The sequence below is a fragment of the Pinus tabuliformis genome, chromosome 5_2 (genome assembly GCF_031772625.1).
Source record: "Pinus tabuliformis cultivar Carrire ecotype Pingquan chromosome 5_2, CPIR1, whole genome shotgun sequence".
Lineage (NCBI taxonomy): Eukaryota > Viridiplantae > Streptophyta > Pinopsida > Pinales > Pinaceae > Pinus > Pinus tabuliformis.
The window spans coordinates 744,305,296-744,377,384 of NC_142306.1; the positions used below are offsets into that span (position 1 = coordinate 744,305,296).

Below are 72,089 nucleotides of genomic sequence, written 5' to 3' on the forward strand. Positions count from 1 at the left end.
GCAGATATAATACACATGCCCACAATCTCAACTATTCTTTACCCTATTTTGTTTGTGCACCAAAATTACTTGACCACTAGTTTAGTCACCAACTTATGCTTCCCTATATTACCATGTATTTGATTTGGAGGATGAAAGAGCTTCCTACGAATATCATGAAAATAAACCATGTGTTATTTTTCGCCCTCAGAGCACACGACTAGGTCAATCATGGAGTATGGTTGCAATAACTTAAATGAGTTACAACGCTTGCCTTCATCAACCTTCATTAGTGGAAACAATATAAATTAATCCCTTTTAATGCATTCAAATGATGGACTATTAATGATTAAAAACATATTTTTATCTTTGAATCCTTATAGCATTATTTTCCTTTACTGGACATGAGGAAGGGATATATTATGATAAAAATGGGAGCTTATGGAGGGTATATGGAAGTAAACTAATAGCAAAGACAATTTTAGTTTAGGGCCCCAACATATCCCATAGACTTGATATTTGTGTGTCTTCACACAACAAAAATATATTAGCATAACCAAATAAATATTGAGCACTTCCTTAAACAAAACTAATCAAAATTGTGACAATTCTATAGCTTCATTGGTTGCCAATATTCATAATCATACTAGCCCCACATTTCCTTTGTACTACTCATAGTTTCTTCTAAAGAGTTTTGTTTTATATCTCAATATAAAAATTCTCCCTCTACTATTTCCTAGCCATCTTGAGGAACTTCTTATTTTCTTTTAATAGCTTAGAAATTTCCTCACATAGTTCTTCATTATTTCTTTTCAAAATGGCATTCTCATTCTCAACATATTGATCAAGAAATTTAAATTATTCTATTCTAATCTCCAATTTCTCAATTTTCTTATTTTTCTTCCTTAGCTCTTGAGTCAAAGGTCTTATAGGTATAACAAAAAACATGGTATGGTTTATAGGCTCATAAAATTTAGTGACAGGCTCAAAGTTATCCTAGATCAAGGGACCACTAGAGTCATGGTAATTGGGAACCTTTGTTGCTGCAAACTTCATTCCTAGGCTTCTAAGAGGTGAATGACCCCTTTCTTTTAACAAAAATATACATAGTAACTATGTGGTCGAAAGAGAAGGACTTACATGGGTCTAATGAATCATTAGAAAATTGAAGAGAAGAGAATACATAGGGCTCATGAGAAGGAAGAAGAGTGAGTTCATGAGAGTCAAGGAGTAAAATACAAGGTACATGAGAAGATGAGGGAACTTGTTTAGGAAATTTCCTCCCTACTATGTTTTTGGTTACCCTCCTTGATGCAGTAAAGGGTCACTTATTTAGTTTTCTAGCCTTCTTGGGGTCTTCCCTACAAGGGTTAAAATATTTGTCATCCTAGGAACTGCCTTCCCAGCATTATCAATGTCTTTATCACTATATAAATTTGACAAGCACTCCTACCCTTCAAGAAATTTTTATGACATGTTTCCTTTTAAAAATTCCCTTCACATAACGTTTGATTTTTAGTTTTACCCATCATTTAAATATCATGTATTACATGTTTTTTATTATTTTGTTGTTGTGAGTTTAAAAACAATTTTTGTGGTATAAGTATTGTGTTTTGTCTTCACAATTTTTTTAATTATGGCTTGATCATAAAATATACGTCTATGCTTTATATTACTTTAAAAATATCAAATAGGGTATTTTTTATCATAGAAAGTTAATTTTTTACTATGTATTTAATTTCGTGAATTGTGAGGAACTCACTTCTCTTTTTCTTTTCCTTAAGGCAAGAAAAATATCTTACCTACATTAGAAGGAGAAAAATAGAATTCCACATAAGAGACTAATTATTTTAATTAATTAAATAATAATAATAAATTAATTAAAATTATGATTTAAGTCTGATATCTTATTAGTCTTACGCAACCATTAATTTTTTATGAGTAAATGTGACTTAGAAATAAACAAGTTCAAATTAAAACTCATTTATTATGATTTTAAAGCATACTTTCAGTATTAAGCAACCATTGAAATTTTATGAATAGACTTGATTTTAGAAATAAATAAATTCAAATTGTGAGTAGAATCTTTTTGGGGTAATTTATGAGACACATGAAAGATTCGTTATGGCACTAGCGAGACTAATTATTTTGAGTAATTAAATAATAATAAAAATTATAATTATGATTTAGCTTTGATTATTGAATAAGCATCTTTATCTTATTAGATTAATTACTATGATATAAAAGCATACTTTCAGTCTTACATAACCATTAATCTTTTATGAATAAATGTGACTTTAGAAATAAATAAATTCAAATTAACTAAGAAGTACAATTTATAGTGCTCCTCCTGATACCTCTCTTCTCCTTTGGATACAATTTTCCCATTGAACAACTTGGTAGCTTCATAGTCACGAACAACATGCACACAATAAATAAAATTCATTAATATCAATTCAAATCAAAATAAACGAATACTTGAGAAAACAAATTTGTCTTATAGAAAATCTAAACTAGTTGAAAAGATTAAAACTTACATATTTTGCATTAAATGGGTGTGTTGTGTGTTAGGGTCCTATAATTATAGGAAATCTGATGATTCATATATTATTTGTTGTTCTCATGATGAAGCTTTTGGCTTGCTAAATCGCCCCGCTTCCTCTCCATTTTGCATCATCCTTTACTCAGCTTCCTGCTTTATCACCCACTTTCCTTGTTAATTCATCTGAATATTACCCCAGCATAAGCCGAATACCTGCTTTCAAATCATTAAGAATAGGTTTGTGTGACAAAAAGGTTATATATTGCAGAGCTTCTAGTTTTAAAGCCTTGGATTTTATTGAAATTTGCATAAAAAATAAGCCTAAAAGCTTAGCTCCCACTCCATCTCCATGCGACCTACATTCACAATACCTAAGCCTAGCACACCTAACACCAAGCACAAGTGGGTAGCCTTGGGCTTATTTTGTCGAAACACAATGTGACTATGGGCTTATATAAACCATCATGAAGAATGTTCCCTTGTGAATGTGGGATAAATCCCATAAAGTAAGTATATATATATATATATATATATATATATATATATATATATATATATATATATATATATATATATATATATGTAATATACATATATATATATATATATGTATATATATATATGTATATATATATGTATATTGCATATATATATATGTAATATACATATATATATATATGTATATATATATGTATATTACATATATATATATATATATATATATATATATATATATATATATATATATATATATATATATATATGTAATATACATATATATATGTATATATATATGTATATTACATATATATATATATATATATATATATATATATATATATATATATATATATAATCCCTATTTTTACCCTTTACTTCACAAAACCCTATTAATATAAAGTTTTGGAATTTATATTAATTTCTCCCCGCAAGCCTATACTACCTCTTCCCCCTGCAAAGTCAACCAATGGCCCACCCCACACTAAGAATTAAACCCCCTTCATTTTTATTTCCCTCGAGATTCATAAAAATAAATGAATAGTTAAAATTCCATATCACACGCTCAGCTCATCCAACACTTAACATCCCAAAAGCATGTGAGATTAGCTGTTTTCCCTGCCCACCTTTTTGCTACGTGGCAGCCCCATGTTATATCGCGTCCTCTAAAATAATACCACCTACCACTTTAAAGCGGTGCGATAAACCATTAATTGTTTTGGTTTTGAATCTTATAAATGTTACGGGAATATAGGGTGGATTAATTTCAAGTGAAATATAGAGATATGAGAATGTAGTAATATTTCAGAGCTACGAGTGAAACCATACTTGAGGTAAAATTATATAGCTACAGGAAATATGAGACTAAGGTTGTGGAATGAGATTCAAAGGTAAAATGGTTTTATAGTGACACATGAAATAAAATTCACGGATGCCATGAATTTATCAGAGAAAATAAAAGGGAAAATTTCACATGAAATTAATGTACAGGAGAGAAAAGATAGCATTCATGTAAATTCATTTCATGATAAAAGATTAAGGTGAAATCAATTTATAGGCATGGTGAAATCAATTTACAGGTGTAAAATCATCTTGCAAGTGGAGGTAAAAGAGTAAAGTGAGAATACTCTTCCAACCATACAAATCAACACATATGTTTAATATTGAGGATACAACTGATCAATTAGTCATTGAAGGCATAGAGGCAAATATCATACATTATGCCTTTTTTGATCCTATAGCAGATTACATGGAGGTTATTTTCAGCTCAAGTTTTCAAACATGTTTTCTCTATAAGGACCAAATACATCAACCGTTGCCATTATTGTTGGGCGTGGGATCCCCCAAGGGAAGTTTTGGGGTTTAGAGCCCAGATTTTGGTCAAAAATTGTAACTTTGATGTAAAGACTCTGCTTTTTGTGGGCGTAGAGCGCGTAGCTTGTAAAAGAGTCATATGGTTGTCCGCCCTCAATTTTGTTATTGTAATGTCCGTTATAGAGACCTACCCATAGTCTGCGGACCATGGGATTGTATAAATAGAGCGAGGCTCTAAGTAGTTAAGGCATCTAATCATCAGGAGAAAGATGAAGAGGTGAGTCATATCTAGAAGTATTAGTCTAGTTTTGGGTCATAGAGTAGGAGAAGGATCTGCAGCTGAGTGCGCAGAGGCCTAGTAGTCCACAGCTGAGTGCGTGGACCCCTGTAGCTGAGTGTGTAGGGCAAGTCAAGTCTGTAACAGTTGGAAGTAATAATAAAGAGAAGTTTATATCATTTTTGTGTATTTATTTCCTGTTTTATGCATCTGTTACATTGAATATACATTGCACTTTTAATGCTTATATGATGTGCGAATATATATAACTCTATTGATTAAGTGAATGCAAGATAGAATATTTGTTTATGTGAAGTTAACTAAGATATGTAAGAAGATAAGTAAGATACGCGGTGTAATTTGGCGAAGTAGCACAGGCCGCTGCCATAGTAGTGCGAAAGAATCTTAGCCCCTGGTTAGGGTTGCGTGAAAGACGATTATAACAGAACGCGAAGGTATTGAAGGTTAGAACAATGCACAAAGGTAGGCACAATTGGACTAAATCGAAACCATAGACATCTCAAGGGTGCAGAAACTTGGTTCCAGCATCCCCCCATACTACTTCAGGTGAGACTTCAGTCCATGCCCCATGGGCTGATGCAGAAAGGGCCAGTAGTGTAGGGATTTGTTTGGCTAAATAACTCTGAACCTGGGTTAGGCCCCCTCAAGCCAACAAATGGTTCCATTGCTGGGACCGAAATCTGCATAGAGATGTCTGATGTCGTATCATTGGAATCCAACTAAAAAGGAAATTGAAGGCTAGTTGGAAAGAAGAATTCACGAGTTCGTAGCGTAGGAGAACAGGAACCTGTGACTGTCAAAAGAAGAGTGGTTAGACTGCTACCTATACACGAAGATCCATGAAATCTTCTTTGCATCCTTCCCTACTGAGCTATACGAGTGGATTGCGAAGCTAGAAGATAGCCAAGGAAGGTGGAAACTTGATGGTCCTATTGTGTGGACCCCCAAGTTAGTGCGAAGGTTGGAAGCATCGAACGATAAGATCACACGTGCCATTGATAATTGGTTCGATTGGATTATAGGAGGATTCATTGTTGAATTCGCGGTCGACACCTCAGTCAGCTATAGCGAGGCAGAGTGACGCTTTCTCAAAGGACCACGAGGTAAGTACGTAAAGTATTTAAATACTTGGATTAAAATGCTATTGTGCAAAAAGAGGGTTATGCAGTTACCTTGATGTTCGGGGCTACGTGAAGTGGAAAAGCTTACAGGAACGAAGGAGGTAAGAGACCAGTAAATAGCCCCTTGATTTCACCTCCATGAGGGGACAAGGAAGAGCTCGCAAAGATCTCTCTGCGAAGTGCGATCCGTTTGGCAAGGCAAAGAATTCTGTGAATACCACACCGCCACTAGCTTCACCACCATCACTTCCATCTTCACCTGTACCACCTCCACCACCACTGCGATTCAATATGGCAAGCACAGTGAAATTTCATGTGTTCAAGGGATTGGGAAATGAGGATCCAGACCAATTTTGGTTCGTTGTAAGAACCGTATGGGAAGCGCAAGGAGTTACAGATGACAATATAAAGAAAGCGACATTGGTTAGCCCCTTGTAGGATCGTGCGCTAACTTGGTATATTAAGCACTCCAGTGATAATCCAAATGTGGGAATCGCGGATATCCAAATAGCGCTAAATAAAGAACTTAGCAGGTCAAAGTCTAAAACACAGTCAATCATTAGATTCAAAGAAATCATGATGCTAATAGGTGAGACTCCCTGAGAGCTAGATCAGAGGCTGAAATTTATGATTCGTGAAGCTAATATGAATCTGACACATAGATAGCATCGCAAGTGGTTTGTAGCTTCGCTAACACCACATTTAAGGAGTGCGCTATCGCAGCAAAAGCTAATGACTCAAGTAGAAACCTTAGAGATCAAGATGAGGCTACATGAGACCCTGATACAAGATCCTAACTTAGGAGTTCAGCAGGTCCACGCGCAGTTGAAGAATTTATGCCTTGAGATGAAGAGTTTGAAACAAGACAGGACAACTCGACTAGAAGTGCGTGAAGAAGTATGGTGTGTAAAATGCAAGTGTCATGGTCATGACAAGGACCACTTCCCAATTTTCACAAACTACCTTACAGTAGGAGGAACGATTCCTTTAAGGCTAGAAGCGCAGGCAGGACCTAGTGTGGTGCCTTCTTTTTGGTGCGTGATTTGTCAAATAGCTAGAAAAAATGCCATAGACAACTGCCATTTGTTACAGAAGTATACGCAAAATTCACAACAGTGGTTCTGCAACTTTTGTAGGTCGATGGGATACGATGAGCGCACTTGTAGAAGCTATGAGTTGATGATGGATATAACTCCCACCTACAGAGTTCAGACCGAAACACGGCCCCTAGACCAAAATGCAAGAATGGCGCGAACAGGATTTCAAGGGCGTGGACGAGGTCGAGGCAAAGGAGGACCTAGAAGAGGTCACAGACAATTGATATGCTACAATTGTGGAGGGCTAGGACATTATGCCCATGATTGCATGAACCCAACGCGCCCATCGTGTTTGTATTACACCTTGTTTGATCATGAGACAGAGGATTGTCCTACGATGATAGCTAGGATACATGACAAAGGACCGCTACCACCTCCCCTGACTTAGAACTTGCAGATGATGAGGTCTAAGCCACGCGAGGAAGATCCGAATGTGAAAATTGTGCTCCGAAGTGGAATCGTGACAGGAGATGACAAAGGCAAACATCCAGAAGATAGTACTTGGGTTCGTAAAGCTCCGGTGAAAGAAGCGGAGTTTGATTTGGAGCGCACTCAGGAAACCTTCATGGAAGCTAAGAAGAGCTTCGTTGATGCCTCCACTTCAGGAATTAAAGATAGACCGGAGCTGAAGATGGACCCATCTATGCCTACAATGTTCTTGGAAATATGTATGAAGCTACTGCACGACAGTAAGGTTGTAAAAGGATTACAAGAACTTATTAATAAATGCGCTAGGACTGCGGCAAGAGAACCGCGCGTAGTTCGAAAGATTGGAAAGCATAAGACATGGACGGGAAGAGAAATGAGGCTAACCGCAAATTGGAGAATATGAGATGGATCAAGTCATCCTGGATTTAGGATTGGATGCGAATGTTTTGTTGAAATAGACATGGGAGCGAATGGGGAGACCTAAATTGCAGTGGTCTCCAATTCAACTAAGAATGGCGAACCAGCAAAAAATAATACCCATGGGGCGATTGCAGGGAATAACTGTGGATATTGAGGGAGCAAATGCACTAGCAGACTTTGAAGTGATAGAGATTGTTGATGACAGCAATCCCTACCCCACGCTCTTAGGAATTTATTGGGCCACTAACATGAACAGGGTGATTAATCTGAAGAAGCGCAAGATGATTTTTGAAAAGAAGTCACTACGCATAATTGTACTCGTGGACCCTGCTGAAGGATCGCGCTATATGGAGCCGGTGCACGACTATGAAAGTGATGATGATTTGGACTGCATCTACAAGATAACAACGTGAGAGCAAGACTGGGTAAATCCCACCGTGGATGGGCGGATTTCATGGGAGCACGAGAGCTCCTGTACTTTAGATTCTGATGAGGATATAGAGCGATGGCAGAATCGGTTACACGAAGTAACACGATGAATTGTAATATGATGACAAGGTCACTGCGCTACGTATCAACAGAAGTAAGAGATTTTCCTACTTATGATGGTTTAAGTGAGGTAGATACCATCTTGGATAAATTTGAAATAGAGGTGTTGGAAAAGCAACGCTTCTAAGCCTTGGACTAGGTACTGCACGCCACACCCGCGAGATGGTGGAGTACGCACAAAGGAAGCTTTGATGACTGGAACGAATGTAGGAGAATGATGTGCACACGATTTGGGAAGACTAGAGTGCAACTGGCAGACAAGTACAATGGACAGGATAATCCGGGCACGCATCTGGCTTGGTGGGTGTAGGCATATGGAAGACAACCTATGCGGATGCACTCCATGCTGAAACGTATGGTCAATAAGCATGTGTTGGGGGGACAAATGTGCAAATGGCTCTTAATGTTGAGGAGAAATTATGTAGGAAGAACAATCAAACAGAAGGTTCTCCATGTAGAATCATTCAAGAAGGTATGCAACACACTAAATAGGGTATGTGATGCGCAGCGAAGTGATTGGGACTGACGTGTACCCACTGTCTTATAGGCTTATAGGACAACATGCAAGAAACTGACGGGACAGACACCTTTTAGGATTTTCTATGGAGTAGAAGCCGTAATTCCTACGGAACACATCGTGCCTAGTCTGTGCATAGCAGCACTCACAGGTATGATGGACCGCGGAGCCTTGCAAGAGTGGCTCACACAGTTGGAGGAGCTCGCAGAAGAATGGTTTTTGGTTGGATTCCACCAGCATGTACAAAAGTAGCATGAAAAGGCATGGCACAATCGACATCTTAAGTTGCGCACCTTTAAGGTGAATGATTTGGTGTTGTTATATGATAGTATGTTTGAAAAATTCCCTGGGAAACTCAGAATGCATTGGCTGGGACCGTATGTTATTAAGGATATCACAGATGGTGACGGGTGCAGTTGGTAAAGTTAAATGGAGAACCCTTCCTAGGAAAAGTAAATGGGAGTCATTTGAAGCCATACATAGGTGGCCCAGCCATCTGACTAGTCGACGGAAGCATAGTCTTAGTGCTCCAGGCAGCTGAAAGGAGGCGCGGAACTATAAACTACTATGCTCGGGAGCTGCGCAATGTCAGGACTACACGCAGTAGCGAAGTGTCACAGGGTTCGCGACAACGCGAGGGTAATTGCAATGTCATGCGGGTCAGCTAGAAAGTGACCACTACAATCACTATTCATGATGTGATGCTTGGTTTGAGAGAAAATGTAGCAGGCGGCAAGCATTTAAAGCAAACTTTATGGGCTAGATTCTTGAAAATTTGTTGCCAATTAAGCATTAATGGACCGAGTGTGTGGGGAACGGTCGAATTCAAATTCAAAAGGTGTTATAAATTACAAAGGGTTGTCCATCAAACAACACTTGGAAATTTGAGAACTGAGTTGTTGCACACCCAGACATTCATGAACCTAGACCTGTTCGATCTTCTGAAGGCGAATTCGTCGCTTGAGCAATTACTCGATTCGTTGAGAGAATTGTGGAATCGCACTATGGCAGCTCCTGAGGAAGCCATGGATACCGGATTAATGACTGTTGAGGAAGCCGTGCAGGCCATGATGGAAGTAGAAGCCCCAAAAAGTGTCGGGATAGTCGCAGAAATCCCTAAATCGTCGCGCATGTCGAGACCCAAGAAAGACAAGTAAGCTATGGTACTAGTGCGCGTATCCCCTAGAAATCTGTTAAGGACTAAGCTTACCATGGAAGAAAAAGGGAAGGCTATCAATTTGGAGGCCGATGAGGAGGAAGAATTTGAAGAAATCCTGGTAGAGGAGGAGGATGTAGAAATGAAGGTTGAAACCCCAAGGTGTGGACCCTCTTACCAGGTTGCCCGCATATGTTCCTTTGCGGAAGGGTAAAGCAAAGGTGCCCAAAGATACAAATGAGAGAAAGAGCTCTCTGCAGACTCCGCTACTCCTTGATGACATTATTTTTGCAGGAGCACACTTGGGGCCAGTGCCTGTACTAAAATTTGAAGACTATGATCTTGCGGACCACGAGAAGTTCCCACATTTTGAAATTGTGTAGCTAATGCGCTAGAAGAAAGACGCGTCGACTGGAATCATAGAGTTGGAGCCATGTCAATGGCTAAGAGGTGTGGAGAAGGTAGGATTGTTAAACCTGCTTTGGTGCCACATTACCATCACACCCTAGTGACCAATTTTGTCATTAGGCAACTGCTCTGCTTAGTGCATGATGGGTTCTTATGGCTGGAGGAGCCCATCCCCATCACAAACCATTTGATTCATAGAATTACTTGGCTCCCTTGCAAGGGGGAGGACCCAGCGAACATCTCGGAGGGAAAGAGTGATGACTTGGCCATCGCGGAGGCTATGAAGAAGAAGTTTAAGCTGGAGAAGAAGAAGAGAGGGTACACGATTTCTAGCATCAACAACCCTGCGATCAAAGTCGTGATGCAAACATTGGCAGGAAAGGTTATGTGGAAGTGTTGTGCGGTTGAGGTGCCTATGTCGATGGTTGCACTAGCAGCGCAAAGCGCAGAAGGGGTCTAGTTCAACTGGGAAAACTACTTATGCGGAGAGTTCCTTGAGAACTGTCATGAGGTATAGGAGCAGGGAAAATCTTTTCACTATGTGTGGCTTCTGTTTTCCATAGTACTAGTGGCATGGGAATTGCCCGAAGATAGCCAGTTCCCAACGATCGCATAGGACCTTCCGGAGGCAGCGAAGTACGCTTCACTGTGGGCAACTAGAGATGTGAAAAGGATAAGGGACAAAAAAATCTTCTAGGTGTTCATGGAGATGAACATTAGAATGGGGATTAATCACAAGCCACAGTTATCACCCACAGTCTACAACAGTCTGCAGATCTTCGCGAAGTTCAAGGCAGATTTCCACCACATTTACATTAGGGCGCGGAAGGACCCCATGAAGACATGGCACGAGCTACCCTATCTGGCAATGAACAATGTCATCTTTGCGGTCCTTGAGTCATGGCCACCGAAGTGGCACGCTCCAGCCAACTCCGTGGTGGAAGCAGAGAAGTCTGTCGCGCAACGGAAAAAGGAAGAGGCAAAACTGTAGATGGTGCAGTTAGTAGAAAAGCACAAGAACGAAGCGGCAACAGCTAAGGCCTAGGCAGCGCGTGATGCTACGAAGTTGGTGGAAGAGTAGCAAAAGGCAGCAGAGGAAGAGCACAAAATACAAAAGTTGCCTTCGCCTGAGTCGGAGACAGATACAGAGCAAGGTGGCGTGGACCTGTAGACAACATCCACCCAACTAAAACGTTTGTGCCCAAGAGAGTAGGTAGGTCCGCAAAAGAAGTCAAAGGCTTCAAAGACTTCGTTTGACCTGATCACCCTCACTGAGGGGGATCTACACAACATTGGGGAGACGGTGAGGGACATCACTGCGGAGGCCCTCCAGCAATTTGAGGAGGAACACCATATGGTGTTGGGGGCCCTCCGAGCATAGATACAGGAGTTGTAGGTGCGCACTCCGCAAGCTGGCACTGTGGAAACCAACCTTGCAGTGGGCACATCTACGGCTAAGGAAATGTTGCACGCCCAGATGACTAACACAATAGTGCTACCAGATGGAGCACTAATTATAGAAAATGAGGCCGACATGCCTATGGTCAGTGAGTTAAAGGGAATCAAGTTAAATTTTGTTGCGCTCCCTCGGGAGATGCTATATGTTTTGCAAGATGGAATCACTACATAACTATGAGACAAGGAGGGTCGTGCGCTCCAGGTAATTAGCAAGAAGCACATACACATTGAATAGTTGAGCTTGCAGCACGACGAGGTAGTGGCACAAAACAGACAACTCATGTGGGTGGTGGAGGAAGCCTTCCAGATGGTCCCGGAGTTGGCCATCCAAGCAGAGGAACCAGTGGAGGCACGCATCTAGAAATTAACAACAGGGTTGCGCAAGGAAAAGGAAGAAATGGCCAGGGTTCAACTTGAACTGAACCTTCAGATAGCTGAACTGCAATTGAAGGCTCAGCCTTCAACTCTGCCAAAGGTTAGGGAAAAACGCGCCATCGCGATTACAACAGCAATAGTGGAGGTTAACAATGCAGTGATAGACTGTACAAAGTTGTTCGAGCAGTCATTCGAGGTTCTCACCACCCTACAGGAGGACCCGAATATATAGCTCCTAGAGACAGAGGTGCACAAAATATAGCAAAAATACGATGAAGTAAAAGCGACCGCACAGATGGTTTCCCTTACACAAAGGCTCACGAGGATGCAACAAGCAAAAGCACTCAAGGAACAAGTAGATGTTGCTCGACATAAGGAAGAATTTTTGAAGGTGCGCTTACAGTCGTGGATTGATGAGGCATATATCATTATAGCCTCCATCGAAGCAAAGCTCACACAGCTGCAAGCAACACAAGAAAAGGTTTAGGGTAGTAGTTCAACCACAGCAGTCTTTGAACAGTGCATCGAGGAAGTACAACAGGCAGTTGCTTTGTGCGCTACCGATCTTGCAGCGATCTAGGCAAAATTGGGAGGTCTTCACCCAAAGATCTCTGCACTAATAGAGTGACTCGAGGGCGAGTCATGATGTTTGTGTTGGGGGCCTGTTGGGCGCGGAATCCCCCAAGGGAAGTTTTGGGGCTTAGAGCCCATATTTTGGTCAAAAATTGTAACCCTGATGTAAAGGATCCACATTTTCTGGGCACGGAGTGCATAGCTTGTAAAAGAGCCATAGGGTTGTCCACCCTAAATTTTGTTATTGTAATGTCAGCTGTAGAGACCTACCCATGGTTTGCGGACCATAGGATTGTATAAATAGAGCGAGGCTCTAAGTATTTAAGGCATATAGTCATCAGGAGAAGGATGAAGAGTTGAGTCATATCTGGAAGTATTAGTCTAATTCTGGGTCATAGACTAGGAGAAGGCTCTACAGCTGAGTGCGCAGAGGCCTAGTAGTTCGCAGCTGAGTGCGCAGACCTTTGCAGCTAAGTGCGCAGGGCGAGTCGAGTCTGTAATAGTTGGAGTAATAATAAAGAGAAGTTTATATCATTTTTGTATATTTGTTTCCTATTTTATGCATATGTTACATTGAATATACATTGCACTTTTAATGCTTATATGATGCATGAATATATATAACTCTGTTGATTAAGTGAATGCAAGATAGAATATTTGTTTACGCAAATTTAACTAATATTTGTAAGAAGATAAGTAAGATACGCTGTGTAATTTGGGGAAGTAGCGCAGGTCGCTACCTTAGCAACGCGAAAGCATCTCAGCTCCTAGTTAGGGTTGCGCGAAAGACGATTATAACAGAAAATGAAGGTATTGAAGATTAGAACACTGCGCGAAGTGACCTCCGTGAAGGTAGGCATAGTTGGACTAAATCGACACCACAAACATCTCAAGAGTGCGAAAACTTGGTTCTAGCATCGCCCATACTGGTTTGAGTGAGACTTCTATCTGTGCCCCGCGGGCTGATGCCGAAAGGGCCAGTAGTGTAGGGATTTTTTTGGCTAAATAAGTCTGAACCTGGGTCAAACCCCCTCAAGCCAACAATTATATATCACAACTTTATTTATGTGGACGCATGATCAAATTATACTTCTGAGTTTACTGGTAATCAGTCAAGCAATCCAATTATTTCTACAGCTGCTTGACTGGCTTCATTGGCATTTCTGTATTATTTAAGTCAGCCTGATTTTCAAACAATATAGGGTAGGTAGCAGGGTGCAAATAAGCTCATGACCCTGAGCCTTTTTTTAATTTCAAATTCAGTTTGCTTCTCAACTTTCAGTTCAGTGTGTAGTTCAATGATTAGTATGCAGAGTGGTTTTGATTTCAATTTGAGAGTTGGCAGAACAGGTTGCAGATTTGGGAATAGCCCAATGAAGAAGGCACTAATCTATAAACTCAAAGAGCTACGGTTCTTGGCACCTCCAAGGAGACTTCCATCCCCAATCTGGAGCCGATGTTAGGGTCCTATAATTATAGGAAATATGATGATTCAAATATTATGTTTTTTTCTCTCATGATGAAGCTTTTGGCTTGCTGACTCACCCCGCTTCCTCTCCATTTTGCATCATCCTTTACTCAGATTCCTACTTTATCACTCACTTTCCTTGTTAATTCATCTAAATCTTACCCCAGCATAAGCCGAATACCCGCTTTCATGTCATTAGAAATAGGTTTGTGTGACAAAAAGGTTATATATTGAAGAGCTTTTGATTTTTAAGCCTTGGATTTTATTGAAATTTGCATAAAAAATAAGCCCAAAAGCTTAGCTCTCGCTCCATTTCCATGCAAACTCAACCAATGGCCCACCCCCACTAAGAATTAAACCCCTTCATTTTTATTTACCTCGAGATACATGGAAATAAATGAACGGTTAAAATTCCATATCGTACATTCAACTCATCCAACACTTAACATCCCAAAAGCACACGAGATTAGTTGTTTTCCTGCCCACCTTCTTGCTACATGGTAACCCCATATTATATCATGTCCTCTAAAATAATACCACCTACCACTTTAAAGTGGTGCGATAAACCATTAATTGTTTTGGTATATGGGGTGGATTAATTTCAAGTGAAATATAGAGATATGAGAATGCGGTAATATTTCAGAGCTACGGTGAAACCATACTTGAGGTAAAATTATATAGCTACAGGCAATATGAGACTAAGGTTGTGGAATGAGATTCAAAGGTAAAATGGTTTTACAGCGACACATGAAATAAAATTCACAGATGCCATGAATTTATTAGAGAAAATAAAAGGGAAAATTTCACATGAAATTAATGTACAGGAGAGCAAATATAGCATTCATGTAAATGCATTTCATGATAGAAGATTAAGGTGAAATCAATTTACAAGTGTAAAATCATGTTGCAGGTGAAAGTAAAAGAGTAAAGTGAGAATACTCTTCCAACCATACAAATCAACACATGGTTTTGCAAAAAACACATAGTTTTGTAGAAATTTAATTATAAATTTCGTTTCAAATATTTTGGAAATATTATTTAAATATATATATATATATATATATATATATATATATATATATATATATATATATATATATATATATATATATATATATATATATATATGATTATATATTTTCCAAAATATTTTGTGACAGAAATGAATGATAAAACATAAAACAGCAAGGCAGTCACAGGATCAACGATGAGTGAGGGAAGTCTAAGATTATTAAGTCAAAGGATCAGCAAGCAATTGAGTGAATTGCTAAGAAAAAGAGAGATATATCTGCATCTGCCAGCACACCCACAAATTCGGGTCCACATCCTACCTGCTCCCACTTCCACAAAAACATCATTTGCACAGCGCATTCCACCAGAACTATTAATTTGCAACATTTAGAGCTTTTAATTCATCTATAGTCTAAAAATGTCATGTGTGTTAGAGACAACGTTTATTGTAAATAGTTTGTAAATTTTGTATAAATACTTCTGCTTTTGAAGTATTAGAGTTCGATTGTTTGAGATCAGAAATATTAGTGATATGTTGGAGCATTGCAAGTTTTTTTTTAAAGCACTGGATCATCAATACTAAGCAGAACATTCATAGGATTCTCGTGGCTTAAATATTAGTGATGTTTTTCTTATGTTAAAGTGTTGCACTATCATCTCTTCACTGTAATCATCTAAATTCCAATTGCAAAACAAAAAAGAATGAATAGGATTTACTTTTGAGTACCTTATTCTGGCTGCTTTTGCAATCTGTATGTTTTCTACTGAAGGCCACACTAAAGAATTCTTGACTGCTCTTTAGTACTGCCTGACACTAAAGAATTCTTGACTGCTCTTTAGTACTGCCTGATTGACTGAATGCCACACTAAAGAATTCTTAATTGCTCTTTATTTTTGCAGAAGGTTTTCATTGTTTTGCTATCATCCACTTATTATTCTAAAAGATCCAATAAATATTCCTAACTTGCGTTGAGTTTACTTTGTGGGAAATTGATGCAACCATCCAGTTTACCTTTTGACTCCATTACCCAATAGATTCTAATTAAATTGAATACAATCAGTCTTCCAAAACCCAAATCAAAACCCAAAACCCAAGTACAATCATAACTAGTCTAAGATTTTCAAGCAACAAAGATAAATTTTACAGAGAGAGCCCTCTTTGGGATTGGAAGGGCTAGATTCCCATCCCAAAGTTGGTTTGATGTTACATTCTTGTGATTTGTCCTACAACCTTCAAATTATAGGGTGATAACATAGTGGCAACCATACTACGGACATAAATTTTTATCTTCCTCAGAAAAGTGCATCAATGTTCAGATCTGATTGTTGATGGTGAACAACGATTATACACCAGAAGGTTGTAGCTTTCACTTGGCGACTCCATTGTACAAAATCTAGAGCTTCAAAGTTCAGAGTGATTCCATAACCAAAGAATCCATATTCCAAAGCATTAATGGTGATACAAGATGATAGGTTTTGTGGCAAACCTTTCATTTCATGAAATTTTAAATGAATTCAGGGATGAGTTATCAGAATTTCAGCTTGATAAATATTTTTTAATAGTTGTGTTTCTTATTTTCAAATCAAGAAAATTTTCTCCTGAAATTAAAATATGTGTTCTTGAGTTAGTTGCTGAAAAATATGAATATGGCATTAAAATTTTGCTTTCTCCAATTCAGTCACATAATTTCCGAGATCCTAAAGAATTCTTGGAAAATCTTCCTTCTCCAAAGCAAGAGGAAATTTCACTGGCATATTGAGGATGATTATGCTTTCAAGTACAAGACTGAAGAAGTAGTTTCAAGGTTTAATATTGAGGATACAGCTGATCAATTAGTCATTGAAGGCCTAGAAGCAAATATCATATATTATGCTTTTGTTGATCCTATATCAGATTACATGGAGGTTCTTTTCAGCTCAAGTTTTCAAACATGTTTTCTCTATAAGGACCAAATACATCATCAGTTTCCATTATATATCACAACTTTGATTATGTGGACACATGATCAAATTATTCTTCTAATTTTACTGGAAATCAGTCAAGCATTCCAATTGTTTCTGCAGCTACTTGAATGGTTTCATTGGCATTTCTGTATTATTTAAGTCAGCCTGATTTTCAAACAACATAGGGTAGGTAGCAGGGTGCAAATAAGCTCAGGACTCTGAGCCTTTTTTTAGTTTCAAATTCAGTTTGCTTCTCAACTTTCAGTTCAGTGTGTAGTTCAATGTTCAGTATGTAGAGTGGTTTTGATTTTAGTTTGAGAGTTGGCAAAATAGGTTGTAGATTTGGAAACAACCCAATGGAGAAGGCACTGATCTATAAACTCAAAGATTTGTGGTTCTTGGCACCTCCAAGGAGACTACCATCCCCAAGCTGGAACCAATGTTAGGGTCCTATAATTATAGGAAATTTAATGATTCAGATATTATTTTTTGCTCTCATGATGAAGCTTTTGGCTTGCTGACTCGTCTCGCTTCCTCTCCATTTTTGCATCATCCTTTACTCAACTTCCTTCTTTATCACCCACTTTCCTTGTTAATTCATCTGAATGTTACCCCAGCATAAGCCAAATACCTGCTTTTAAATCATTAGGAATAGGTTTGTGTGACAAAAAGGTTATATATTGAAGAGCTTCTCGTTTTAAAGCCTTGGATTTTATTGAAATTAACATAAAAAATAAGCACGAAAGCTTAGCTCCCACTCCAACTCCATGCAACCTGCATTCACAATACCTAAGCATAGCACACCTAACACCAAGCACAAGTGGGTATCCTTGGGCCTATTTTGTCAAAACACAATGTGACTATGGGCTCATATAAAACATCATGAAGAATATTCCCTTGTGAATGTGGGCTAAATCCCATAAAGTTAAAAAAATAAAATAAATAAATAAATAAATAAAATTAATATATATATATATATATATAAATATATATACATAAAATCCCTTTATTTACACTTCAAAAAACCCTATTAATATAAAGTTTTGAAATTTATATTAATTTTTCCCCGCAAGCCTATACTACTTCTTCCCCTTCAAAGTCAACTAATGGCCCACTCCACACTAAGAATTAAACCCCCTTCGTTTTTATTTACCTCGAGATTCATGGAAGTAATGAACAATTAAAATTCCATATCTCGCGCTCAGCTCATCTAACACTTCATCCCAAAAGCACACGAGATTAGCTGTTTCCTGCCCACCTTTTTGATACGTTGCAGCCCCATGTTATATCGTGTCCTCTAAAATAATACCACCTACCACTTTAAAGCGGTGCCAAAAACCATTAATTGTTTTGGTTTTGAATCTTATAAATGTTATGAGAATATAGGGTGGGTTAATTTCAAGTGAAATACAGAGATATGAGAATGTTGAAAATGTTGTAATATTTCACTGCGGGTGAAACCATACTTGAGGTAAAATTATATAGCTACAGGCAATATGAGACTAAGGTTGTGGAATGAGATTCAAAGGTAAAATGGTTTTACAGTGACACATGAAATAAAATTCACGGATGCCATGAATTTATCAGAGAAAATAAAAGGGAAAATTTCACATGAAGAGGTAAAATTATACACTTACAGGTAATATGAGACTAAGGTTGTGGAATGAGATTCAAAGGTAAAATGGTTTTACAGCGACACGTGAAATAAAATTCACAGATGCCATGAATTTATCAAGAAAATAAAAGGGAAAATTTCACATGAAATTAATGTACAGGAGAGCAAAGATAGAATTCATGTAAATGCATTTCACGATAGAAGATTAAGGTGAAATCAATTTACAAGCATGGTGAAATCAATTTACAGGTGTAAAATCATGTTGCAAGTGAAAGTAAAAGAGTAAAGTGAGAATACTCTTCCAACCATACAAATCAACACATGGTTTTGCAAACCATCTTTGTATTCTACAAGGGTAAAAGGAATTTACATACAATAAAAAGGAATTTACAGAGAAAGGAGTAATAGGAACAAAACTACACATGGTTTTGTGAATTCATGGAAAGAGAAAACAAAACCACGGATTCCAAAAAACACATAGTTTTGTAGAAATTTAATTATAAATTTCATTTAAAATATTTTGGAAATATTATTCAAAAAAAATATATATATATATATACATATACATATATATATATATATATATATATATATATATATATATATATATATATATATATATATATATATATATATTATTATTATTATTATTATTATATATTATTATATATTATTATATATCTTTCAAAATATTTTGTGACACTAATGAATGATAAAACAACAGGCCAGTCACAAGATCAGCCATCAATGAGGGAAGTCTCAGATTATCAAGTCAGAAGATCAGCATGCAGTTGAGTGAATTACTAAGAAAAAGAGAGATACATTTGCATCTGCCAATACAACCACAAATTTGGGTCCACATCCTACCTGCTCCCACTTCCACAGCAATAGCATTTGCACAACACATTCCACTAGAACTATTAATCTGCAACAATTAGAGCTTTTAGTTCATCTATAGTCTAAAAATGTCATGTCTATTAGAGACAACATTTATTATAAACAATTTGTAAATTTTATATAAATACTTGTGATTTTGAAGTATTAGAGTTCGATTGTTTGAGATCATAAATATTAGTGATCTGTTGGAGCATTGTAAGTTTTTTTTTAAAGCACTGGAGCATCAATACTAAGCAGACCATTCATAGGATTCTTGTGGCTTAAATATTGGTGATGTTTTTCTTATGTTAAAGTGTTTCATTGTCATCTCTTCACTGTAATCATCTAAATTCCAATTGCAAAACAGAAATGAATGAATAGGATTTACTTTTGAGTACCTTATTTTGGCTGCTTTTGTAATCTGTATGTTTCCTACTACAGGCCACACTAAAGAATTCTTGACTAATCTTTAGTTTTTCCTAATTGACTGAATGCCGCACTAAATAATTCTTAATTGCTCTTTAGTTTTGCTGAAGGTTTTCGTTGTTGTGCCATCATCCACTTATTATTCTGAAAGATCCAGTAAATATTCCTAACTTGCCCTAAGTTTACTCTATGGGAAATTGATGCAACCATCCAGTTTACCTTTTGACTCCATTGCCCAATAGATGCTAATTAAATTGAATACAATCAGTCTTCCAAAACCCAAATCAAAACCGCAAACCCAAGTACAATCATAACTAGTCTAAGATTTTCAAGAAACAAAGATAATTTTTACAGAGATAGCCCTCCCTGGAATTGGAAAGGCTAGATTCCCATCCCGAAGTTGGTTTGATGTTACATTCTTGTGATTTGTCCTACAGCCTTAAAATTACATGTTGATAACATAATGGTGACCATACTCGGGACATAACTTTTTATTTTCCTTAGAAAAGTGCATCAAAGTTCAGATCTGATTGTTGATGGTGAACAATGATTAGACACCAGAAGGTTGTACTTTCACCTGGCGACTCCATTGTTCAAGATCCATATTCCAAAGCATTAATGATGATACAGGATGATAAGTTTGTGGCAAACCTTTCATTTCATGAAATTTTAAATGAATTCAGGGATGAGTTATCAGAATTTCAGCTTGATGAAGATTTTTTAAGAGTTGTGTTTCTTATTTTCAAATCAAGAAAATTTTCTCCTGAAATTAAAATATGTGTTCTTGAGTTAGTTACTGGAAAATATGAATATGGCATTAAACTTTTGCATTCTCAAATTCAGTCATATAATTTCCGAGATCCTAAAGAATTCTTGGAAAATCTTCCTTCTCCAAAGCAAGAGGAAATTGTACTACCTTTTGACTGGCAGATTGAGGATGATTATGCTTTCAAGTACAAGACTGAAGAAGTAGTTTCACGGTTTAATATTGAGGATACAGTTGATCAATTAGTCATTGAAGGCCTAGAAGCAAATATCATACATTACGCTTTTGTTGATCCTATAGCAGAACTATAGCAGAATACGTGGAGGTTCTTTTCAGCTCAAGTTTTCAAACATGTTTTCTCTATAAGGACCAAATACATCAGCAATTTCCATTATATATCATAGCTTTGATTATGTGGACACATGACCAAATTATACTTCTGAAAGCAGTCCAATTTTTTTTGCGGCTGCTTGACTAGCTTCATTGGCATTTCTGTATTATTTAAGTCAGCCTGATTTTCAACAATATAGGGTAGGTAGCAGGGTGCAAATAAGCTCAGGACTCTGAGCCTTTTTTAGTTTCAAATTCAGTTTGCTTCTCAACTTTCAGTTCAATGTGTAGTTCAATGTTCAGTATGCAGAGTGGTTTTGATTTCAGTTTGAGAGTTGGCAGAACAGGTTGCAGATTTGGGAACAACCCAATGGAGAAGGCACTGATCTATAAACTCAGAGATCTGCGGTTCTTGGCACCTCCAAGGAGACTGCCATCCCCAAGTTGGAGCCGATGTTAGGGTATTATAAGTATAGTAAATCATATGATTCAGATATTATTTTTTTCTCTCATGATGAAGCTTCTGGCTTGCTAACTCACTCCACTTCCTCTCCATTTTGCATTATCCTTTACTCAGCTTCTTGCTTTATCACCCACTTTCCTTGTTAATTCATCTGAATATTACCCCAGCATAAGCATAATACCTTCTTTCAAATCATTGGGAATAGATTTGTGTGACAAAAAGGTTATATATTGAAGAGCTTCTCGTTTTAAAGCCTTGGATTTTATTGAAATTTGCATAAAAAAAATAAGCCCAAAAGCTTAGCTCCCACTCCATCTCCATGCGACCTGCATTCACAATACCGAAGCCTAGCACAGCTAACACCAAGCACAAGCGGGTAGCCTTGGGCTTATTTTGTCGAAACACAATGTGACTATTGGCTTATATAAACCATCATGAAGAATGTTCCCTTGTGAATGTGGGATAAATCCCATAAAGAAAAAAGAAAAAAGAAATATATATATAATCCCTCTTTTTTCCCTTTACTTCACAAAACCCTATTAATCTAAAGTTTTGGAATTTATATTAATTTCTCCCCGCAAGCCTATACTACCTCTTCCCCTTGCAAAGTAAACCAATGGCCCACCCCGCACTAAGAATTAAACTCCCTTCATTTTTATTTACCTCAAGATTCGTGGAAATAAATGAACGGTTAAGATTCCATATCGTGCGCTCAGCTCATCCAACACTTAACATCCCAAAAGCACGCGAGCTTAGTTGTTTTCCCCACCCACCTTTTTGCTACCTGGCAGCCTTGTTATATCGCTTACTCTAAAATAATTGTGATAAACCATTAACTGTTTTGGTTTTGAATCTTATAAATGTTATATCGGTCCTCTAAAATAATTGCGATAAACCATTAACTGTTTTGGTTTTGAATCTTATAAATGTTGGGAATATATGGTGGATTAATTTCAAGTGAAATACAGAGATATGAGAATTCAGTAATATTTCAGAGCTACGAGGGAAACCATACTTGAGGTAAAATTATATAGCTACACGCAATATGAGACTAAGGTTGTGGAATGATATTCAAAGGTAAAAAGGTTTTACAATGACACTTGAAATAAAATTCATGGATGCCATGAATTTATCAGAGAAAATAAAAGGGAAAATTTCACATGAAATTAATGTACAAGAGAGCAAAGATAGCATTCATGTAAATGCATTTCATGATAGAAGATTAAGGTGAAATCAATTTACAGGCATGGTGAAATCAATTTATAGGCATGGTGAAATCATGTTGCAGGTGAAAGTAAAAGAGTAAAGTGAGAATACTCTTCCAACCATACAAATCAACACATGGTTTTGCAAAACCATCCAGGTATTCTACAAGGGTAAAAGGAATTTACATACAGATAAAATGAATTTACAAAGGAAAGAGTAATAGGAACAAAACTATATATATATATATATATATATATATATATATATATATATATTATTATTATTATTATTATTATATTATTATTATATATTTATAATATATATTTTCCAAAATATTTTGTGACACTAATGAATGATAAAACAACAGGGCAGTCACAGGATTATCCATCAGTGAGGGAAGTCTTAGATTATCAAGTCAGAGGATCAGCAAGCACTTGAGTGAATTGTGTTAAAGAGGGAGAAGCACTTGAGTGAATTGTGTTAAAGAGGGAGTCCATACAGGCTCGTAGATTTTTTTATTATTATTTTGAGGAAAAACCTGTGAACAGTTTTGAAACCAACGTTTCAGCTTAGTGAGTCCATCATCAGGGCAATGAGATTTGTTTTTGAGAAGAGAGAGCGTGAAAATTAGGGAGCTTATTAATAGTTATTTGAAAAATATTGTTGTTGTCTTCATTATTAGTCGGATTATGAATGGTATTTTAATTAATGCTTATTTAATTTATTTATTTAGATAGCTATTTATTATATTTATTAATATTTATTTATTTAGTTATAATTTTATTATATTATTCTTTATTTATGTATATATAATTTATTATTTAAATTTCAAATAAAATAACTCTAAGAAAAAGAGAGATTCATCTACATCTGCGAGTTCATCTGCCAGCACAACCACAAATTTGGGTCCACATCCTACCTGCTCCCACTTCCACAGCCAAAACATATGCATAGCACATTCCACTAGAACTATTAGTCTGCAACAGTTAGAGATTTTAGTTCATCTATAGTCTAAAAATCTCCTCTCTGTCAGACACAACATTTATTGTAAAAAGTTTGTAAATTTTGTATAAATACTTGTGCTTTTGAAGTATTAGAGGTTGATTGTTTGAGATCAGAAATATTAGTGATCTGTTGGAGCATTGTAAGTTTTTGTTAAAGCACTAGAGCATAATTACTAACCAGACTATTTGTCACACTCCTTTCTATAAACTAAAAATTACGGTCATAAAAGTATTTTTTTTTACAATCAACTTTACAATTGTAACCTTATTATTATTACCCACTTATCGTATAACTCATCTACCACCCTGAACACATATTTTCTTTAATTAATATTGTGACTGTTAAGGTTCTTAGCTTTATAACTATGGTTATACATAAAGGGTTTTACATATCGCATCAACGTATTGCTTTAACCTTTGTTAATGGTATGACTTGACACTTGTGTGTTGATGGTCGATCATTTGATGTCTACTGCCAAATGGCAGTATAAGCACGCCAGCTCACCGATACCGTAGCCCAAATGGCCCCTCATCACATGATGGCCATGTGGTCTGAGAGGGTTGACCAGCCTCGGGATTTACGCTCGGCCTCCCGCCCAAATTCAACGATGGGGATTGCTTGGCTCAATCGGACGGTCCAGCCCTACTTAGGGTTTGATCCTGCGTATAAAGGTTCAAGTGTTTTCGTTTATGGTTCATTTGTTCACTCTCCAGTCATCGAACTCCTCCGCGGGTTTGCACTGCAACTTCCAGGCTCTTTGTGCTGTTCTGGTTCGTCGCTCCTCTGCCTCTTCCAGGTTTGCCGCGCCTCCCTACTTCATTTCCATTGCTGGTTATATCTCACTGTTTCTCGTTCTTACAATTCCATAGCTGGTTTATGACTCTCTGTATATACTCTAATTGATTCAGGGTTTGCTTGAACGGTTGATAGGTTCTGATACATGCCGCAGCTCACTTGCTTCAACCGCTGAAGAGTTTAGGTACCATGACAGTTTCAGGTAAGTCATTTCCTTCATGGGTTCTATTGTTTGCATTGAATGCGTTTCGAGGGTTTGTTACATGGCTGAGACGGCCTGCTCTCTACCTGTGTCTCAGGTTATTTACTGGACCAAACCCTTATGCGGCTATGCATGGCGGCCTTACTGGGTTGGCCGGTCCAGCTGCGCCTAGGTTATGGCCTCGATGCCTTAGTTTCTATTCACTGTTAAATTTTGTCTAAGACTCTGTGTTCTGTAATTTTACCAGATCTAGTTCAATTCTGTGCTCTCGACAGTTATGAGCAGATTACACAGCTGTATAAATTCGGCATTATCCGTCTTATTTAGATTTGTGATTGTTTTGGCCCGGCCTGGGTTTCTAAATGTCAATGGTTTTCCAACTGAGCTTCATAATGATATCTCTGCTCTATTTGTATATTCAATGCCGTCACTGGTCAATGGCTTCGTCTTTGTTTTGGTTTATAATCTTTACATACAGTTATTGTACAAAGTAGCGGCTATTACTGTTGTTTCATTGTAGCACATAATATACGACTATGGCTATATTTCAGGGTTTCCTTATTTACCTTGTTATTGGGTGCATTCACGTCTCTGATTTTAATTCTGGTTAATATCTGGTTACATACATTTTTATGCCAAGAGTTGTTAAGCTTATATTGAGCTCCAAAATACGTTGTTGTCTTTTCCCTTGTTCATTTGTATCACAGTTATGATAATTTCTTGATTAAGGTTTTCAGGGTTATGAAAACTATAGTTTCCCCATTGTTTTGTTTTCCCATGGCACTGCTATCGGGCTTAATGACATTATACAGCGTAGAGGATAGACTTGCATTCACCCCATGAATGTATAGTCTAACCCCCCCGCGCACAGTCTCGTCCATACATTACTTACAGGTTACCGCGTTCATATGCCTGGTTCACACTTTTATCTGATTCCGGTATATACTTATTCCGGCATTATGTTTAACTTCTCGATTTGTAATATACAGTTATTCTCATTTTCATCCCTGAAGCTAGGGTTTGCTGTATATTCATCCTATGTTTAACGAACACTTTACTTCCATCTTTATTACCTGTCATTAGTTAATATACTAACAACTGGAAAATATTTGAAGGTGTTAAGTTGTTATTCCATGTATATTATCATATTCTTACTGCGCTTGCGAAACTGGTTTGGAAACATATATAAGTCCTTTCTTGGAGTTTCGCCTTTCAACTTACTTTTATTTACTCTGTTGAGGGAATGCATACCGAGTAAGGTTATAATTTCGGGTTGATGTTTATAAGAGTTTTCTTCATCAGATTACATAAACCCTCTAAGGTTAAACAGCCAACTCGGCTTCTCATAGCTACTCAGGTCTTTACAAGGTAAAACTAAGTACCTCCCTGAATAAGTTATCGCAGAAATTGGTCTTTCTGCTATTACTAGCTATTTACAGATCCACTGTATAAGCTTGGTGATTGTATTCCACCTAGATGTCTCTGTCACAGTTTCATTCTGTCTATTTAATAACAGTAGTCTTATTCTAAATATCTAAACACAGCAACTTTTAAAGAAAAGATATAACTGAGTACATTCAATACCTGAACCTTTATTAACTAAGGTTAAGGAAGCGTACCTGGTGTTCGATCACAGAAGTGCTTTGTTTTCAGTAGTCACCTGTAGAGTTTTCACTCTTAACCTCCCAACCTTGAGATCCACTGCACTGGATTCTCCCCCCGAGCCGTCTTGCAGGCCTGCAGCCCTCAACAAGACTTATGCACCACGGTGCTGGGTCATCTGATCACAACCAGACATAACCCTTTTCTTTCACTCTGCAACTCTCTCTTCTCTGGAATCTCTCCTCTGCCTGTTCCCAAACAGCCCAGAGGTTTTTCCTTCCAAGCCCTCTTCAGGGTGAGAGGCAGTTGTCTTTCTTTTCAGTTCCTTAACTGATTAATTTCTTTTAATAGAAAAGCCTCTTTTTGGAGGCTGCCAGCATTTCATTCAACACATGTGTAAAATAGTTCATTATATTTTCTTTTAACAAATAATAATGTCTTTTTTTTTTAAAAACAAGTTGTCACCCATATTGTTTTTACCACAGCATTTACCGGAAATTACAAGTTACCAGGGTTATTACATCTTCCCCCCCTGGGATTGGACGTCGTCCCGATGTCCATTCTCATTAAATAAATTTGGATAGGCTTTTCTGAAAAGTTCCTCGTCTTCCCATGTAGCCTCCTCAGGGCCGTAATGCTGCCACAGCACCTTAATTTGGGTAATAGCCCGTTTCCGCAGCCGCACTTCTCTCCGGTCGAGAATGCTCTGTGGTTCGACTAGGACCCCGCCTTCCGGTTCGACCTGCAAACAACCAGCACTTAGTCAATTTCCATTAAGTTTAGTTGTATAATCAAACCAATCGAGTCAATTCTTACCCGTACGTCCTGCCATTGAATAACATGTCTAGGGTCATACACATATTTCTTTAGGACAGAAACATGAAACACATTGTGAATCTTAATGTGACTGGGTAAAGCAAGTTGGTAGGCCACCGGCCCCACTCTAGCTAGAATCTGAAACGGTCCAAAATATCGGGGAGCCAGCTTGGCGCACCCGCTCCACTGCAGTGTGCTCCTTCTGGTTTGAATCCTTACAAACACATGGTCACCCACTTTATATTCTGCAAATCTTCTTTTCCTGTCTGCGAAACTTTTCTGTCTGTCTTGTGCAGCCTTTAAGTTTGCTCGCACTTTCTTTACCATATCTTCCATGTCTTTTAACATTTCCGGACCCAAACTCAATTTATCCTCTAGCCCACTCCAACTTGAGGGTGTGCGGCACTTTCGCCCATACAAAACCTCAAAGGGACTTAACTGGGTGGAGGTATGATACCCATTATTATAGGCAAATTCCACTAGATGCAAATACTCTTCCCACTGATTAGGCTTGAGCATCACATTTGCCCTCAACATATCTTCCAATACCTGATTGACTCGCTCCGTTTGGCCATCGGTTTGTGGGTGGTAAGCTGTACTGAAATTCAGCTGGGTGCCCAACTCAGCAAACAATGTTTTCCAGAAAATAGAAGTGAACTTCACATCACGGTCCGATATGATTACCCTTGGCATTCCATGCAAGCGGAACACATTCTGCATAAAGAGATGTGCAATTTGTACCGCCTTGTAAGTAGACTGCACAGGTATAAAGTGTGCTGCTTTACTTAGTTTATCAACTACGACCATAATAGAATCATTACCCTTCTTTGTCCGTGGTAACCCGGTTATAAAATCCATGGAAATGGTTTCCCATTTCCATTCCGGAATAGGCAAAGGCTGTAACAGTCCTGCTGGGTGTTGGTGTTCAGCCTTAATTTGCTGGCATTCCAGACATTTTGCCAAATATTCCACCACTTGCCTCTTCATCCCTGGCCAGTAATACTCTTTCCTGAGTGCTGTAATCATCTTTTGGTATCCTGGATGACCAGCATAATGGCTGGTGTGGAATTCATCTAGGATCAGCTTCTTAAGGTCATCGGAGTTAGGTACATACATTTTCCCATTGAAATACAGCAATCCAGTATTATCCAGTGTGTACCCTTGCTGTAACTTTCCATGATCAGATTGCTGTACCTGCTGCTTCAACTGCTGATATGCTGAATCGTTGTCCGCTGCTGTTTTTATTTGTTCTACTAGCGAACTCCGCCACCGGCTGGCTGAAAGTTCACATAAACAATGAACTTTCCGACTTAAGGCATCTGCTACCCGATTTTCTTTGCCCTTTAAATGTTTTATTTCGAAGTCAAACCCACTTAGAAAATCTGCCCAACGGCCTTGTCTCGCATTCAAAGTGGGTTGATTGAAATAATGCGTTAAACTATGATGGTCAGTTAACAGCAGAAATTTCTTTCCGAGAAGGTAATGTCGCCACATCTTAAGTGCATGAATTACGGCAGTTAATTCTAAATCGTAGGCAGAGTATCTCTGCTCATGTTCCTTTAACTTCCTTGATTCATATGCTATTACCTTACCTTCCTGCATTAACACTCCCCCCACGCCCTCTTTGCTTGCATCGGTGCATACCACGTATTCCTTATTAGGATCCGCGATTCTTAAGATGGGTGCGGTGGTGAGTAGGTGTTTCAAGCGGTCGAAACTCTGCTGGCACTCTGCTGTCCACTTAAATGCCCTTCCTTTCTTTTGCAATGAGGTAATAGGGTAGGCTATTCTTGAAAAGCCTTCCACAAATCTCCTGTAATAGCCAGCTAACCCCATGAAAGACCTGATGTCCGAAACATCCTTGGGCGTAGGCCATTCCATAATAGATTTTATCTTCTCGGGGTCAACCGCAATTCCCTCATTTGTAATTACATGACCCAAATACTGAATTTCCTCTTTAAAGAAATCACATTTGCTAAATTTAGCATAAAGCTGATGCTCCCGAAGAGTTTGCAACACCAATCTAAGGTGCTCCTCATGTTCCTGCTGGGAACGAGAGTATATCAATATGTCATCAATAAATATCAGTACAAACTTGTCCAAAAACTGGTGAAACACGCTATTCATCATGCACATAAAAGTGGCAGGTGCATTGGTTAAACCGAAAGGTAGCACTACAAATTCGTAGTGCCCGTAGCGTGTTCGGAAAGCAGTTTTGGCAATGTCCTCATCCTTGATCCTGATCTGATGATAACCAGATCGCAGATCAATTTTGGAGAACAACTTTGCCCCTTTCACCTGATCAAAGAGTTCGTCTATTCTGGGTAGAGGGTACTTGTTTTTGACCGTGAGCTTATTTAGCTGTCGGTAATCTATGCACATGCGAAGGGTCCCATCCTTCTTCTTCACAAACAATACTGGAGCTCCCCAGGGTGACACACTAGGTCGAATGTACTGCTTATCCAGCAATTCCTGGAGCTGCATCTTCAATTCCGTTAACTCTGGTATGCTCATCCGATATGGTGCCCTTGATACTGGGGCTGCCCCTGGTATCAACTCTATAGTGAAATCTATGTCTCTTCTTGGAGGCAGACCCGGTATATCTTCAGGAAAAACATCTGTGAATTCCTGCACCACTGGTATGTCATTTAATGCAGACATCTTATCTTTCTGGTTCACATAACCAACCTGTACGGCGTAAATCTGGCATTTCTTCCTTACACATTTGGCTAGCTGAGTTGCAGTGATAGGTCGGATCTGAACAGGATGTTTAATTCCCTGTAATTCCTGCTGCTGTCCCACATCATCTTTATAGTATATGGTCTTGGTTTTGCAGTTCACCAGTGACCAGTGCTTTTCCAGCCAATCCATGCCAATAAGAATGTCATAGGAGCCCAATGGAAGTACATTCAGGTCTGCTGTTACAGGCTGCCCAGCTATACTGAAAGAGCAGTTATTAACTTTCGCTAGAACCCGCCTTTTGGCTCCCGTAGCTAACTGGACTAGCCATGGGTTTTTGAATTTTTCTGATGGTAACTTACAGTGTTCCACTACTTTTGGACTAACATAACTTAAAGTAGCTCCTGGATCAATAAGTACAGCTACAGCAAGGGTTGAAATCTTACCTTCGAATTCCACCATGGAAGGTTGATATTCTGCCTGTCGGTCCTCTAATGCTGCATTGATCCTTGGTACACTGCGCGCCACATCCCCTACAGTGGAAGCTTCATGGACTTGAGATATCTGATCAGTTCTTTTACGCTGTGGACAGTTCCTAGCATAGTGCGGTCCCTCGCATACCCAGCATTGAACTGGAGGTCTGGTTCCTTCAACCTCCGATTTAGCAGGAAGTTCACTAATCCTGCTCTCGTTTGGCTTAGGCCGGAAAGTACCCTTATTCGTGCTTCTGTTAAACTGCCCCTTTCCAACCCCTTTGCCACCATTCCCGCGGCTGCCTTTGTTGCTTCCAGCATTTCTGCTACCTTTTCTCTCATTCCATTTCCTGCTTGGAATTTCTCCCTTTTGTTTGTTCTGCTGGTAGCAAATTCTGGCCTTCCTAATTGCCTCATCCATGGTTCGGGGGTTATCAAACTCAATTCGTTCTCTTATATAAGCTGGCAAACTACTCACAAACCTCTGCACCTTGGCCTTCTCCTCTTTTATGTAGGGCACATAACGCAGTAACGAAGTAAAGCGATTTATGAATTCATCCATGGATTGTTGTCCTAGTCGTAAATCATGAAATTCTCGCGCCTTCTCATCATAAAAGCGCTCAGTTAAATACCTCTCCTTAAAATATTTCTGAAACTTTTCCCAGGTTATGCTTTGCTCAGTTACTCCCTTCACAATTTTAATCTCTTCCCACCACAAGGTGGCTTTGCCCTGCAACTGGAATATGGCCAAACGTGCCTTCAGATTTTGATCATATTCATACAGTTGAAAATATTTATTAATATTGATCAGCCATGCTTCCGCTGCTTCCTCTTGCTCTCCATCGAAAAGTGGGGGTTTGATTTTACGAAATTCCCCCTGTAATTCCGTTTTCTGTCTCTTGGTAGCCTGCTGCTCTTGCACATTGTCAGAATGGTCTTCATGTTCTTCTGAAAACTCAGGAGCATAGTTCCGCTCCTCAGTGCCCCTTCGTTGCTCTGCACTAGGACTGGGTAAGGGTGGATTTTGTTTTTCAGACAAGCTCTTCAGTATTCTTTCTTGTTCCATGGTTAATCGTGCATTGTCCTCTCGCAAGCGTGCCATCTCACCCTTCAGTTCTTGAACTGTTTGTAGTATTGCCTGATTGGTACTGCGTGTCTCAGCACCAAGCTGAACCCACAGTCCTGTGTTATCTGGTGGGATGCCGCCAGCTCCCGGCATTTCCTCCATCTTACTGTATAACTGTCAGCTGTTGAATGTCTCAATATTATCCTGGTTGTACACAAAAAACATGATTAATGACATTGTACTGTATACATGTGTAAGATAATTTCTCTTTCTGTTCCCATTGCTGTTCCAGAGGTCACAGTTTTGGAACTTGGCTCTGATACCACATTGTCACACTCCTTTCTATAAACTAAAAATTACAGTCATAAAATTATTTTTTTTTACAATCAACTTTACAATTGTAACCTTATTATTATTACCCACTTATCGTATAACTCATCTACCACCCTGAACACATATTTTCTTTAATTAATATTGTGACTGTTAAGGTTCTTAGCTTTATAACTATGGTTATACATAAAGGGTTTTACATATCGCATCAACGTATTGCTTTAACCTTTGTTAATGGTATGACTTGACACTTGTGTGTTGATGGTCGATCATTTGATGTCTACTGCCAAATGGCAGTATAAGCACGCCAGCTCACCGATACCGTAGCCCAAATGGCCCCTCATCACGTGATGGCCATGTGGTCTGAGAGGGTTGACCAGCCCCGGGATTTACGCTCGGCCTCCCGCCCAAATTCAACGATGGGGATTGCTTGGCTCAATCGGACGGTCCAGCCCTACTTAGGGTTTGATCCTGCGTATAAAGGTTCAAGTGTTTTCGTTTATGGTTCATTTGTTCACTCTCCAGTCATCGAACTCCTCCGCGGGTTTGCACTGCAACTTCCAGGCTCTTTGTGCTGTTCTGGTTCGTCGCTCCTCTGCCTCTTCCAGGTTTGCCGCGCCTCCCTACTTCATTTCCATTGCTGGTTATATCTCACTGTTTCTTGTTCTTACAATTCCATAGCTGGTTTATGACTCTCTGTATATACTCTAATTGATTCAGGGTTTGCTTGAACGGTTGATAGGTTCTGATACATGCCGCAGCTCACTTGCTTCAACCGCTGAAGAGTTTAGGTACCATGACAGTTTCAGGTAAGTCATTTCCTTCATGGGTTCTATTGTTTGCATTGAATGCGTTTCGAGGGTTTGTTACATGGCTGAGACGGCCTGCTCTCTACCTGTGTCTCAGGTTATTTACTGGACCAAACCCTTATGCGGCTATGCATGGCGGCCTTACTGGGTTGGCCGGTCCAGCTGCGCCTAGGTTATGGCCTCGATGCCTTAGTTTCTATTCACTGTTAAATTTTGTCTAAGACTCTGTGTTCTGTAATTTTACCAGATCTAGTTCAATTCTGTGCTCTCGACAGTTATGAGCAGATTACACAGTTGTATAAATTCGGCATTATCCGTCTTATTTAGATTTGTGATTGTTTTGGCCCGGCCTGGGTTTCTAAATGTCAATGGTTTTCCAACTGAGCTTCATAATGATATCTCTGCTCTATTTGTATATTCAATGCCATCACTGGTCAATGGCTTCGTCTTTGTTTTGGTTTATAATCTTTACATACAGTTATTGTACAAAGTAGCGGCTATTACTGTTGTTTCATTGTAGCACATAATATACGACTATGGCTATATTTCAGGGTTTCCTTATTTACCTTGTTATTGGGTGCATTCACGTCTCTGATTTTAATTCTGGTTAATATCTGGTTACATACATTTTTATGCCAAGAGTTATTAAGCTTATATTGAGCTCCAAAATACGTTGCTGTCTTTTCCCTTGTTCATTTGTATCACAGTTATGATAATTTCTTGATTAAGGTTTTCAGGGTTATGAAAACTATAGTTTCCCCATTGTTTTGTTTTCCCATGGCACTGCTATCGGGCTTAATGACATTATACAGCGTAGAGGATAGACTTGCATTCACCCCATGAATGTATAGTCTAACCCCCCCGCGCACAGTCTCGTCCATACATTACTTACAGGTTACCGCGTTCATATGCCTGGTTCACACTTTTATCTGATTCCGGTATATACTTATTCCGGCATTATGTTTAACTTCTCGATTTGTAATATACAGTTATTCTCATTTTCATCCCTGAAGCTAGGGTTTGCTGTATATTCATCCTATGTTTAACGAACACTTTACTTCCATCTTTATTACCTGTCATTAGTTAATATACTAACAACTGGAAAATATTTGAAGGTGTTAAGTTGTTATTCCATGTATATTATCATATTCTTACTGCGCTTGCAAAACTGGTTTGGAAACATATATAAGTCCTTTCTTGGAGTTTCGCCTTTCAACTTACTTTTATTTACTCTGTTGAGGGAATGCATACCGAGTAAGGTTATAATTTCGGGTTGATGTTTATAAGAGTTTTCTTCATCAGATTACATAAACCCTCTAAGGTTAAACAGCCAACTCGGCTTCTCATAGCTACTCAGGTCTTTACAAGGTAAAACTAAGTACCTCCCTGAATAAGTTATCGCAGAAATTGGTCTTTCTGCTATTACTAGCTATTTACAGATCCACTGTATAAGCTTGGTGATTGTATTCCACCTAGATGTCTCTGTCACAGTTTCATTCTGTCTATTTAATAACAGTAATCTTATTCTAAATATCTAAACACAGCAACTTTTAAAGAAAAGATATAACTGAGTACATTCAATACCTGAACCTTTCTTAACTAAGGTTAAGGAAGCGTACCTGGTGTTCGATCACAGAAGTGCTTTGTTTTCAGTAGTCACCTGTAGAGTTTTCACTCTTAACCTCCCAACCTTGAGATCCACTGCACTGGATTCTCCCCCCGAGCCGTCTTGCAGGCCTGCAGCCCTCAACAAGACTTATGCACCACGGTGCTGGGTCATCTGATCACAACCAGACATAACCCTTTTCTTTCACTCTGCAACTCTCTCTTCTCTGGAATCTCTCCTCTGCCTGTTCCCAAACAGCCCAGAGGTTTTTCCTTCCAAGCCCTCTTCAGGGTGAGAGGCAGTTGTCTTTCTTTTCAGTTCCTTAACTGATTAATTTCTTTTAATAGAAAAGCCTCTTTTTGGAGGCTGCCAGCATTTCATTCAACACATGTGTAAAATAGTTCATTATATTTTCTTTTAACAAATAATAATGTCTTTTTTTTTTAAAAACAAGTTGTCACCCATATTGTTTTTACCACAGCATTTACCGGAAATTACAAGTTACCAGGGTTATTACACTATTCATAGGATTCTTGTGGCTCTGGTGATGTTTTTCTTATGTTAAAGTGTTTCACTATCATCTCTTCACTGTAATCATCTAAATTCCAATTGCAAAAGAGAAATGAATGAATAGGATTTACTTTTGAGTACCTTATCCTAGCTGCTTTTGCAATTTGTATGTTTTCTACTAAAGGCCACACTAAAGAATTCTTGACTTTGTATGTTTTCTACTAAAGGCCACACTAAAGAATTCTTGACTGCTCTTTAGTTCTGCCTGATTGACTGAATGCCACACTAAAGAATTATTAATTTCTCTTTAGTTCTACTGAAGGTTTCATTATTCTGCCATCATCCACTTATTATTTTGAAAGATCCAGTAAATATTCCTAAATTGCCCTGAGTTTACTATGTGGGAAATTGATGCAACCATCTAGTTTACCTCTACTCCATTGCCCAATAGATGCTAATTAAATTGAATACAATTAGTCTTCCAAAACCCAAATCAAAACCCCAAACCCAAGTACAATCATAACTAGTCTAAGATTTTCAAGCAACAAAGATAAATTTTACAAAGAGAGCCCTAAAACCCCAAACCCAAGTACAATCATAACTAGTCTAAGATTTTCAAGCAACAAAGATAAATTTTACAAAGAGAGCCCTCTCTAGGATTGGAAGGGCTAGATTCCCATCCCGAAGTTGGTTTGATGTTACATTCTTGTGATTTTTCCTATAGCCTTCAAATTACAGGGTGATAACATTGTGCTTGATTAATACTATGATATGGGGTTTAATGGTAAGTTTCGCTGGGTGAAACCCACAAAATGGAGGTTCAAATCTCATTGAGTATATGGCCTATTGTGTCTTGGCTAGAAGAGTAGGCGACCCCGAGCGGACGTCTCGGCTCTTGTTGAGGCATAAGTTAACTGCTATTGTGTGTGGCTTGCAGGCTGTTACACCTAGCTTAGGTTTACAGTGGCAACCAGTTGGATTTGTTCTAGCTTAGGCATAAGTTAATTGCTATTGTGCGCGCCTTGCAGGCTATTGCACCTAGCTTAGCTTTATAGTGGCAGCCAGTTGGATTTGATCTAGCTTAGGCATAAGTTAATGGCGACGTCTCGGCTCTTGTTGAGGCATAAGTTAACAACTATTATGTGTGGCTTGCAGGCTGTTTCACCTAGCTTAAGTTTACAGTGGCAACCAGTTGGATTTGTTCTAGCTTAGGCATAAGTTAATTGCTATTGTGTGCGGCTTGCAGGCTATTGCACCTAGCTTAGCTTTACAGTGGCAGCCAGTTGGATTTGATCTAGCTTAGGCATAAGTTAATGGCTATTGTGTGCAGCTTGCAGGCTGTTGTAGGCTGTTGCACCTAGCATAGGTTTACATAGGTTTACAGTGGTAGCCAGTTGGATTTGATCTAGCTTAGGTTTACAATGGTAGCGAGTTGGATTTGATCATGGGCCTTGTACAGGATCCTAGCTTAGGTTTACAGTGGTAGCCAGTTGGATTTGATCTAGCTTAGGTTTACAATGGTAGCGAGTTGGATTTGATCCTGGGCCTTGTACAGGATAACTCTCACCAATTACGGATTATCCTAGATTAAAAAAAAAAACATTGTGCTTGATTAAATTGATATATAGAAATGGATTACGCTACTTTTACATTCCATAATGGATTTCCTCAACCATGGGTTGTCAAAACCTAGAGCTAAGAAAATCGTCATTATTAAATTATTAAGTTATTTTACTTTTATTTTTATTTTTACCTAGTCAAAATACATAACATAACAAGACATTACAGCATATCTTTCTAGGTTTGAGAGTTGCGCAATAACAAATTCTCCATTATTAATTATGGAAAAAATATTATTAAAACTACTTGTTATTTTATAGAAAAATTAAATTTTTTGTTACTTATGAAAAATTCAATAAAGTGAATATATATATATATATATAAATCTTATATATATTTTAAAATGCTAATAAATAACAAAGAAAAAAAATTAAAATATAAATCGTTAAATTAACTAGTGATTATGAATAATAAACCAAATATATCTTTATCAGTAAAAAAATAAAATATTTATTATACAATTTTTTAATAAAAATTATTAACTTATCATAATTAATGAAAACTTAAATTATAAATTTTGTTTTTTAAAAAATAACTTATTTCACATATTAGTATATATATAACTAACATGCATAATCTAAAATTAAATACTTATATCAGAATCATAGATGCGTCCTCTAAATACGTGCATGTGCATGGGAAGAGTACAATAATGATATATGTGATATATGTGAAATGAAGGAAAAGTTGAAAATATTGCAACTTAGATTCATTGTTGCCCGAGCAATCAAAGAACAAATTGTACATGGGATGGGAGAGTCCTATAATTTCCACATAAAGTTGAAGGTGCGGTCCCATCTATGAATTTATTAAGAAACGTATGGATGCAAAAGTGCCTCAGGTGGATGGAAAGAGGGAAGCAGAAATGTAAAAGACTAGGCATGGCAAAAGGAATGATTGCATTGAAAAAAGTATGGATGCGAAAGTGTGGAAATGGATTAGACTAGGAATGACAAAAGGAATGATTACATTGAGGAAAATTTAAGAGTAGTTTGGTTATGGCATACAATTAATTTTCAATTGCTATCTTTAAATTTATGATAATATTTTTTTGCTTTTTGTTTGATAATTTTTTTTTAATATTTTTGTTAATAACAAATTTATATTTAAGAGTTGTTTTATAAATTGTTGGGATGAAGAGCTTCTCATTTTAAATCTTTTGATTTTATTGAAATTTGCATAAAAAATAAGCCCAAAAGTTTAGCTTTCACTCCATCTCCATGGAACCTGCATTCACAATACCTAAGCATAGCACATCCAACACCAAGCACAAGTGGGTAGCCTTGGGCTTATTTTGTCCAAACACAATGTGACTATGGGCTTATATAAACCATCATGAAGAATGTTCCTTTGTGAATGTGGGATAAATCTCATAAAGTTTATAAAAAAAATGTATATATACATAAAATCCCTCTTTTTACTCTTTACTTCACAAAACCCTATTAATATAAAGTTTTGGAATTTATATTAATTTCTCCCCGCAAGCCTATACTACTTCTTCCCCCTGCAAAGTCAACTAATGGCCCACCCCACACTAAGAATTAAACCCCCTTCATTTTTATTTACCTCGAAATTCGTAGAAATAATGAATGGTTAAAATTCCATATCTGGCGCTCAGCTCATCTAACACTTAACATCCCAAAAGCACACGAGATTAGCTGTTTCCGCCCACCTTTTTGCTACATTGTAGTCCCATGTTATATCTCGTCCTCTAAAATAATACCACCTACCACTTTAAAGCGGTGTGATAAACCATTAATTGTTTTGGTTTTGAATCTTATAAATGTTATGAGAATATAGGGTGGGTTAATTTCAACTGAAATACAGAGATATGAGAATGTTGTAACATTTCAGGGCTGCCGGTGAAACCTTACTTGAGGTAAAATTATATAGCTACAGGCAATATGAGACTAAGGTTGTGGAATGAGATTCAAAGGTAAATTGGTTTTATAGCGATACGTGAATAAATTCACAGATGCCATGAATTTATCAGAGAAAATAAAAGGGAAAATTTCACATGAAGAGGTAAAATTATACCGCTACAGGCAATATGAGACTAAGGTTGTGGAATGAGATTCAAAGGTAAAATGGTTTTACAGCGACACATGAAATAAAATTCACGGATGCCATGAATTTATCAGAGAAAATAAAAGGGAAAATTTCACATGAAATTAATGTACAAGAGAGCATGAAATTAATGTACAAGAGAGCAAAGATAGCATTCATGTCAATGCATTTCACCATAGAAGATTAAGGTGAAATCAATTTACAAGCATGGTGAAATCAATTTACATGTGTAAAATCATGTTGCAGGTGAAAGTAAAAGAGTAAAGTGATAATACTCTTCCAACCATACAAATCAACACATGGTTTTGCAAAACCATCCTTGTATTCTACAAGGGTAAAAGGAATTTACATACAAATAAAATGAATTTACAAGAGGAAGGAGTAATAGGAACAAAACTACACATGGTTTTGTGAATTCATGGAAAGAGAAAACAAAACCACGGATTCCAAAAAACACATAGTTTTGTAGAAATTTAATTATAAATTTCATTTAAAATATTTTGGAAATATTATTCAAATATATATATTATTATATATTTTCCAAAATATTTTGTGACACTAATGAATGATAAAACAACAGGGCAGTCACAGGATCAACCATCAGTGAGGGAAGTCTCAGATTATCAAGTCAAAGATCAGCATGCATTTGAGTGAATTACTAAGAAAAAGAGAGATACATTTGCATCTACCAGTTCATCATCGCCCGCCACAGCCACAAATTTGAGTCCACATCCTACCTGCTCCCAATTTCACAGCAACAGCATTTGCACAACACATTCCACCAGAACTATTAATCTGCAGCAGTTAGATCATCTATAGTCTAAAAATGTCATGTCTGTTAGAGACAACATTTAATATAAACAGTTTGTAAACTTTGTATAAATACTTGTGCTTTTGAAGTATTAGAGGTCGATTGTTTGAGATCAGAAATATTAGTGATTTGTTGGAGCATTGTAAGTTTTTTTTAAAGCACTGGAGCATCAATACTAAGCAGACCATTCATAGGATTCTTGTGGCTTAAATATTGGTGATGTTTTTCTTATGTTAAAGTGTTTCATTGTCATTTCTTCACTGTAATCATCTAAATTCCAATTGCAAAACAGAAATGAATGAATAGGATTTACTTTTGAGAACCTTATTTTGGTTGCTTTTGCAATCTGTATGTTTCCTACTAAAGGCCACACTAAAGAATTCTTTACTAATATTTAGTTTTGCTTGTGAATGCCACACTAAATAATTCTTAATTGCTCTTTAGTTTGTTGAAGGTTTTTGTTGTTGTACCATCATCGACTTATTATTCTAAAAGATCCAGTAAATATTCCTAACTTGCCCTAAGTTTACTCTATGGGAAATTGATGCAACCATCTAGTTTACCTTTTGACTCCATTGCCCAATAGATGCTAATTAAATTGAATAAAATCGGTCTTCCAAAACCCAAATCAAAACCGCAAACCCAAGTACAATCATAACTAGTCTAAGATTTTCAAGCAACAAAGATCATTTTTACAGAGATAGCCCTCCCTAGAATTGGAAGGGCTAGATTCCCATCCCGAAGTTGGTTTGATGTTACATTCTTGTGATTTGTCCTACAGCCTTCAAATTACATGTTGATAACATAGTGGTGACCATACTCGGGACATAACTTTTTATCTTCCTCAGAAAAGTGCATCAAAGTTCAGATCTGATTGTTGATGGTGAACAATGATTAGACACCAGAAGGTTGCACTTTCACCTGGCGACTCCATTGTTCAAGATCCATATTCCAAAGCATTAATGGTGATACAAGATGATAAGGTTTGTGGCAAACCTTTCATTTCATGAAATTTTAAATGAATTCAAGGATGAGTTATTAGAATTTCAGCTTGATGAAGATTTTTTAAGAGCTGTGTTTCTTATTTTCAAATCAAGAAAATTTTCTCCTGAAATTAAAATATGTGTTCTTGAGTTAGTTGCTGAAAAATATGAAAATGGGATTAAACTTTTTCATTCTCAAATTCAGCCATATAATTTCCGAGATCCTAAAGAATTCTTGGAAAATCTTCCTTCTCCAAAGCAAGAGGAAATTGTACTACCTTTTGACTGGCAGATTGAGGATGATTATGCTTTCAAGTACAAGACTGAAGAAGTAGTTTCAGGGTTTAATATTGAGGATACAATTGATCAGTTAGTCAATGAAGGCCTAGAAGCAAATATCATACATTACGCTTTTGTTGATCCTATAGCATATTACATGGAGGTTCTTTTCAGTTCAAGTTTTCAAACATGTTTTCTCTATAAGGACCAAATACATCAGCAATTTCCATTATATATCACAGCTTTGATTATGTGGACACATGACCAAATTATACTTTTGAATTTACTGGCAATCAATCAAGCAGTCCAATTGTTTTTTTAGCTGCTTGACTGGCTTCATTGGCATTTCTGTATTATTTAAGTCAGCCTGATTTTCAAACAATATAGGGTAGGTAGCAGGGTGCAAATAAGCACAGGAATCTGAGCCTTTTTTAGTTTCAAATTCAGTTTGCTTCTCAACTTTCAGTTCAATGTGTAGTTCAATGTTCAGTATGCAGAGTGGTTTTGATTTCAATTTGAGAGTTGGCATAACAGGTTGCAGATTTGGGAACAACTCAATGGAGAAGGCACTGATCTATAAAATCAGAGATCTGCAATTCTTGGCACCTCCAAGGAGACTGCCATCCCTAAGTTGGAGCTGATGTTAGGGTCTTATAATTATAGGAAATCAGATGATTCAGATATTATTTTTTGCTCTCATGATGAAGTTTTTGGCTTGCTAACTCACCCCGCTTCCTCTCCATTTTGCATTATCCTTTACTCAACTTCTTGCTTTATCACCCACTTTCCTTGTTAATTCATCTAAATATTACCCACTTTCCTTGTTAATTCATCTGAATATTACCCCAGCATAAGCCGACTACCTTCTTTCAAATCATTAGGAATAGGTTTGTGTGACAAAAAGGTTATATATTGAAGAGCTTCTCGTTTTAAAGCCTTGGATTTTATTGAAATTTTCATAAAAAATAAGCCCAAAAGCTTAGCTCCCACTCCATGCAACCTGCATTCACAACACCTAAGCCTAGCACGCCTAACACCAAGCACAAGTGGGTAGCTTTGGGCTTATTTTGTCAAAACACAATGTGACTATTAGCTTATATAAACCATCATGAAGAATGTTCCCTTATGAATGTGGGATAAATCCCATAAAGAAAAAAGAAAAAAGAAATATATATATATATATATATATAATCCCTCTTTTTACCCTTTACTTCACAAAACCCTATTAATATAAAGTTTTGAAATTTATATTAATTTCTCTCCGCAAGCCTATACTACCTCTTCCCCCTACAAAGTCAACCAATGGCCCACCCCGCACTAAGAATTAAACTCCCTTCATTTTTATTTACCTCAAGATTCGTGGAAATAAATGAATGGTTAAAATTCCATATCCAACACTTAACATCCGAAAAGCACGCAAGCTTATTTGTTTTCCCCACCTACCTTTTTGCTAAGTGGCAGCCCCATGTTATATCGTGTCCTCTAAAATAATTGCGATAAACCATTAACTGTTTTGGTTTTGAATCTTATAAATGTTACGGGAATATATGGTGGATTAATTTCAAGTGAAATACAGAGATATGAGAATTCAGTAATATTTCATAGCTACGAGTGAAACCATACTTGAGGTAAAATTATATAGCTACACGCAATATGAGACTAAGGTTGTGGAATGATATTCAAAGGTAAAATGGTTTTACAGTGACACATGAAATAAAATTCATGGATGCCATGAATTTATCAAAGAACATAAAAGGGAAAGTTTCACATGAAATTCATGTACAAGAGAGCAAAGATGGCATTTATGTAAATGCATTTCATGGTAGAAGATTAAGGTGAAATCAATTTACAGGCATGGCGAAATCAATTTATAGGCATGGTGAAATCATGTTGCAGGTGAAAGTAAAAGAGTAAAGTGAGAATACTCTTCCAACCATACAAATCAACACATGGTTTTGCAAAACCATCCGGGTATTCTACAAGGGTGAAAGGAATTTACATAGAGATAAAATGAATTTACAGAGGAAGGAGTAATAGGAACAAAACTACACATGCTTTTGTGAATTAATGGAAAGAGAAAACAAAACCACGGATTGGAAAAAACACATAGTTTTGTAGAAATTTAATTATAAATTTCATTTAAAATATTTTGGAAATATTATTCATATATATATATATATATATATATATATATATATATATATATATATATATATATATATATATTATTATTATTATATATTTTTCAAAATATTTTGTGACACTAATGAATGATAAAACGACAATCACAGGATCAACCATCAGTGAGGGAAGTCTTAGATTATCAAGTCAGAGGATCAGCAAGCAGTTGAGTGAATTACTAAGAAAAAGAGAGATACATCTGCATCTGCTAGTTCATCTGCCAGCACAGCCACAAATTTGGGTCCACATCCTACCTGCTCCCACTTCCACAGCCAAAACATATGCATAGCACATTCCACTAGAACTATTAGTCTGCAACAGTTAGAGCTTTTAGTTCATCTATAGTCTAAAAATCTCCTCTCTATCAGAGACAACATTTATTGTAAACAATTTGTAAATTTTGTATAAATACTTCTGCTTTTGAAGTATTAGAGGTCAATTGTTTGAGATCGGAAATATTAGTGATCTGTTGGAGCATTGTAAGTTTTTTTTTAAAGCACTAGAGCATCAATACTAAGCAGACCATTCATAGGATTCTTGTGGCTCTGGTGATGTTTTTCTTATGTTAAAGTGTTTCACTATCATCTCTTCACTGTAATCATCTAAATTCCAATTGCAAAACAGAAATGAATGAATAGGATTACTTTTAAGTACCTTATCCTAGCTGCTTTTGCAATTTGTATGTTTTCTACTAAAGTCCACACTAAAGAATTCTTGACTGCTCTTTAGTTCTACCTGATTGACTGAATGCCACACTAAAGAATTATTAATTTCTCTTTAGTTCTGCTGAAGGTTTTCATTGTTCTACCATCATCCACTTATTATTTTGAAAGATCCAGTAAATATTCCTAACTTGCCCTGAGTTTACTATGTGGGAAATTGATGCAACCATCCAGTTTACCTCCTGGCTCCATTGCCCAATAGATGCTAATTAAATTGAATACAATTAGTCTTCCAAAACCCAAATCAAAACCCCAAACCCATGTACAATCATAACTAGTCTAAGATTTTCAAAAAACAAAGATAAATTTTACATAGAGAGCCCTCTCTGGGATTGGAAGTGTTAGATTCCCATCCCGAAGTTGGTTTGATGTTACATTCTTGTGATTTGTCCTACAGCTTTCAAATTACAGGGTGATAACATTGTGCTTGATTAATACAATGATATGGGGTTTAACGGTAAGTTTCGCTCGGTGAAACCCATGACATGGAGGTTCAAAACTCATTGAGTATATGGCTTGTGTCTTGGCTAGAAGAGTAGGCGACCCCTGAGCCGACGTTTTGGCTCTTGTTGAGGCATAAGTTAATTGCTATTGTGTGCCGACGTTTTGGCTCTTGTTGAGGCATAAGTTAATTGCAGGCATAAGTTAATTTCTATTGTGTGCGGCTTGCAGGCTGTTGCACCTAGCTTAGGTTTACAGTGGCAACGAGTTGGATTTGATCTAGCTTAAGTTTACAGTGGCAGCTAGTTGGATTTGATCTTGGGCCTTGTACAAGATAACTCTCACCAGTTACCAATTATCCTAGATAAAAGGAAAAAACATTGTGCTTGATTAAATTGATATATAGAAATGGATTGCACTACTTTTACATTCCATAATGGATTTCCTCAACCATGGGTTGTCAAAACCTAGAGCTAAGAAAACCGTCATTATTAAATTATTAATTTATTTTACATTTATTTTTATTTTACCTTGTCAAAATGTTTACATAACATAACAAGACGTTACAACATATCTTCCTAGGTTTGAGGGTTGCGCAATAACTAAATTCTCCATTATTAATTATGGAAAAAAAAAAATCTCGCTAAAAAACTAATATATTATTTACAGTAACAGTAGAAACATTACAACCATGGAGTTTCATCCCCAGAGGCCCGACTTTGGCACTCTGGACTGTAGGATGTCAAAAGAGCCACCTTCGCAGAGGTGCCATAACTAGCTAAAACATCCCACGCAGGGGTTCCAGTTTCTTCAAAACAGAGCAACCTTTTCAAACTAGCCAAAACATCCCACACAGGGGTTCCGTATACTTCAAAAAAGAGCAAAAATTTCAAACTAGAAAGCCCGCCCAGGGGCAGCAGATAGCCAACAACATTTTCCCACGCAGGGGCTTCAGACATCAAGACACAAACATGCACTAAACAAGACATAAGCCGAGAGCCGAAAGCCGAAACAGAACCTGAGTGATGCTGGAGAGGGTAATGCTGCACAGAGGACCAGCTACTCCTCCGGCTGCTCTTCAACGATCGGGCACCACCCGAATTCTCCCAAATCCTCCGCTGAAGGGAGGGGATCCAATTTGACGTCGTCTTTCTTGGATGTGGATGCCTCCCAAGGCTGGGGAAGGCCGGGGGTATGTTCTGCTTCCTTTCCAGGCATGGCCTGGGCAAATTTGGGCCTTTCACCCTGATGCGTTCCCTTGCCGCGGAGATCTTCATTGTCGGATGGAGCTTCCTCCAGAAATAATACTGAGACATGGGCATTGATACGGGGCCTGTCATTCGAGCTGTTGAAGGTAAAAATGGTTGAGCTGAAGGCTGGCGAAGGCACTGAGTCAGGGTCAGGGCTGCTAGAGTCCAATAATTTCCTAGGTTGAATAGGATTGGTTGTAGAAGAATGATGGCAAGAGCAGCAACGACAATGGGGGTGAGGAGCTCCCACAGAAGGCCAAGAGGACCCTCCGCATGCAGAGCCTTGACGGCTGAGTAAACGCTGTCGAGGCCTGACCATGTTTGCCTGAGCATCGAGGGTGAAGAGCAGAGCGGGGTGGGGAGGCGAAAATGACAAAGAGGCGAGCGGGCAACAGGTAAGGACCCAGAGGTGTAATTGACACAGAGGCCCCTCAAATGCGAGATGATATACCTTAGGCAAAGAGCCGAAGACCAGGCGAGGGACGTCAAGAGATGAATCCCAGAGAGCCGAAGACCAGGTGACATCCAGACCGCAGGATGCCAGACGATGAGCGTGGAGCAGCATTTTCTGAGCCCCTTCATCCTCGTTTCTAGCCATTGCACCGAAACCTCAAACCCCGGACACCTTAACTGCTTGATGCAGTCGAGCCTGTGACTTGAATGCGGAAATGAATGCCGACCTGCAATATGCCTTGACATATATTCCATGGCGCCGAACCGGCATTGAATGCCTCCCTTACAACTGTGGCGGCACATGAATGTCATGTGGCTCGTCCTCGTTACCTGTCGTGTCACCCGCATCCGGGAAAACTGCATCTCTTTGGATCAGGCTTTCGCATTCCTGGACCTGGAGATTGTTTGGGATGATATCTGTGTTTCCTGATATGAGGGTCTGTTTATTTTCAACCCCAATGTTGGCCAGGAGGTCAGCTACCTTGTTGCCCTCTCTTTTTGTGTGATTGAAGGAGATGGCTCTGTTATTACGCAGGTCTTGTTCAATTGCATTCAGCCTCGCTTCTAGCCTCCAACTGGAAGCAACTTTCCTAGCTTGAGAGCCGTTCTGTATGCGCGTGGCCATGTTTATAAGGATCTGGGAGTCGCCTTCTACAATCAGGGGTTGAAGGTTGAGGTTCCAGGCTAGCAGGAGACCTTGCCAGAGTCCCTCTAACTCTGCGGAGTTGTTGGTATCCCACCCAATATTGCCAAAGTAGATCTGCAAAGGAGTGCCTTCATGGTTCCTCAGTATGCCTCCAAATCTAGCTTCTCCAGGATTTCCTTTGGACGCCCCATCAAAGTTGAGTTTGTATGAGTTTTTAGGGGGGGCGTTCCAGCTTCTTTTGTCCTTGATGCTACTATTAGCAGGACCATTCCTGAAGACTTCTTGAGGCAAATGCAGTTGCCAGTTGTCAAGAATGCTTTTTTCATTATCTGTAGAGGGGAAATCCTCCTTTGTCCAAGCTCGAAGCGACATCGTTTCTTTGAGATTCCCATGTAGCCTGTTCCAAATTTCTTCAATTGGAGAGCGATTGTTTTTGAATATACGTTTGTTTCTTTCCTTCCAAATGTTCCATAGGACAGTTCCCGGGATGATGTTCCATAGATAGTTGAGGATCTCGCTCTTGTAGGGGTTCTTTGGCCACTGTCTCATGGAATTAATGATGTCGTTTTCCCCTCTACATCTTTTTTGGCATCTGAAGCTTACCTTTTCCCATAACTTATTGGCTAGAGGGCAAGTATCCAAGAGGTGTTGAAGAGTTTCTTCGCTTTGATAGCAGTTGTGACAGATGGAGGGACCTTGAAAGTTTCGTCTCCTTAGTTTATCCCATGTGAGAATTCTTTTATGTCCCACCAGCCAGAGAAAGAAGGAGATTTTGGGCCATGATCCAAGATCCCATATTTTGCTCCATAATGGATCTGAAGGAGTGGGGAAGCTGCAGACTAATTTGTAGGCTTCCGAGGTGGAGTAGGTCCCTTTGGGTTGGTATCCCCATCTGAGGATGTCATTGTCTTCATTATACCTTATGCTTCTTTTTCTTAACTCTTTCTCCAACTCTTCTGCCTCCCGGATATTTGTATTAATGAGTATTTGATTACTCTGTCTCCATTTTCTGAATCCATGCTCCGTCTCCTGTGTCCAAAATTGTTGGACTTTTTCCTGCTGCTGCTCCTGCCTGTCTGGTATCAGAGATGGATGAAGAACATTAGTAAGCTTGGGCATCTAGTTCCAAGCATCTGTCCAGAATCTTGTCGTGCACCCGTTCCTAATTTCCCAGAAGTTGTGTTGTTGAATTAGCTGATAGTGTTGTTTGGCCGCATTCCAGATTAGCGACCCCTTTTCGATGGGAATAAATCTGATGAGCTCTTCTTGAGGTCTATTGTTGGCATATTTTGTTGTCCAGATTTTTACCCAGGGCTTTTCTGGATTAGTGATCCATTGCCACCAGATCTTGGCGTTCATAATGGAATTGCTATACTCCGGGTCCCTCAGCCCGATGCCACCCTTGTCTTTGGGCATGCATACAGTAGTCCATTTAACCAGCGCCCACTTGCGATTAGTTGCCGAGCTGCCCCATAAAAAGTCACGCTGAAGGTTCCTTATTCTTTTTAGGACCCACTTTGGCGCGGCTAGGATAGAGAAAAGGTAAAGAGGCATTGCCTGAAGAACAGACTTGATGAGCACCACCCGACTGGCTAAATTTAGAGATCTATATGTCCAGAGTTTGAGACGGGTATCAAGCTTCTCTAGGAGAGATCGCCATGCTGGATGCTTTATGGCTGAGGCAGTGAGGGGGGCTTCGAGATATTTAGAGGGGAGGGTTGCAGAGGGGAAGCCCAGAATGCGAATGACAGCAGATTTAACAGAAGGCGGTGTGTGAAAGAAGAAAATCTGCGATTTGGAGCAGTTGACATGGGTGCCAGAGGCTTCAGAGAAATCATTGAGAAGGGCTTTTAAACAAGAGGCTTCCTGGACAGAGGGGTAGCCGAAAAGCATGGTGTCATCAACGAATTGCTGATGAGAGGTGGCAGGGGTATTGTGAACAGAAATACCTTTAAGCTGCTGAGAATGGAGGGCGTGTTTAATGTGTCGACCAAGACCTTCAGCCATAAGCACAAAGAGGAAGGGGGATAGGGGGTCCCCTTGCCTGATACCTCGCGAGGGTTTGAAGGGGCGGGAGGGGATACCGTTCACAAGGATGGAAAAGTGAGTGGAAGTGATTAGGCTCATGATCCATCGGATCCACATGGAGCAAAATCCAAAAGCTTTTAACATATGTTGAATATAAGTCCAGCTGAGTTTATCAAACGCTTTAGAGAGATCCAGTTTGAGTATCATACCTGCTTGCTTTGAATGCTTGAGGGAGTGTATTATCTCATGCGTGAGGAGAATGCCATCCATTATCTGTCGTCCTTCCACGTACCCCGATTGTTCCGGTGAGATGAGCAGAGGTAAGAGAGGCTTAAGCCTATTTGCAATAACTTTAGATATGACTTTGTAGATGACGTTGCATAGTGCTATTGGCCTGAATTTATCAGGGGTAATAGAGTCCTCCTCTTTAGGGATGAGAGTGATGAAGGTGGAGTTGAGGGAGGGAAGAAGCCAGCGCAGGGCTCTTGATTCTTCTACAATCTGCCAGACCTCCAACTTTATCATATCCCAGAAAGCGTGAAAGAACGTGGTGGTAAATCCATCTGGGCCAGGGGCCTTTCCTTCTTTAAGCTGGGACATTGCCTCATCCACTTCCTGGGGGAGAATAGGGCGCATGAGAAGCTCATTATGTTCCTCCTTGATGAGCTTTGGCACGTTGCTGATTATTTTCCTAATAGCCTGTTGCCGATCTTCCATTGGTTCATGGTGGACATGTTGGAAGTGATTGAGGAGTACCTCTTCGATTTCCTCATGCTTCTCTACTTTTGCCCCTTCTTGATTCTGGATGAAAGGTATGTTATTATGCATCCTTCTCTGCACCGTGGTTCTGTGGAAGAATTTAGTGTTGCGCTCCCCCTCCTTCAGCCATCTGACCCTTGACTTTTGCCTCCAATAGATTTCCTCCTGCTTTCTTCTGTCCTCGAGCTGGCTATGGATGAGCCTTTCCTGTTCCAGGGTAGCCTCCGTATGCCCTTCTGTGATAATCTTTTGTTGGAGATCCATCAGTTCCTGATTTAACTCTTGTTGCGCCTTAAAAATATTTCCAAAGGTCTCCCTATTCCATCTTTTTAGGTGATTTTTTAGAAATCTTAGCTTCTGTTGGAACTGATACATTTTTTATCCTTTTGAAGGAAAAGATGCCCAAATGGTCTTGACAAAGTCTTTGAATGTAGGGTGTGAGAGCCAGAACCCTTCAAAGCGGAAGGGTCTTTTTGTCAAGTCTCCTGGTCTTTGCCACTGTAGAGTAATCGGCCAGTGATCCGATCCTCTGTGTGCAAGAATTGCAGCTGAGATGTCTCCTCCTAGATGAACCGCATTGTCTGAGATGAGGAAGCGATCCAATTTGGAGGAAATTTGATGTTTTCCAGTTCTGCGATTGCTCCAAGTGAAGGTACCATTACTGAATGGCATGTCTATGAGAGACGCATTTTGGATGAAGTCCTTGAAGCGAGCAACTTCTGGTTCCATTCTTATTCTCCCTCCTATCTTCTCCTCGATTTTAGTGATCATGTTAAAGTCTCCGGAAACAATCCATAGTGGGTGCCTCCTGTTATTGCTCAGAGCTGCTATAGTGTTAAGGAGCACAATTTTTCTTCCTGTATCTTGCGGGAAATATACATTTGATAAATTTCCATGTATGTTGGTACCCAATATATGAAAGGCCGCCTGTATGAGGTGATGAGAGGCATGAAAATCTGTGAGGGTTACCGCTTGGGTATTCCATACTATAGCAAGCCCTCCTGAGGCTCCCGAGGCGTCTACTGCAACTGAGCGACAACCTGGCCATGCTTTTGAGAGGATACTGCCTAGTGTAGAACTATTACACTTGGTTTCCTGGAGAAAACACATCTGTGGCTTTTCCATTTTAATCATGTTTTTTAACATCCTAAGTTTTCCAGGGCTATTAAGCCCTCTTAAGTTCCATGATACAAGCTTCATGGTTCAACTGTTAATGGAGGGCTTGTAGTACTTCGTCAACTTAGCATACCTGCCAGAATCTACCAGGATTTTTCCAATCTCGATCGTTCGCTGGAGATCTGTTTTCCTTCCTCTCTTTTTAGAATCCTTTGGGCGTAGGCTGCCATCCCAGTGACTTCCTGGTTGTATCCCTAGTTGGTGTTGATGATAGGCTCTCGAGATGACCACTTCGAGCTTATTGAGTTGATTCTCTGATATTGTGTCGTATGCTCTCTTTTTGCAAGCTAGTTCTAATTCCAGAATATCCAGACCATTTAGATCTATGCTTTCTGGCTCTTCTTCCATTTGTTGCACTTGACTGCTTTCTTCTATATTGATCTCTGAGTCCTGGGGGAGGTCTGCCTTTCCGTCGACTTCCATATCCTTGTGAATCTCTACTATTTCTTTCTGACTTCTGCTGAGGATAGTTGGGATGATGATGGGGGGCTGAGATTTGGGAGGGGGATCTGAGGGAGGGAGATGGGATGAGGAAGATGGGCGAGCTGGGTTGGTCTCAGAGATCAGGGGTTGTTCTTCAGAGGTCTGAGCAAGAATATCGAAGTTGTTCTTAGTTACTGGGCCTTGGGGTTTGTTAGGCTGGGGTTTGTTCCCATTCTGGGGCTTTTTATGCGGGCGCTTCCAGCTTGGGACCTTGGTAAAGCCTTCCTGGGTTAGGGTTTCAGAGGGGTCAGGGGTGTTGGCTTTGGCATTTTGAGGGCAGTCCCTGAAGAGATGCCCCAGAGCATGGCACTTTCTGCAGCGAAAGGGTACGTGTTCATAGTCGAGAGGCTGGATCCATTCTTCGTCTCGGTGGGCGAGAGTTACCGACTCTGGTAAAGCTTCATTCAGGCGGATAAAGACACATATTCGAGCATAGGAGATGTACTTACGAGATTTGGTTTCTTCCGCCGCTCTGATGTATTCTCCCACTCCATTTCCTATACCCTTGAGAATATCCTCGTCCCAATATTCATCTGGAAGAGAGTACAATCTGATCCAAACCGACGCCCATGTGAGATCTTCTTTATCTGGGTTGAATCTTGGAATCCATTCCCTCAGATACAGTCCTGCTGAGTTAAAAAAGTAAGGCCCTGCTCCCAGAATCTTGTATTTGTCCTCTAGACAGAAAAAGATTACAGTGAAGAAGCCTTTCGGCCCTAGCTGCAGAGTGACATCTCCTTTGGGTTTCCATTTCGCCGCAATCCAGCCGTATAAGGCTTTCTCAGTCAGCGAAAACCCTATAAACTTCCCAATGAGGGCATGATCTTTCATGTACTCTATTCTTCTGTCAATCTTGTCTCCCGGCAGCTCTATTCGTGGCCGTTCTTTGGCCACTGGTCGGCATGTTGATGAGGATATTTTCGGGCCTTCTTCTGGAGTTTCTCTTCCTTCTTGTGTGTTGTTGTCTTTGATCTTCCGATTTCCGGTCTCCTTGTCATCATCTTGATGCTTTTTCCCTTTGTTTAAGATTTCCTGATCTACAGATCCAAAAATAACCGTTTGCTCAGGATCGTGCTGTGAAGGGGAGGGCTCTGTCGCCCTCCCCTGAGGATGTTCCATTGCGCAACGCTAATGCCCTGCAGCTCTGTCACGCCGCAGAGATTTCCTTTCAGTCCCTGAGCGTATTCCGTGCAGTGCAGTCGGCGCCGTTGAGAATTTTCTCAGAACCCTAGTTCCGTTCCCGCTCTTCCGCCTTCTCCCCATTATGGAAAAACTATTATTAAAACTACTTGTTATTTTATAGAAAAATTAAATTTTTTATTATTTATGAAAAATTCAATAAAGTGAATATATTTAATTAAAATATATATATAAATGAAATTATTTTATCTCACAACTTTTATAAATATGAATTTTAAAATGCTAATAAATAACAGGGAAAAAAATTTAAAATATAAATCGGGAAATTAACTATTGATTATGAGTAGTAAATTACTATTAATTATGAGTAATAAACTAAATATATCTTTATTAGTAAAAAATTAAAATATTTATTATACAATTTTTTAATAAAAATGATTACTTTATCATAATTAATGAAAACTTAAATTATAATTTTTTTTTAACAAATAACTTATTTCACAAATTAATATATATATATATAACTAACATACATAATCTAAAATTAAATACTTATATCAAAATCATAGATTCGTCCTCTAAATACGTGCATGTGCGTGGGAAGAGTACAATAATGATATATGTGAAATGAAGGAAAAGTTGAGAGTATTGCAACTTAGATTCATTGTTGCCCGAGCAATCAAAGAACAAATTGTACATGGGATGGGAGAGTCCTATAATTTCCACATAAAGTTGAAGGTGCGGTCCCATCTATGAATTTATTGAGAAATGTATGGTTGCAAAAGTGCCTCAGTGGATGGAAAGAGGGAAGTAGAAATGTGAAAGGCCAGGCATGGCAAAAGGAATGATTGCGTTGAAAAATGTATGGATGCAAAAGTGTAGAAATGCATAAGACTAGGTAGGGCAAAAGGAATGATTACATTGAGGAAAATTTATGAGCAGTTTGGTTATGGCATACAATTAATTTTCAATTGGTATCTTTAAATTTATGATAATATTTTTTTTGAACTTTATGATATTTTTTTGTTTTTGTTTGATGTTTTTTTTTTTTTTAATGTTTTTGTTAATAACAAATTTACATTTAAGAGTTGTTTTATAAATTGTTGGGATGAAGAGCTTCTCGTTTTAAAGCGTTTGATTTTATTGAAATTTGCATAAAAAATCAGTCCGAAAGCTTAGTTCCCACTCCATTTCCATGCAACCTGTGTTCACAATACTTAACCATAGCACACCTAACACCAAGCACAAGTGGGTAGTCTTGGGCTTATTTTGTGGAAACACAATGTGACTATGGGCTTATATAAACCATCATGAAGAATATTCCCTTGTGAATGTGGGATAAATCCCATAAAGTTTAAAAAAAATGTATATATACACAAAATCCCTCTTTTTACCTTTTACTTCACAAAACCCTATTAATATAAAGTTTTGGAATTTATATTAATTTCTCCCGGCAAGCCTATACTACTTCTTCCCCTTGCAAAGTCAACTAATGGCCCACCTCGCACTAAGAATTAAACCCCTTCATTTTTTTTTACTTTTTACTTCACAAAACCCTATTAATATAAAGTTTTGGAATTTATATTAATTTCTCCCCGCAAGCCTATACTACTTCTTCCCCCTTCAAAGTCAACTAATGGGCCACCTCGCACTAAGAATTAAACCTCCTTCATTTTTATTTACCTCAAAATTCGTGGAAATAATGAATGGTTAAAATTCCATATCTCACGCTCAGCTCATCTAACACTTAACATCCCAAAAGCACACGAGATTAGTTGTTTCCCCGCCCACCTTTTTGCTACGTTGCAGCCCCATGTTATATCACATCCTCTAAAATAATACCACCTACCACTTTAAAGCTACGTTGCAGCTGTTAGGATATTCCGACACATAGGATATAGTTAAGTTCAACTTGGTCTAGCATAGAGTTAGGTTAGAGTTAGGTAAAGTGTGTTTCTTTACCGTTGTACATTTTGTAACTTACAATCCGACGGTCACGATATGTAGTGATCCGACGGTTCACTCTCACCTCGGTATTACCGACACTTGATCCGTGGCTTGACACCCGATTGGTCCATGAGTTCTATTTAAAGCTCATGGAGGGTCATTGTTCGGGTAATCCGTGCATGAGAGAAGCTTATGTAAATTTTCATTCTTTGATTAATAAATTGCCTGTAGTACCCACGTTGGGACAGGCCGTGGAGTGTTTCCCTCCTTGCACTCTGAGGGTTTTAACCACGTCAAAAATACTGGTGTATTGATTTGAGATCTGGTTGTGAGCGGTGTCCTTTTGGTATTCTTTCTGTGGAACTTACCCTGTAAATTCCTACAGCAGCCCCATGTTATATCACATCCTCTAAAATAATACCACCTACCACTTTAAAGCCCTGCGATAAACCATTAATTGTTTTGGTTTTGAATCTTATAAATGTTATGAGAATATAGGGTGGGTTAATTTCAAGTGAAATACACAGATATGAGAATGTTATAATATTTCAGAGCTGCGGATGAAACCATACTTGAGGTAAAATTATATAGCTACAGGGAATATGAGACTAAGGTCGTGGAATGAGATTCAAAGATAAAATGGTTTTACAGCAACACATGAAATAAAATTCACGGATGCCATGAATTTATCAGAGAAAATAAAAGGGAAAATTTCACATGAAGAGGAAAAATTATACAGCTACAGGCAATATGAGACTAAGGTTGTGGAATGAGATTCAAAGGTAAAATGGTTTTACAGCAACACATGAAATAAAATTCACAGATGCCATGAATTTATCAGAGAAAATAAAAGGGAAAATTTCACATGAAATTAATGTACAGATGAGCAAAGATAGCATTCATGTAAATGCATTTCACGATAGAAGATTAAGGTGAAATCAATTTACAGGTGTAAAATCATGTTGCAGGTGAAAGTAAAAGAGTAAAGTGAGAATACTCTTCCAACCATACAAATCAACACATGGTTTTGCAAAACCATCCAGGTATTCTACAAGGGTAAAAGGAATTTACATACAAATAAAATGAATTTACAGAGGAAGGAGTAATAGGAACAAAACTACACATGGTTTTGTGAATTCATGGAAAGAGAAAACAAAACCACGGATTGGAAAAAAACACATAGTTTTGTAGAAATTTAATTATAAATTTCATTTAAAATATTTTGGAAATATTATTCATATATATATATATATATATATATCTTTCAAAATATTTTGCGACAAAACAACAGGGCAGTCACAGGATCAACCATCATTTTAGTTTTCTCTTAAAACTAAAATATGTGTTCTTGAGTTATTTGCTGAAAAATATGAAAATGGCATTAAACTTTTGCATTCTCAAATTCAGCCATATAATTTCTGAGATCCTAAAGAATTCTTGGAAAATATTCCTTCTCCAAAGCAAGAGGAAATTGTACTACCTTTTGACTGGCAGATTGAGGATGATTATGCTTTCAAGTACAAGACTGAAGAAGTAGTTTCAGGGTTTAATATTGAGGATACAGTTGATCAATTAGTCATTGAAGGCCTAGAAGCAAATATCATACATTATGCTTTTGTTGATCCTATAGCAGATTACATGGAGGTTCTTTTCAGCTCAAGTTTTCAAACATGTTTTCTCTATAAGGACCAAATACATCAGAAATTGCCATTATATATCACAACTTTGATTATGTGGACACATGACCAAATTATACTTTTGAATTTACTAGCAATCAGTCAAGCAGTCCAATTGTTTTTGCAGCTGCTTCACTGGCTTCATTGGCATTTCTGTATTATTAAAGTAAGCATGATTTTCAAACAATATAGGGTAGCCAGCAGGGTGCAAATAAGCTCAGGACTCTGAGCCTTTTTCAGTTTCAAATTCAATTTGCTTCTCAACTTTCAGTTCAATGTGTAGTTCAATGTTCAGTATGCAGAGTGGTTTTGATTTCGAGAGTTGGCATAACAGGTTGCAGATTTGGGAACAACTCAATGGAGAAGGCACTGATCTATAAAATCATAGAACTACAGTTCTTGGCACCTCCAAGGAGACTGCCATCCCAAGTTGGAGCCGATGTTAGGGTCTTATAATTATAGAAATCAGATGATTCAGATATTATTTTTTGCTCTCATGATGAAGATATTATTTTTTGCTCTCATGATGAAGCTTTTGGCTTGCTAACTCACCTCGCTTCCTCTCCATTTTGCATTATCCTTTACTCAGCTTCCTGCTTTATCACCCACTTTCCTTGTTAATTCTTTTGAATATTACCCCAGCATAAGCCGAATACCTGCATTCAAATCATTAGGAATAGGTTTGTGTGACAAAAAGGTTATATATTGAAGATCTTCTCGTTTAAAGCCTTGGATTTTATTGAAATTTTCATAAAAAATAAGCCCAAACGCTTAGCTCCCACTCCATCTCCATGCGACCTGCATTCACAATATCTAAGCCTAGCACACCTAACACCAAGCCTTGGGCTTATTTTGTCAAAACACAATGTGACTATGGGCTTATATAAACCATCATGAAGAATGTTCCCTTGTGAATGTGGGATAAATCCCATTAAAAAAAAAGAAAAAAGAAATATAAATATATATATATATATATATAATCCCTCTTTTTACCCTTTAATTCACCAAACCCTATTAATATAAAGTTTTGGAATTTATATTAATTTATTCCTGCAAGCTTATACTACCTCTTCCCCCCGCAAAGTCAACCAATGGCCCACCCTGCACTAAGAATTAAACTCCCTTCATTTTTATTTACCTCAAGATTCGTGGAAATAAATGAACGGTTAAAATTCCATATCAGGGGCTTAGTTCATCCAACACTTAACATCCCAAAAGCACGCGAGCTTATTTGTTTTCCCCACCCACCTTTTTGCTATGTGGCAACCCCATGTTATATCGCGTCCTCTAAAATAATACCACCTACCACTTTAAAGTGGATAAACCATTAACGATTTTGGTTTTGAATCTTATAAATGTTTCAGGAATATATGGTGGATTAATTTCAAGTGAAATACAGAGATATGAGAATTCAATAATATTTCGGAGCTACGAGTGAAACCATACTTGAGGTAAAATTATATAGCTACAGGCAATATGAGATTAAGGTTGTGGAATGATATTCAAAGGTAAAATGGTTTTACAACGACACATGAAATAAAATTCATGGATGCCATGAATTTATCAAAGAACATAAAAGGGAAAATTTCACATGAAATTAATGTACAAGAGAGCAAAGATGGCATTCATGTAAATGCATTTCATGATAGAAGATTAGGGTGAAATCAATTTACAGGCATGGTGAAATCAATTTATAGGAATGGTGAAATCATGTTGCAGGTGAAATTAAAAGAGTAAAGTGAGAATACTCTTCCAACCATACAAATCAACACATGGTTTTGCAAAATCATCCAGGTATTCTACAAGGGCAAAAGGAATTTACATACAGATAAAATGAATTTACAGAGGAAGGAGTAACAGGAACAAAACTATGCATGGTTTTGTGAATTCATGGAAAGAGAAAACAAAACCACGGATTGGAAAAAACATATAGTTTTGTAGAAATTTAATTATAAATTTCATTTAAAATATTTTGGAAATATTATTCATATATATATATATATATATATATATATATATATATATATATATATATATATATTATTAATATTATTATATATTTTCCAAAATATTTTGTGACACTAATGAATGATAAAACAACAAGGCAGTCACAAGATCAACCATCAGTGAGGGAAGTCTCAAATTATCAAGTCAGAGGATCAGCAAGCAATTGAGTGAATTACTAAGAAAAAGAGAGATACATCTGCATCTGCTAGTTCATCTGCTAGCACAGCCACAAATTTGGGTGCACATCCTACCTGCTCCCACTTCCACAGCCAAAACATATGCATAGCACATTCCACTAGAACTATTAGTCTGCAACAGTTAGAGATTTTAGTTCATCTATAGTCTAAACATATCCTCTCTATCAGAGACAACATTTATTGTAAACAGTTTGTAAATTTTGTATAAATACTTCTGCTTTTGAAGTATTAGAGGTCAATTGTTTGAGATCAGAAATATTAGTGATCTGTTGGAGCATTGTAAGTTTTTTTTTAAAGCACTAGAGCATCAATACTAAGCAGACCATTCATAGGATTCTTGTGGCTCTCGTGATGTTTTTCTTATGTTAAAGTGTTTCACTATCATCTCTTCACTGTAATCATCTAAATTCCAATTGCAAAACAGAAATGAATGAATAGGATTTACTTTTGAGTACCTTATCTTAGCTGCTTTTGCAATCTGTATGTTTTCTACTGAAGGCCACACTAAAGAATTCTTGATTGCTCTTTAGTTCTGCAAATGCCACACTAAAGAATTATTAATTGCTCTTTAGTTCTGATGAAGGTTTTCATTGTTCTACCATCATCCACTTATTATTTTGAAAGATCCAGTAAATATTCCTAACTTGCCCTGAGTTTACTATGTGGGAAATTGATGCAACCATCCAGTTTACCTCTTGACTCCATTGCCCAGTAGATGCTAATTAAATTGAATACAATTAGTCTTCCAAAACCCAAATCAAAACCCCAAACCCAAGTACAATCATAACTAGTCTAAGATTTTCAAGCAACAAAGATAAATTTTACAGAGAGAGCCCTCTGTGGATTGGAAGGGCTAGATTCCCATCCCGAAGTTGGTTTGATGTTACATTCTTGTGATTTGTCCTACAGCCTTCAAATTATGATGTAATGACCCCGGTAACTTGTAAATCTGGATAATTACTGTGGTAAAAGTGTTGAGTGGTTACTCATTGTTTTGAATGACATTATTAATGAAGAAAGTTGATTATTGAATTATTTTTACATGTGTATGTTCTTGAAAATGCTGGCAGCCTCCTGAAGGAGGATTTCTATTTTTAGGGAATCAGTTATAAAACTGATGCAACTGCTTCTCACCCGAGGAAAAAGTCCTAGGAAGGAAAATCTCTGGGTTGTTGAGGAACAAGCAGAGAGAAGAATTCCATGAGAGAGCAGAGTGAGAAAAGAGGTTAAGTCTGGTAATGACCAGATAACCTAGCACAGAGGTGCAAGGGTCTTGTTGAGGGCTGCAGGCCTGCAAGACGGCTCGGGGGGAGAATCCAACGTAAGTGGATCTCAAGGTTGGGAGGATAAGAGAAAAAACATTGCAGGTGACTTCTGCAAGTAAGGACATCGATAGCGGGAAAAACCAGGTATGCATTCTCTGATCTAGTTAATGAATAAAGAAAAGGTATAGAAGAAGACAGACAGGACACAGAACTTGTATTATTTGTCTTTAGTTACTGTAGTATGGTAACTAGATTAATGTATACAGTTCCTGAAATGTTTGTACATGTTAATGTGTGACTGTGGTCACCCCTGGACACTGTATTAAGAACTTAGGGTTGTACAGTCTTATTACGCTCAGAACAGAGTCAGTTCTTAGAGCTGTTGAGGAGGTATGGAAACTGTATCAAATATCAGTGAGGTAAAACCAGAGAATAGAAGTAAAAACAGAACCAAGAAAAAGGTCTAGAAATGCTGGGTAGGAAACCGAGTTATACAAATACCGTTAACTAGCACAGAACTAGTGCTTGCATGGAAGCAATACCTTTATACATGCCAATGATAACGAATGCGAACTAAGCTGTGTAGAGCAATTATTAAACAGCACTGTATAAATTAAACGAAATGGCCGAATCGAAATGCTGTATATATATATATCAAGCGACATGGCATAAACATAATGCTGTATAAGCATGAAACAACATACAGATGTAATACTGTGTAGTGGAACATCATTATGGAAACAGTATCGTAAAATAGCAGTGTACAGTTAAAGAGGGTTTATAACAAATCAAGGCGTATTGACAGACCCGAATGAGGGTTTATAATAAGACAAGTTGTATTAACAGACCCGAGTAGGGTTTATATTTCTGAGTAACGGACCTGGTAGTAGCTACGTTTAGTGAAACCGGAAATCAAATACATCATTACAAGATAAGTCAACAATATCAAAATATGACCTGCATATTAAACATATAGTAACCTGACATTCAAGGTCATTGTAATGACTGTTCGCGGAAGAGGTAGATGCTACGCTCATAAACTGAGCGCAGATTTACCTCAGTATCGCTTTAGAAATACATATGAAATGAAAATTGTTCTGCACGAATCGAATACATGTGAAAACCTCGAGATTATCCTGTATTAATATGCACTGAAGTAAACCCTTAAAGTTCTACGAATCTATTAAATAAACAGGAATATGAGCATACAGTAGAACACCCAGAACATAAGTCTTTCCATATGAACTGACTATGTAAGAGCAAAATAACCATTTGAAATTATTGTTAGAATCTGAAAATCGGAAGCAAACATTCATTAAAAAACTGCAAAACATTATCATAGCCGTGAGAAGTCTGGCATAGAAAACGGTGGTAAACCACAGAATGATGAAACCAATACATAGTCATTTAGCTTCACAGATTCGGTAATAGCTCGTGTGAGCTTCCAAAATATACATTCGGTGACTTCTTAAAGCCTGAGGACCAAGTCCAAATCAAATATACAGAAATATAGTAAATGGCGTGAAAGCCACAAGTAATACCTATCTAAACCCTAAGGGCTCACGTGAGACAGGCCGGCATGGAGAGGTCACCTGTATAAGCGTAACCAGGGTTTGAGACAAATTAATCGGACCTGAGACAGGTAAGCAAATCATAAACTATGTCTCAGCTAGAAGTCATTGCATACAGTATATCAATGAGCTATTAACCAAGGAAAAGCAGTACAGGCATACCTGTAAATTTCACTAAACGCCCAAATCCTTCTGCACGCGGTAGGAGAAGCTATGGATGGCCTGTGCATAACCCTCATGGGGGGCATTCGGCCACAGTCAGATTATGGATTACAAGGAAAGCAAAAACATATCTGAGAGCTAACTGTAACACGAACATAGAGTGACAATAGAATTATCCTTACTTGAGCTGCGAGATAGGCACCGGAGTAGTTGCAGAGAAGTCTGTAGAAGTGGCGTGAGAGCTCGGCTGCTGCGGTGGGTTGCAAATGAACCCAGTCCGACGAACCCGGTGAATAAATATTGAATGCCAAACCCTAGATTAACCGGAGCCGTTCGATGAGGTTGATAGATCTCCATCGTAGATTTAGGCGGAAGGTCATGGCGCGAAACCCAGTGTGGGTCAGCCCACCGCAGGTCACATGCCATCACGTGAATTGGAGCCATCTGGCCACGGAAGAAGGTGAGCTGGGTTACCACTCGCTCACCACCTGGCTCTTAACGTCTATGTCAAGCCGGATATGACAGCACAGTACTCCAATGCATTAAATTCCATCCTCAAGCATTCGTAAGGCGTAAGACCATGTTCAAAGGTCCTAAGTAATGACAAGGTGTTATATATGTTTATTGACATGCGTATTAGCTGGGTTGGGCCAGTGAGAGTATATATATATATATAGGTAAATGTGGAAAGAGATCTGGCGGATATTAAAGATAATGGTCAATTTACCTAGTTAGAGTGAGAAGATTGATGAATTGACCCACCTTATCAAAAAAAAAAATTATTTATGCATTTTTAAGTTTATGAGATCGTGACAATGTGGTATCAGAGCAGAGGTTTCAAAACTGTGGCCTCTGGAACAGCAAAGATTACCTTATAATGTATATATGAGAAAAGATAATACAGCTAATTGATTTTCTTGTGTACCAATTAGGAGATCCATACAGAGACAGCCAGCTGCTAACAGCTAATAAGCAAGATGGAGGAAATGCAGGGAGCTGGCGGCATCCCTCAAGAAAATGCTGAGCTGTGGGTACAGCTTGGTGCTGAGACACGCAGCACCAATCTGGCAATACTGCAAACTGTGCAGGAGTTGAAAAGTGAGATGGCGCGTCTGCGAGAGGACAATGCGCGATTGACAATGGAGCAAGAAAGGATATTGAAAAGCCTGTCAGATAAACAAAATCCACCCTTAGCCAACCCCAGTGCGGAACAACAAAGGGGAACTGAAGAACGTGATTACGCACCTGAGGTTTCAGAAGAACAGGAAGACCATTCTGATAATGTACAAGAGCAGCAAACCTCAAAGAGGCAGAAAATGGAATTACAGGGAGAATTCCGGAAAATCAAACCTCCACTTTTCGATGGAGAACAGGAAGAAGCAGCGGAGGCTTGGTTAATTAATATTAATAAGTATTTCCAACTATACGAATACGACCAAAATCTGAAGGCGCGGCTGGCCATTTTTCAGCTACAGGGCAAAGCCACCTTGTGGTGGGAAGAAATTAAAATTGTGAAGGGAGTAAGTGAGCAAAGCATAACCTGGGAAAAATTTCAGAAATACTTTAAGGAGAGGTATTTAACCGAGCGCTTCTATGATGAGAAGGCACGAGAATTCCATGACTTACGACTGGGACAGCAGTCCATGGATGAATTCATAAATCGCTTCACTTCCCTGCTTCGCTATGTGCCATACATCAAGGAGGAGAAGGCCAAGGTTCAGAGGTTCGTGAGCAGCCTACCGGCTTATATAAGGGAACGGATTGAGTTTGACAATCCCCGAACTATGGATGAGGCAATTCGTAAGGCTAGAATTTGTTACCAGCAGAACAAACAAAAAGGAGACATTCCAAACAAAAGATGGAATGAAAGAAAAGGCAACAAAGTTGCTGGAAACAACAAAGGCAGCCGTGGAAATGGCGGTAAAGGTGCTGGGAAGGGGCAGTTTAACAGAAACACAAATAAAGGTACCTTCCGGGCTAAGCCAAGCGAGAGCAGGATCAGCGAACCACCTGCCAGATCAGAGATTGAGGGAACCAGACCTCCAGTTCAGTGCTGGGGGTGTGGAGGACCGCACTACGTTAAGAATTGTCCACAGCGTAAAGGAGCTGATCAAATATCTCAAATCCATGAAGCCTCAACTGTTGGGGATGTGGCGCGCAGCGTACCAAGAATTAATGCAGCCTTAGAGGACCGGCAAGCGGAATACCAACCATCCATGGTGGAGTTCGAAGGTAAGATTTCAAACCTTTCTGTAGCTGTACTTATTGATCCAGGAGCTACTTTAAGTTATGTTAGTCCAAAAGTAGTGGAACATTGTAAGCTATCACCGGAAAGGTTCAAAAACCCATGGTTGGTCCAGTTAGCTACGGGAGCCAAAAGACGGGTTTTAGCTAAAGTTAATAACTGTTCTTTCAGTATAGCTGGACAGCCCGTAACAGCAGACCTGAATGTACTTCCATTAGGTTCTTATGACATTCTTATTGGTATGGATTGGCTGGAAAAGCACTGGTCATTGGTGAATTGCAAAACCAAGACCATATACTACAAGGATGATTTGGGGCAGCAGCAGGAATTGCAGGGAATTAAACATCCTGTCCAGATTCGACCTATCACTGCGACTCAGTTAGCTAAGTGTATTAGAAAGAAATGTCAGATTTATGCCATACAAGTTGGTTATGCAAACCAGAAAGACAAGATGTCCGCATTAAGCAATATTCCAGTGGTACAGGAATTTACAGATGTTTTTCCTGAAGAGGTACCGGGGCTGCCTCCAAAGAGGGACATAGACTTCACTATAGAGCTAGTACCGGGGGCAGCACCAGTATCGCGGGCACCATACCGAATGAGCGTACCAGAGTTAACAGAATTGAAAATGCAGCTCCAAGAACTGTTGGATAAACAGTACATACGTCCCAGTGTATCACCCTGGGGAGCTCCGGTATTATTTGTGAAGAAGAAGGATGGGACCCTTCGCATGTGTATAGACTATCGACAGTTGAATAAGCTCACGGTCAAAAACAAGTATCCCTTACCCAGGATAGATGAACTCTTTGATCAAGTGAAAGGGGCAAAAGTGTTTTCCAAGATTGATCTGCGATCTGGTTATCATCAGATCAGGATTAAAGATGAGGACATTGCCAAAACTGCCTTCAGGACACGCTATGGACACTACGAATTTGTAGTGCTACCTTTTGGTTTGACCAATGCACCTGCCACCTTCATGTGTATGATGAACAACGTGTTTCATCGGTTTTTGGACAAATTTGTGCTGATTTTTATTGACGATATTCTGATATACTCTCGCTCCCAGCAGGAACACGAAGAGCACCTTAGGTTGGTGTTGCAGACTCTTCGAGAACATCAGCTATACGCTAAGTTCAGCAAATGCGACTTCTTCAAGGAGGAAATTCAGTATTTGGGACACGTGATTACTAAAGAAGGAATTGTTGTAGACCCGGAGAAGATAAAAACCATTATGGAATGGCCCATACCCAAGGATGTTGCTGATATCAGATCCTTTATGGGATTAGCTGGCTATTACCGGAGGTTTGTGGAAGGTTTCTCTAGGATAGCCTATCCTATTACCTCCTTACAGAAAAAGGGGAAAGTATTTAGGTGGACATCAGAATGTCAGCAGAGTTTTGACCGCCTGAAGCACTTACTTACCACTGCACCCATATTGAGTATAGCTGATCCTAATAAGGATTATGTGGTATGCACCGATGCAAGCAAGGAGGGTGTGGGAGGAGTATTAATGCAGGAAGGAAAAGTAATAGCATATGAATCAAGGAAGCTAAAGGAGCATGAACAAAGATACTCTGCTTACGATCTGGAATTAACAGCTGTCATTCATGCGCTGAAAATGTGGCGGCACTACCTCCTAGGGAGGAAATTCCTGCTGTTAACAGATCATCACAGTTTGACACATTATTTCAGCCAACCTACCTTGAATGCAAGACAAGGCCGTTGGGCAGACTTCCTAAGTGGGTTTGATTTCGACATAAAGCATTTAAAGGGCAAGGAAAACCGAGTGGCCGATGCATTAAGTCGGAAGGTTCATTGTTTATGTGAACTTTCAGTCAGCAAATGGCAGAATTCACTAATTGAGCAAATAAAAACAGCAGCTAGTCTTGATTCTGAATACCAGCACTTAAAACAGCAAGTACAGCAATCTGTTAATGAAAGATTACAGCAAGGATACACACTAAATAGTGCTGGAATGCTGTGTTTTAATAAGAAAATGTATGTACCTGATTCAAATGACCTTAGAAGGCTGATTCTGGATGAGTTTCATATCAGCCACTACACTGGTCATCCGGGGTACCAAAAGATGATCACTGCGCTTAAGAAGGAATACTATTGGCCAGGAATGAAGAAACAAGTGGTTGAGTACTTGGCACGGTGTTTGGAATGCCAGCAAATAAAGGCAGAACATCAGCATCCAGCTGGACTGCTACAGCCTTTGCCTATTCCGGAATGGAAATGGGAAACCATTTCCATGGATTTCATAACTGGGTTGCCCCGAACAAAGAAAGGCAACGACTCTATCATGGTAGTGGTTGATAAATTGAGTAAAGAAGCGCACTTTATTCCTGTGCAGTCCACTTACAAGGCGGTACAAATTGCTCACCTCTTTATGCAAAATATATTCCGATTGCATGGATTGCCAAAGGTAATTATATCAGACCGCGATGTGAAATTTACTTCCACTTTTTGGAGAACATTGTTCGCTGAATTGGGGACTCAGTTGAATTTTAGCACGGCCTATCACCCACAGACCGATGGTCAAACTGAGCGAGTTAATCAGGTGCTGGAAGATATGTTGAGGGCATATGTAATGCTGAAACCAGGTCAATGGGAAGAGTATTTACATCTGGTCGAATTTGCGTATAATAATGGGTATCACACTTCGACTCAGCTAAGTCCCTTTGAGGTCCTATACGGACGAAAATGTCGCACACCCTCAAGCTGGGGTGGACCTGAGGACAAGTTGAGTTTGGGACCAGAAATGCTTAAAGAAATGGAAGATATGGTGAAAAGAGTGCGTGCTAATCTAAAGGCTGCCCAAGACCGGCAGAAAAGTTTTGCGGACAGAAAAAGAAGATTCACAGAGTATAAGGTTGGTGACCATGTGTTTGTGAGGATTCAAGCTAGGAGGAGCACTCTACAGTGGAGTGGGTGCGCCAAGCTGGCTCCACGATACTTTGGACCTTTCCAGATCTTGGCCAGAGTGGGGCCAGTGGCCTACCAACTTGCCTTGCCAAGTCATATTAGGATTCACAATGTGTTCCACGTGTCTGTCCTAAAGAAATATGTATATGATTCTAAACATGTTATCCGATGGCAGGATGTGCGGGTAAGAATTAATCCGGTTGTTTGATTAAGCAGCTATACTCAGTAAGAAAAAACTGATTAAAGGTATTGGTTGTTTGCAGGTCGAACCGGAAGGCGAGGTCCTGGTCGAACCACAGAGCATTCTCGACCGGAGAGAAGTGCGGCTGCGGAAGCGGGTTATTACCCAAGTTAAAGTGTTGTGGCAGCACTATGGGCCTGAGGAGGCTACATGGGAAGACGAGGAACTCATTAGAAAAACTTACCCAAATTTATTTAATGGGAATAGACATCGGGACGATGTCCAATCCCAGGGGGGGAGATGTAATGACCCCGGTAACTTGTAAATCTGGATAATTACTGTGGTAAAAGTGTTGAGTGGTTACTCATTGTTTTGAATGACATTATTAATGAAGAAAGTTGATTATTGAATTATTTTTACATGTGTATGTTCTTGAAAATGCTGGCAGCCTCCTGAAGGAGGATTTCTATTTTTAGGGAATCAGTTATAAAACTGATGCAACTGCTTCTCACCCGAGGAAAAAGTCCTGGGAAGGAAAATCTCTGGGTTGTTGAGGAACAAGCAGAGAGAAGAATTCCATGAGAGAGCAGAGTGAGAAAAGAGGTTAAGTCTAGTAATGACCAGATAACCTAGCACAGAGGTGCAAGGGTCTTGTTGAGGGCTGCAGGCCTGCAAGACGGCTCGGGGGGAGAATCCAACGTAAGTGGATCTCAAGGTTGGGAGGATAAGAGCAAAAACATTGCAGGTGACTTCTGCAAGTAAGGACATCGATAGCGGGAAAAACCAGGTATGCATTCTCTGATCTAGTTAATGAATAAAGAAAAGGTATAGAAGAAGACAGACAGGACACAGAACTTGTATTATTTGTCTTTAGTTACTGTAGTATGGTAACTAGATTAATGTATACAGTTCCTGAAATGTTTGTACATGTTAATGTGTGACTGTGGTCACCCCTGGACTCTGTATTAAGAACTTAGGGTTGTACAGTCTTATTAAGCTCAGAACAGAGTCAGTTCTTAGAGCTACTGAGGAGGTATGGAAACTGTATCAATATCAGTGAGGTAAAACCAGAGAACAGAAGTAAAAACAGAACCAAGAAAAAGGTCTAGAAATGCTGGGTAGGAAACCGAGTTATACAAATACCGTTAACTAGCACAGAACTAGTGCTTGCATGGAAGCAATACCTTTATACATGCCAGTGATAACGAATGCGAACTAAGCAGTGTAGAGCAATTATTAAACAGCACTGTATAAATTAAACGAAATGGCCGAATCGAAATGTTGTATATATATATATATCAAGTGACATGGCATAAACATAATGTTGTATAAGCATGAAACAACATACAGAGGTAATACTGTGTGGTGGAACATCATTATGGAAACAATATCGTAAATAGCAGTGTACAGTTAAAGAGCACGGTGTAAGCCAAGTCGTAATGACAGACCCGAAAGAGGGTTTATAACAAATCAAGTCGTATTGACAGACCCGAATGAGGGTTTATAACAAGACAAGTTGTATTAACAGACCCGAGTAGGGTTTATATTTCTGAGTAACGGACCTGGTAGTAGCTACGTTTAGCGAAACCGGAAACCAAATACATCATTACAAGATAAGTCAACAATATCAAAATATGACCTGCATATTAAACATATAGTAAACTGACATTCAAGGTCATTGTAATGACTGTTCGCGGAAGAGGTAGACGCTACGCTCATAAACTGAGCGCAGATTTACCTCAGTATCGCTTTAAAAATACATATGAAATGAAAACTGTTCTGCACGAATCGAATACATGTGAAAACCTCGAGATTATCCTGTATTAATATGCACTGAAGTAAACCCTTAAAGTTCTACGAATCTATTAAATAAACAGGAATATGAGCATACAGTAGAACACCCAGAACATAAGTCTTTCCATATGAACTGACTATGTAAGAGCAAAATAACCATTTGAAATTATTGTTAGAATCTGAAAATCGGAAGCAAACATTCATTAAAAAACTGCAAAACATTATCATAGCTGTGAGAAGTCTGGCATACAAAACGGTGGTAAACCACAGAATAATGAAACCAATACATAGTCATTTAGCTTCACAGATTCGGTAATAGCTCGTGTGAGCTTCCAAAATATACATTCGGTGACTTCTTAAAGCCTGAGGACCAAGTCCAAATCAAATATACAGAAATATAGTAAATGGCGTGAAAGCCACAAGTAATACCTATCTAAACCCTAAGGGCTCACGTGAGACAGGCCGGCATGGAGAGGTCGCCTGTATAAGCGTAACCAGGGTTTGAGACAAATTAATCGGACCTGAGACAGGTAAGCAAACCATAAACTATGTCTCAGCTAGAAGTCATTGCATACAGTATATCAATGAGCTATTAACCAAGGAAAAGCCAGTACAGGCATACCTGTAAATTTCACTAAACGCCCAAATCCTTCTGCACGCGGTAGGAGAAGCTGTGGATGGCCTGTGCATAACCCTCATGAGGGGCATTCGGCCACAGTCAGATTATGGATTACAAGGAAAGCAAAAAACATATCTGAGAGCTAACTGTAACACGAATATAGATTGACAATAGAATTATCCTTACCTGAGCTGCGAGATAGGCATCGGAATAGTTGCAGAGAGGTCTGTAGCAGTGGTGCGAGAGCTCGGCAGCTACGGTGGGTTGCAAATGAACCAAATCCGACAATCCCGCTGAATAAATATTGGCTGTCAAACCCTAGATTAACCAGAGCCGTCCGATGAGGTTGATAGATCTCCATCGTAGGTTTAGGCGGGAGGTTATGGCGCGAATCCCAGTGTGGGACAGCCCATTGCAAGTCACATGCCATCACGTGAATTGAGAGCCATCTGGCCATGAAGAAGGTGAGCTGGGTTACCGCTTGCTCACCACCTGGCTCTTAACGTCTACGTCAAGCCGGATATGACAGCACAGTACTCCAATGCATTAAATTCCATCCTCAAGCATTCGTAAGGCGTAAGACCATGTTCAAAGGTCCTAAGTAATGACAAGGTGTTATATATGTTTATTGACATGCGTATTAGCTGGGTTGGGCCAGTGAGAGTATATATATATATATAGGTAAATGTGGAAAGAGATCTGGCGGATATTAAAGATAATGGTCAATTTACTTAGTTAGAGTGAGAGGATTGATGAATTGACCCACCTTATCAATTTTTTTTTTATTTATGCATTTTTAAGTTTATGAGATCGTGACATATAAGGTGATAACATTGTGCTTGATTAATACAGTGATATGGGGTTTAATGGTAAGTTTCACTCGGTGAAACCCACGAAATGGAGGTTCAAAACTCATTGAGTATATGGCCTGTTGTGTCTTGGCTAGAAGAGTAGGCGACCCCCGAGGGGACGTCTCGGATCTTGTTGAGGCATAAGTTAATTGCTATTATGTGTAGCTTTCAGGCTGTTGCACCTAGTTTAGGTTTACAGTGGGAGCTAGTTGGATTTGATCCTGGGCCTTGTACAGGATAACTCTCACCAGTTACCCATTATCCTAGACTAAAAAAAAAACAATGTGCTTGATTAAATTGATATATAGAAATGGATTACATTACTTTTACATTCCATAACGGATTTCCTCAACCATGGGTTGTCAAAACCTAGAGCTAAGAAAACCATCATTATTAAATTATTAATTTATTTTACTTTTATTTTTATTTTACCTAGTCAAAATGTTTACATAACATAACAAGACATTACGACATCTCTGCCATCCTGCATAGTATTTGCACTAGCTATGCTGCTATCACATGTTATCAGGCATAATACTTTTGTCACATCATGTTTTTTTGCTCCCTCTATTTGACTTTCTGCTAAAGCATGCTCATCTCCAGCCATCTAGCTTTATGTGCAATCATTGTATGTACCCATCTTACACAGAGTTTTACTATATGACATCCTTCCAACATGATCCAGCTCTATGTGACTGTATATCCACACCAGTCCTTCTCATATGTTTTACATTGTAGCTCTTTATATTGACTTAATATAATCTATATCGCTTTTTCTTCTGGAAAAACAAGACATTACAACATATCTTCCTAGGTTTGAGAGTTGGGCAATATCTAAATTTTCCATTATTAATTAGGGAAAGATTATTATTAAAACTACTTGTTATTTTATAGAAAATTTGAATTTTTTATTACTTATGAAAAATTCAATAAAGTGAATATATATATAAGAAATTATTTTATCTCACAACTTTTATAAATATGAATCTTAAAATGCTAATAAATAACAGAGAAAAACAATTAAAATATAAATCTTGAAATTAACTATTGATTATGAGTAATAAACTAAATATATCTTTATTAGTAAAAAATTAAAATGTTTATTATACAATTTTTTAATAAAAATTATTAATTTATCATAATTAATGAAAACTTAAATTATAATTTTTTTTTTAACAAATAACTTATTTCACAAATTAATATATATATATAACTAACATACATAATCTAAAATTAAATACTTATATCAAAATCATAGATTCGTCCTCTAAATACGTGCATGTGCATGGGAAGAGTACAATAATGAAATATGTGAAATGAAGGAAAAGTTGAGAGTATTGCAACTTAGATTCATTGTTGCCCGAGCAATCAAAGAACAAATTGGACATGGGATGGGAGAGTCATATAATTTCCACATAAAGTTGAAGATGCGGTCCCATCTATGAATTTATTGAGAAATGTATGGATGCAAAAGTGCCTCAGGTGGATGGAAAGAGGCAAGTAGAAGTGTAAAAGATAAGGCATGGCAAAAGGAATGATTGCATTGAAAAATTTGAGAAATGTATGGATGCAAAAGTGCCTCAGGTGGATGGAAAGAGGGAAGTAGAAGTGTAAAAGACTAAGGCATGGCAAAAGGAATGATTGCATTGAAAAATGTATGGATGCAAAAGTGTAGAAATGAATAAGACTAGGCATGGCAAAAGGAATGATTACATTGAGGAAAATTTAAGAGCAGTTTGGTTATGGCATACCATTAATTTTCAATTGGTATCTTTAAACTTATGATAATATTTTTTTGTTTTTTATTTGATAATTTTTTTTTAATGTTTTTTTTGTTAATAACAAATTTACATTTAAGAGTTGTTTTATAAATGGTTGGGATGAAACAATATGTTTGAGTCAAGAAGATCTAAAATAATTGGAATAACGTAAAAGAATTTATTTAGATTTTAATATTGTATTAAATAAAATATATAAAAAATTGATGATGGAATGAATAATACAATTACAATAAAGAACCCATATAAATATCTAACTGGATGATGTCATTTTACTAAAATACATTCTTAAGACATGTTTTTTTATTATAATGTGTTTTGTCATTATTAATAATTAATTATTACTTATTAATTATTTATATTTATATTTATATATTTATGTTTATTATAGTCCTTTATACAAGGAATCTTAAAGTTACAAATTGCTTTCTAGACTTTTAAGTATATTATGATTTTACAAAGATCTCACACATCCCATATCCATAAGAAAAACATGAAAATAGAAGTCATCTTTCATGCTATCACTTATATCATTGTTATTAAATAAAATAATCTTTAGACAACCATTTGGTGGTGTTTTTTTATCATATGACACTTTGAACTTGACTAGACATAAGATTATGACACACTAGGGTTTACCTTTGCATAATGACCTCAGGCAGTGGAGGGGGGAGAGGGTGGGGGAATGGGGCAGGCTACGATGGCCCCTCTAACTACAATCTTTTGGCTAGCAAGGGACCTGGATTGGGACAACAGTCTAACTCCATTAAAAAAGATAAAGGCAAAAGAATGACCCTGTATGAGCACAAAAAGGATCTAGAAAAAGAAACCTCATTCCCCTAGGGAAAAGGGCATAAGTCCTCCAAATCTTACTTTCTCCAAGCAGCCAAATCGCCAGTTTGTGAAATCTTCATTGCTAAGATTGGAGCCAAGATATAATATATGCAAGGTCGTGCACTGCAAAATCATGGATATTTGGTCTTCTAAAAACACCTTAATAAGGTGGATTATGAAAACCCAAACTCTCAAAAGAGATATTGAACTAAATTTTGGATCAAGAGGTTTCTTTATAACCATTTTTAACAATGTGGAGGACA

General features: G+C 38.3%; 3 protein-coding genes across 4 annotated transcripts; 2 read left to right on the forward strand and 1 right to left on the reverse strand.

Annotated features, from left to right (window-relative positions):
* Positions 1 to 24,451: 24,451 nt before the first annotated feature.
* On the forward strand, positions 24,452 to 25,262 carry LOC149161379 (uncharacterized). The gene is made up of 3 exons (XM_089434858.1): positions 24,452 to 24,640; positions 24,753 to 24,841; positions 24,939 to 25,262. The coding sequence occupies exons 1-3, from the start codon at positions 24,452 to 24,454 to the stop codon at positions 25,060 to 25,062; spliced, it is 402 nt and encodes a 133-aa protein (XP_089290984.1). The 3' UTR covers positions 25,063 to 25,262.
* A 2,928-nt stretch (positions 25,263 to 28,190) lies between these two features.
* Positions 28,191 to 31,639, reverse strand: LOC149161380 (uncharacterized). Its single transcript, XM_089434859.1, has 5 exons — positions 30,167 to 31,639; positions 29,678 to 30,112; positions 28,852 to 29,302; positions 28,392 to 28,536; positions 28,191 to 28,296 (listed from the first exon to the last, which is right to left on the reverse strand). Exons 1-5 carry the CDS (start codon positions 31,637 to 31,639, stop codon positions 28,191 to 28,193), a joined length of 2,610 nt encoding a protein of 869 aa, XP_089290985.1.
* A 553-nt stretch (positions 31,640 to 32,192) lies between these two features.
* LOC149161381 (uncharacterized) lies at positions 32,193 to 32,901 on the forward strand. 2 transcript variants are annotated; one of them, XM_089435516.1, is made up of 3 exons: positions 32,193 to 32,415; positions 32,528 to 32,616; positions 32,714 to 32,901. In XM_089435516.1, exons 1-3 carry the CDS (start codon positions 32,227 to 32,229, stop codon positions 32,835 to 32,837), a joined length of 402 nt encoding a protein of 133 aa, XP_089291642.1. In that variant the 5' UTR covers positions 32,193 to 32,226; the 3' UTR covers positions 32,838 to 32,901. The 2 variants fall into 2 exon arrangements, with proteins under 2 accessions (XP_089291642.1, XP_089291643.1); XM_089435517.1 differs by having other exon boundaries at positions 32,550 to 32,616.
* The last annotated feature ends 39,188 nt before the right edge of the window (positions 32,902 to 72,089 follow it).

What these genes read in the sequence shown, in the direction of transcription:
- LOC149161379 (XM_089434858.1), top strand. Translation starts at nt 24,452, where the DNA reads ATGGGGATTGCTTGGCTCAATCGGACGGTCCAGCCCTACTTAGGGTTT. An exon ending in CGCTCCTCTGCCTCTTCCAG is followed by an intron (nt 24,641 to 24,752) that starts GTTTGCCGCGCC and finishes TAATTGATTCAG; the next exon opens with GGTTTGCTTGAACGGTTGAT. An exon ending in AGGTACCATGACAGTTTCAG is followed by an intron (nt 24,842 to 24,938) that starts GTAAGTCATTTC and finishes CCTGTGTCTCAG; the next exon opens with GTTATTTACTGGACCAAACC.
- LOC149161380 (XM_089434859.1), bottom strand. Translation starts at nt 31,639, where the DNA reads ATGGAGGAAATGCCGGGAGCTGGCGGCATCCCACCAGATAACACAGGA. An exon ending in CTGTAACAGCAGACCTGAAT is followed by an intron (nt 30,113 to 30,166) that starts GTACTTCCATTG and finishes TGGCTGGAAAAG; the next exon opens with CACTGGTCACTGGTGAACTG. An exon ending in TGTCACCCTGGGGAGCTCCA is followed by an intron (nt 29,303 to 29,677) that starts GTATTGTTTGTG and finishes CGTTCCCAGCAG; the next exon opens with GAACATGAGGAGCACCTTAG.
- LOC149161381 (XM_089435516.1), top strand. Translation starts at nt 32,227, where the DNA reads ATGGGGATTGCTTGGCTCAATCGGACGGTCCAGCCCTACTTAGGGTTT. An exon ending in CGCTCCTCTGCCTCTTCCAG is followed by an intron (nt 32,416 to 32,527) that starts GTTTGCCGCGCC and finishes TAATTGATTCAG; the next exon opens with GGTTTGCTTGAACGGTTGAT. An exon ending in AGGTACCATGACAGTTTCAG is followed by an intron (nt 32,617 to 32,713) that starts GTAAGTCATTTC and finishes CCTGTGTCTCAG; the next exon opens with GTTATTTACTGGACCAAACC.